This window comes from Lactuca serriola, chromosome 9, assembly GCF_051521515.1.
Source record: "Lactuca serriola cultivar US96UC23 chromosome 9, Lser_US96UC23_V15, whole genome shotgun sequence".
Lineage (NCBI taxonomy): Eukaryota > Viridiplantae > Streptophyta > Magnoliopsida > Asterales > Asteraceae > Lactuca > Lactuca serriola.
Window position 1 is genome coordinate 17,614,535 of NC_136416.1, and position 71,100 is coordinate 17,685,634.

The 71,100-nt window shown below is 39.1% G+C and overlaps 6 protein-coding genes and 1 long non-coding RNA gene across 11 annotated transcripts; 1 reads left to right on the forward strand and 6 right to left on the reverse strand.

Moving 5' to 3' along the window:
• Positions 1–30,831: 30,831 nt before the first annotated feature.
• On the reverse strand, positions 30,832–35,948 carry LOC145072098 (glutamate receptor 1.2-like). Its single transcript, XM_079018474.1, has 9 exons — positions 35,841–35,948; positions 35,608–35,732; positions 34,538–35,502; positions 34,017–34,099; positions 33,559–33,806; positions 32,226–33,481; positions 31,798–32,101; positions 31,346–31,716; positions 30,832–31,259 (listed from the first exon to the last, which is right to left on the reverse strand). Exons 5-9 carry the CDS (start codon positions 33,782–33,784, stop codon positions 30,915–30,917), a joined length of 2,502 nt encoding a protein of 833 aa, XP_078874600.1. The 5' UTR covers positions 33,785–33,806; positions 34,017–34,099; positions 34,538–35,502; positions 35,608–35,732; positions 35,841–35,948; the 3' UTR covers positions 30,832–30,914.
• A 138-nt stretch (positions 35,949–36,086) lies between these two features.
• On the reverse strand, positions 36,087–40,541 carry LOC145072099 (glutamate receptor 1.2-like). Of its 3 annotated transcripts, none has more exons than XM_079018477.1 (7): positions 40,160–40,541; positions 39,934–40,068; positions 39,212–39,434; positions 37,691–38,979; positions 37,310–37,613; positions 36,733–37,118; positions 36,087–36,629 (listed from the first exon to the last, which is right to left on the reverse strand). In XM_079018477.1, the coding sequence occupies exons 3-7, from the start codon at positions 39,369–39,371 to the stop codon at positions 36,294–36,296; spliced, it is 2,475 nt and encodes an 824-aa protein (XP_078874603.1). In that variant the 5' UTR covers positions 39,372–39,434; positions 39,934–40,068; positions 40,160–40,541; the 3' UTR covers positions 36,087–36,293. The 3 variants fall into 3 exon arrangements, with proteins under 3 accessions (XP_078874603.1, XP_078874601.1, XP_078874602.1); XM_079018475.1 differs by having other exon boundaries at positions 39,525–40,068; XM_079018476.1 differs by lacking the exon at positions 39,934–40,068.
• Positions 40,542–41,465: 924 nt separating this feature from the next.
• On the reverse strand, positions 41,466–42,905 carry LOC145075221 (photosystem I reaction center subunit XI, chloroplastic-like). Its single transcript, XM_079021523.1, has 2 exons — positions 42,674–42,905; positions 41,466–42,096 (listed from the first exon to the last, which is right to left on the reverse strand). Exons 1-2 carry the CDS (start codon positions 42,821–42,823, stop codon positions 41,605–41,607), a joined length of 642 nt encoding a protein of 213 aa, XP_078877649.1. The 5' UTR covers positions 42,824–42,905; the 3' UTR covers positions 41,466–41,604.
• Positions 42,906–46,124: 3,219 nt separating this feature from the next.
• Positions 46,125–48,493, forward strand: LOC145074197 (bacterial hemolysin-like protein). Its single transcript, XM_079020604.1, has 9 exons — positions 46,125–46,281; positions 46,884–46,965; positions 47,042–47,121; positions 47,224–47,326; positions 47,414–47,570; positions 47,653–47,781; positions 47,910–47,996; positions 48,092–48,136; positions 48,219–48,493. The coding sequence occupies exons 1-9, from the start codon at positions 46,173–46,175 to the stop codon at positions 48,366–48,368; spliced, it is 942 nt and encodes a 313-aa protein (XP_078876730.1). The 5' UTR covers positions 46,125–46,172; the 3' UTR covers positions 48,369–48,493.
• On the reverse strand, positions 48,348–50,279 carry ATG10 (autophagocytosis-associated family protein). 3 transcript variants are annotated; one of them, XM_079020606.1, is made up of 6 exons: positions 50,071–50,279; positions 49,361–49,573; positions 49,217–49,276; positions 48,905–49,004; positions 48,712–48,809; positions 48,348–48,628 (listed from the first exon to the last, which is right to left on the reverse strand). In XM_079020606.1, the coding sequence occupies exons 1-6, from the start codon at positions 50,104–50,106 to the stop codon at positions 48,455–48,457; spliced, it is 681 nt and encodes a 226-aa protein (XP_078876732.1). In that variant the 5' UTR covers positions 50,107–50,279; the 3' UTR covers positions 48,348–48,454. The 3 variants fall into 3 exon arrangements, with proteins under 3 accessions (XP_078876732.1, XP_078876731.1, XP_078876733.1); XM_079020605.1 differs by having other exon boundaries at positions 48,905–49,010; positions 50,071–50,278; XM_079020607.1 differs by having other exon boundaries at positions 48,905–49,010; positions 49,361–49,588; positions 50,071–50,277.
• A 2,332-nt stretch (positions 50,280–52,611) lies between these two features.
• LOC145073347 (uncharacterized) lies at positions 52,612–53,728 on the reverse strand. Its single transcript, XR_013691326.1, has 3 exons — positions 53,584–53,728; positions 53,392–53,467; positions 52,612–53,280 (listed from the first exon to the last, which is right to left on the reverse strand). It is a non-coding gene; the product is annotated as an uncharacterized LOC145073347 (long non-coding RNA).
• A 501-nt stretch (positions 53,729–54,229) lies between these two features.
• Positions 54,230–56,231, reverse strand: LOC145073346 (Rhodanese/Cell cycle control phosphatase superfamily protein). Its single transcript, XM_079019898.1, has 4 exons — positions 55,513–56,231; positions 54,924–55,026; positions 54,540–54,761; positions 54,230–54,459 (listed from the first exon to the last, which is right to left on the reverse strand). The coding sequence occupies exons 1-4, from the start codon at positions 56,145–56,147 to the stop codon at positions 54,409–54,411; spliced, it is 1,011 nt and encodes a 336-aa protein (XP_078876024.1). The 5' UTR covers positions 56,148–56,231; the 3' UTR covers positions 54,230–54,408.
• Between the last annotated feature and the right edge of the window lie 14,869 nt (positions 56,232–71,100).

Sequence of the window (71,100 nt, forward strand, 5' to 3'; positions counted from 1 at the left end):
TTCACATTGGTAGCAGGTTGTTCTATGAAAGGAATTGTAAGTGGTAAGATTTTGGCATTGTTTTGCTCGGTTGACGTTGAGAGGGATGTTTTTTAGGTCCGTACAAGGCGATGGAATGAGGTGAGTATCTTTAGGCCCGGGGCAGTGGGTGAGTGATTTAATGTCGGCGGGATCGGTGTAATATCGGGAGCATACCAGGCATAGGCTGTGGGCCTAGTGATCATGATTGTTGAGTTCAACTGAGTAATGTACTTTCGGTATTGGTGCATTGATGGAAGTCAGGAGGCACAATCAGCTGGTTTGGAAAGGAATCAATTAAAGGTTGTTGGGAGTATCAGGCGTATATCAGAAAATCTCTCGAAATGTTGCATTATAACCCCGTTTGCTCGCAAGCTGTTATGAGGGGTTGACTAGAAAGGTTGGGAACCGGTCATGAGGCCTAAAATCAAAAGTTCTTCGTTAATTTATCGGGTGTTTTACTTGATGGGAGTACACCTGAATTATCAAGGATTGGAGGTAAGTGTGGAATTCCTGGAATTTTCATCTTTGCTCATAGGAGTAGTGGTTGGAATGGTGTGTCAGGGAGTCACGGTTTAATTAAAGGCTTTTGCTACATCTTATGGCATTTGGATTAGTGGAAAACTCGTAATTGATGTGTTTGGGTTCTTTTTAGATAAGGTATTGGATTCTTGGTTTTGGAACTGAGTAGTGATGGATGTCCTTTATCGGTTAGCATCAGCAGGAGCAAGAATCCATCCATCGTTGGTATGAGAATTCGGCTTAGAATGGGTTCGATTAGTGGAAGGCCATCGTATGTCAGGGTCGACTTTTATCAAGGATCAGGCAGGTGGTCGGGGGTATATGTTTTCGGGTATCTGTAAATTCGTTCAGGCCGGGTAGGTTTATTGGTTCGGGCTGTGAAGTTGAGTCTTTGCGGGAGAATTTTTCATTTTTCTTGGAGTCCGTCATTGTTCAGGGTTTCAATTTCAGGTATGGCGGTTGGGTACTCGTTGGCTTAAGGAAAAGTAGAGATTCATTCTCCGTTAGAGCTCGTGATATCTTCTATTTTGGATTCGATATCAGTAAGGGTGGGCGGTCTTCAGAGCGGGGTGATTTCCCCATTCGTTTTTGGGATTCAGGGAGTCCAGTCATGATCATTTAGTTGGTAAAGGAGATAGTAAGTAATGATTTCGAGGACGAAATCTAAATAAAGTAGGGGAGAGTTGTAACACTCGGAAATTTGAGGAGCAATTTTGGGAATGAACCACCTTTTAAGGATTCGACACGGCGTGTTAGAGACACCAACACGGCGTGTCCAAATATGAGGAAATGCGGTTTTCATTAAGGACAGCACGACATGTTGCCTCTTGGAACATGACGTGTTGATGGCTGGAATGAAACCCTAATCATCCGGGTTTTGCTCCCTATTTAAAGGAATGTAGAGGCTAGGGTTTATTCACCCTCAGCCCCCATCAGCCCCTCAAGCCCTGAAAGAAACCTAATCATATTTCCCTCCCATTTTTCAGCTAGTTTGGTGTTTTTGAAGTTAAAGACGGAAGAAGGTGGAAGAAGGAAGCAAAGGTCCAGCAAGCAAGCCCCTATTCTTTAGTTTGGCACTCTTCTGGACCTTTGTAAGTGTCCAAGATGAATTTTATCATTTGAAGTTGTCTTGTCCCTTTTTATTCTTGTTCTTGAATGTTGGAATATTTAGATCTGATAAAGTTTGCAACTTTATGAATCTCAAAGTCAAGGTGACCTAGTAGTGTCTTGGATCTGGTCTTTAACCAAGTTTTGATGCCATGCATAGAGATTGGGTCATAAATCCTCATTTTGACCTAGTACGAGTTCAATACATGCATTGGACATGTATATCTAAAAGGCACTAACCTTTGGGATGGTTTTGGTGTTAGAATCACTTCTGGAAATGATGGATTTCGAACTTTAAGGATTAAGTGCTTATTAGTTAAGCCCTTGCATTTTTAAGTTTTATGGATTGGGTGTTGGATCTTTTTAGGTAGTCCTAATGGATAAAGTTGGAAACTTTATCCTTATGGATCACATTTCGGACTAGATCTGAGCTTTGGAACTCTTGGAATCAAGGAAAATGACTTAACATATTAATTTGTTGGATGTTCGGTAAACACGACGTGTTTCTAAGCCAACACGACGTATTGGTCCGGATTTTCCTGACTGTTTGGGTGCAGACGGAACACGATGTGTTTCTAAGTCAACACGACATGTTGGGTCAACATGGATTGTCGACCTTGACCGTTGACTTTAAACAAGTCGGACCTTCAGGTTATTTTGGGTATTTTGGGATTTTGATGGAACTGGTCACTTGGTGGAAACATGTATTGGTTTGAAAGTTGAGATTCGGAGTCGGCTTTCATCAATTATGTTCAGTCTACTAGGTGATTTTTCCTCACTATACTTGCGATTCGAAGGCACCAATTATGGCCCATCGGATTTGATATCATTTTATGTATGCTATTATGTTGTAGTGATATGTTAGATCGATATCTTGTTATATAGGATGATGCTATGATTAGTGATCAATTGATCTATCTGACTGGCTATAGATTGTTATATGATTATTTGTTATATGTATACAAGTTTGGTCAGTGGCTGAGGCTATACTGCTTTCTATGTAAGCCAACAGGTCGGGCATACCAACCTGATGGTTGATTGGACCAATAGTATGTTGCCATTCAAACCTGATGATTGAGGGCCTAGGGTATTCCAACCTGATGGTTGATTGGACTCATAGTATGTTGGCATTCCAACCCAATGGTTGAGGGTCTGAGGTATTCCAACCCGATGGTTAATTGGACCCATAGTGTGTTGGCATTCCAACCCGATGGTTGATTAGACCCATAGTATGTTGGCATTCCAACCCGATGGTTAAGGACTGGGGTCTTCCAACCAGATGGTTGATTGGGCCCATAGTATGTTGTTATTGTATTTGTGTTATTTGTTTTGTGTTGCTATTTTGGGGGAACTCGCTAAGCTTTGTGCTTACAGTTTTGGTTTATGGTTTCAGGTACTTCATTGGATCATGGCAAGGCGAAGGTCTAACCGTACACATCCTTGGCTTTACAACTAATTGGATCTTGGGAGACTCTAATTTTAAATAATGTTTTGAGACAATGGTTTTGTACCACTTCTATTAGACGAAAGTGTTTTTTTGAAAAGTTTTAAAATTGTTGAATTTTTAGGATGTTATATGAAGACTAGATCTTGTTTGTTGGGACCATCCACTACTAGAAAAACAGCCTTTTACGACACTCATTACGCGTCGTAAAAGACTCAGACGACGCGCAAATGCGCGTCAAGGAAGGCCCTGTCATAAAGAGAGACGACAAGTTTTTGTGCGTCGTCTATAGACGACGCGCATTTACGACGCTCATTTACGACGCGCGTTTACGACACGCAATGCGTATCAAGGAAGGCCCTGTCATAAAGGAAGACGACACGCATCCGCGTGTCGTAACCTTACGACGAGCGTGTTAATGACACGCAATGCGTATCAAGAAAGCCCCTGTCAAGAAAGGCCATGTCATAAATGAAGATGACACACATTTTTGCGTATCATAATTTTAAATGTTTAAAAAAAAATATTTTTTATAGACTTACTAATTTTCAAATTAAATTTGCATTTAATGTCTCATAATAGAAAATAAAATATCATATACAAAAAATATAATCCATTTCATAAAATTTAATGTCATACAAAATATCATATACAAAAAATAGAATCTGTTGCATAATATTTTATTACAAATTTGACATTTTTTTGTTTCCGTACTTTGACAATTTGTGTTGCTGCTGATTCCGGAGCCAATCCGCGACTCCATCACTTGAAATTACAAGCCGCCCACCAGCAGAAGATAAATGAAGATCATGAATAAATAAAAGTTGTTAATAAAAAGAGGAATAAATTGAGTTTAATTACTAAACTAACCTTCACTTGTTTGACATGAGGAACTGGAATAATGAATTCCCCAACATCTCTATCTCCAATAGATCTTGAAAGGCATAACCCACCTCGCCAACATTCTATAGGACCAATCTATCATAAATATAAAAACATTGGTAAGTTAAGTAAGATCCCATTTAAGTTGTAGCATATGCAAGAACAATTTGACTAGTAATTTGACATTAGTCAGGAAGCGAATTGTATCTGAGTTGTCAGAGTTTATGTCACGGAAAGGAGGAGGGAGGTTAGGTTGTTCACCCAAATTCATGGCAAGACAGTTGGTAATAATACCATATTCTTTGTCAGACACCACGGTATGCAATGAGCCTATCTGTTTACAATAGTGGATTTATGAGTTCCATCATATTATGAAAAGATATAAAAACAGAAAATTGTGACAGTGGGTTTAATTTGAAGCCCAAACCTTCACTTCCAAGGCAAAATTTGGAACTTTGCGAAAAATGGCTCTTAAACGGCGCCTGATAAAGATATGAAAGTCACGGCCTTCACGTATCATTAGCTTCCCTACAACACCATTTACTCCAACAACCATATACTAAAGAAGAGTATCATCAAGAAATTAAGTTGCATTAACATACCTTCTGAAGTCTCCCAAGCAACGCCTCCAACAAAAAGTTTTCTACCTGATGTTAACTTTAGAAAATTTAGAAGTTAACTTTCAAACTCATAACATAATGGCCATCTTTTTCATATCTTGGGCGAACACTGGAAATTAGAGAACTAGTCATGAATTCATGATAACGTAATAAAATACATACCAACACATTGAGATACCTGACAAGCATTACAGACAAGACAACAAGCATGTCTTGTAAGTCCCTAAATCAAGATAACAAAAAGGAAATTAGCCTCACCAACAATGAAAATACATCAGCATTTTATCATATTAGAGGGTTTTGAATGTATTCATGACATAGCTGATGTTCAAGATAAAGATAACTACCCTAAAACATGGCTTTTCCAGTAGAGCTGAACCAGTCCCTTCATATAAAATAGGAAAGAGAGTATTCACCACAAGAATTATGAGGATCACAACCTGCATAAGAAAGCAGGTCAATAATTCAGAATACCTGCATATACAATTTTATCATTTTTAGGTGTGATTGGAGCATGATAAGAACATGGACATTGGATGAATTTCAATAACAGATAACAATTTTTTTCTAGTAGTAGCCTTTCTTTTTCTCGATGGACTTTAGTAATCAGAAAAAAGTTCATTAAATCTAAACTAAAAGTGGAATTCTCACTAAAAGGTAGATTTTTTACTTGTTGGAAAAGCACCTGATCTTATTATGAAACTTACATCTGGGGAGACGCTTTGTGTCCCATACTTGTCATCACTAGGCAGAGGTCATGACTTATTTCGTCCAGTGTTTTCTTTGGCTTTTGGTGTATAACATGAATGGGATTAAAACTGATTAAAATAAAATCTTTAAAACCAGAAAGACTAAATTTTTATATAATAAAAGAAACTTTACCAGAAATGCTATAGTCTGCCGTATATGATTCAGTTCATCCCAAGCAGAACCTGAATACTGCAGTCCTTTTGTTTAACAAATAAGAATAGAAAATAGTGTTTGGCATGACGGAATTGAGGAAGGAATGGAATCGTTAATTCCATTCCAATGAAAGAAAATATCACTTCAGAGTTACCTCATAAGTTGCGTTAAAACACCAGTGGTCTAGTTCAGCCAATCCGACTTTCACATACTCACCATTGCTAAACGAACAACACTCACATCTCAAAAGTAGATTGCATTTTATAAAAAAATAAAAAAAAAGCCCAAAGGCCCAGAATCATATTTTATATTCAAATCACAAAAGAATACACTCTACAAAAAATAAATATATACCTGTTAAAGAATACACTCTTCAAGATTTATTTTTAATCCTGCAACATTTGGATCTCAACCTGTAAGTTATGCTGCTATGAGTAGCATTTTAGCTTAACAGCAATTTTACCTGCAACAGATGCATGCTCAGAATTTCTGTGTAGGAAATGCTTCTGGAAGTCAGGTGGGGGGTGGGGGTGGGGGTATGACTCAGCAGCTATTCTAGATATTTTTAATCCAAATATTGCAACTCAACAACATCCACCTACTTCCATGATGAACAACTCAAAGAAAGAGGATATCAGACCCTTAGTATTCAATGTGGTTGGGCTGCAATGTTTTGGTGCAAGAACATTTAGCAGGTAAGCATAAGCTTCTCCATCCTACACATGAAATCAAACTTACTGTTATTAAACTTGAAAAAAAGCACAATGAAAAAGGGAGATTTACCTTGAGATCAGATGAGAAATATTTAAAACTTATAAAATTTATCTGCAAGAAATTGACCAAATAAAATTCATTAACTTTTTACCTGTTTGAGTTGAAGTTCAGTCATGTTAAAGGAGAAAAGGTTATGATATGCTTCTCACTAAAACTTAAGCGACTCACCTTCCACTTTTGTATTGCAGGCCTTCATTTTGTTTTTTACTACCTCCTACTGTATCATGAAAAGAAGTTATAATAATCACTACAATTTCAAGAAAACATGGCATATAAGAGAGCATATAACTCATGTCCTTGTCTACCAGGTCTTAAAAAAACCTAGGAACAAGAAAAACAATAAAAAAAGATGACCATCACTCCATTAAATCATAAAAAAATATTAGAAAAAAACTAGTTATACTTAAATACATCACATATTAGAGAATATAACATTAGTTTGACTAGTTGGTTCTTGATTATAAGAAGTTATTCTTGTAGCCTAGTTGTCTATACTAATAATTGGATACCTGGTGCCTGCACTTGACAGGTAGCTTCCCAAACAACAACTTGTTCAGAGAATGAAACTAAAAGCAATTGTAACAGAGAGACAATGTTATCATATTATATCCATGAACCAACCACTTCCCTTGTCACTATCAGTGAGGTACATTATGTTTACACTTTCTTGTATAGATGAGAAGTTAAAAGGACTTGCAAGAAATTCAGCTCCCCCTTCACCACATACGTTACTTCCATATAACCTGCCAAGAAAAAACTAATAATTTGAAATTTTGACAAAAACAAAAAAAGGAAATATGAAACTTGTTTATGTGAAAAAATGTACTCATTTAACTTAAGAAGGTGTGCCCATAGGTATGACATTTCTTTTCCCAAATTCCTTGAAGGATCTAAAGTTCTAAACCAATAGTTGTAAGCTAAAATGGTGAAATCAAGTTTTTTTCAGAGATGAGAAGTAGATGCAGGAAAAAAAATGGAGGCATAAAGGAGAAATCGAAAATACCAGGTGAAATCATAGATGCAGGAAAAACTCATAATCCGTTTTGCTTGATTGAGAAGATGAAGTTGATAGATGAATGAGAAATTACATTTCCTCTTATTTGTTGAACGGATGAAGAAATAGGCAAGGTAGAAGCATCCTTTTCATACCTTAGTGCAATTAGACCTAGCGCTTGCAAACCTGAGGAGTCTTAGTAGATGGAGTAGGGTGGAGGGGAGGTGGACCAGTGAGCCTGAGGAGTCGATACTGATGTAACGATGGTGATAGATAACTTTTCGTTCTTATGTGATGAGTATGAGAGTGATTAATAGACAAGTGTGTAGTACCCGATGTCGTAGCCTGAGGAGTCGCAGCACCAGTACGATGGAGGAGTCTTAGTTGCCGAACGACGCTGCAATCGAGAGTGAAGCAACTGGGTTGTAAGGTCTCCGATCAAAAAAGCCCTAGATTTACCTATAACCATCGTGGTGTCTTCTTTCTTCTAAGCCACCCTCGCTGTCTTCTTCCTTCCCTTAAGCCACCATCTGGAACCTAAGAGAGAGAGAGAGAGAGAGAGAGAGATGGAGATAGATCTTTGAAAAAAGCCCTAGTCTTGATTTTGTGCTTTGGGACTCATAGACGCGCTTCTCCCTTCTCCTTTCGTCAAATCGGTCCCGCACCAGAGGTGCTTCCCCTTTCTCGATTGATTTCCATCATCGAGCCACCATGGCTGCTTGTGTTCCCATCTTCCTTGCTCGATAGATGAACCACGACCACCAGACCAAAACTCCCGCTACCTTTGTCATTCTAATTCCCCTTTTTCGATTTATCTGTAGGGAATAAAAAACAAACAATAATCAAGATTTGCATTCTTAATATTGAGACTTGAGAGTATAATACTGAATTAGGGCTTTTTTTGACAATTTCAACATCGAGTGGGAGATATGGTGGTTCCAGTGGGTAGAAGTAAATGAGCCTTGATCGATGTCAACGAACGGGGAAGAATCGGAGGCGGTGGTTGGAGTGCAAGGGAAAGAATCAAGCAACACTCGATGTAGGGAGGCGGAGGAAGACCGGAGAAGATTTTTGTGGTCAAAGAACACACCCGGAGCTAAAGAGGGGAAACAAGGAAGGAAGGCGGTTTTTCTAATTTTTTTATTTCCTTTTTCCCACTGCTAGTTGTTGAAGAGCGAGTTTGTAAAATTATAAAGCGACATTTCTAGACGACACGCCTTTAACATAAGCACCCTCCGTGTTTTTTCTTTTTTTGTGAGACACTAATTCTAGGGCACGCAAGAATGTGTGTCCAAAATTCTTTAAATTTCTAAAGATCTAACATTATTTTTAGGGCACGCCCTTTTGCGTATCATTAATCAGTTCGTTTCGTAAAAAGCGTGTCATTAAAGTTCTGTTTTCTAGTAGTGCACCAATGTCAGCCTATTGGACTGTTTGTAGGATGATGGTTGTCTTTGTGACACTTGTTGATATGCTTGTATGCGCTTGTTGTCTTTGTGACTCATGCTTATATGCTTATATAATTTATGTATTGAGCTATATGGGCTCGGAGTCATTATGAACTCAGGGTTGATACGGACCCGACACCGTTACAAGTTGTTATATAGAGTCATTATGGACTCGGGGTTGATACTGACTCGGGGGTCGATACGGATCCGACACAACCACATGCTGTTATATTTGTATATATATGTGATATGCGGTATTTTTGGGAACTCACTAAACTTTGTGCTTACGGTTTCATATTTATGGTTTCAGGTACTTTCGGTTCAAAGGGGAAGGACCTGGCTTGACTGCACATTATCCCCTAGAGTTTTCTGCATTGGCAATTAATGATACTACTATAATGTTTAAATAATATATTCACTTTGATCGGTTTTGGTACAACTCGTCGTATGATTATTTGTTTTAAAAATGAAAATTTTACATTGGATTTTCGGGACGTTACAAGTTGGTATCAGAGCCTTTGTTTGAGGGATTCGGCCACACTCCCGGGTATGTCTGAACTCAAACTGAGGAATTGGTAACCTTTTGAATGAAAATAAGTTTCTAAATGGATTTTTCTAAAGAAAATAAGTTTTTGAAAAGATTTTTATAAAGAAAAAGAGGGTGTGATGCATGCAATCAGCCGAGCTCAAGTAAGTGATTCTCTGTGACATCCCCAAAATCTCGGCCAGAAAAGACCGGTTTCATTTATGTTTTTTAAAATAATTTCAGAGTAAATCCTTTTGATTTAAAAGAGTTGCGGAATTTGTTCCCAAAACAAAATATGATAAAATAATATTTATCGAAGCATTTCATCAAGAGATGCATTTTCATTATATAATCAAAACTCGGGATGTCATGTTCCGATACAGACCATAAAGCATAAACGATAACATTACAAGTCATTCAACAAATATATACATATACAGACTTGTAAACAAAACAACTCGATGATTCATCCATCTTATGCCCTTGCGCCACTTCCTGTAATACAAATAAAACTGAGTGGGTCAGGCTTGGGAGCCTGGTGAGCATATAGGGTTTTCAACCCACAATAAATAAATTATATTTAATTTCACCAACCAATGATAACCCGATTACCCATTCCCGTTATCCTCACTTTACGTCCCTAAAACAACATCTATCTTAAGGGACCTAATCTAGGATTTTCATCGGGACGGACATTACTGCTAAGGGGTTTCCTCAACAATAGATGTCCTAAAGGCAACCATGAGGGGGATAGAGTACACCGGTGAACACATCGTTCACAACACCTACAGGTTATGAACCTGCTAGCGTTCCACTAGAATGTCTAGAAAGAGTCTGTGGTCGTTATCCATACTCCGCTGAATAACTAGATCAACAACAACAACATCGAGGCCTCTCATCTGTTTATCACACATCAACTATCTACCCATGTTCTACCCAACATATTAGTAGATAAAAATATATATTTTTATACATAGTTTAAAACACGTATAGCATTTTCATTCAATACATATTCCACTTAACAGATGAGGCACACCCACATAACACGTATTTCATAGAAAATAAATCAGATCTATGAGATAGAAGAGAGTGAATATACATTCACACACATAACAACAAAATTATACACATAACACGTATTTCGTATAGAATACTTCATAATTATGCGTTAGAAAAAAGTAACTACACACTCACTTGATCAGAAGATGATCGGACGGCACTACGACTTGCAGAAGTAGTATTCTTTGGTAGATCTGGAAGATCTTCACAAAAATCGAACTTCTCGCGGGCAGAGCTTCGGCTCGGGAATCGCACTTCTCGGGATCCCGGGAGCGTGAAACTTCCTTCTTAACTTGGATATGAGATCCGGGGTGTCGGGATGGCTTCGGGGGTTTACACGCAGAGCTTCGGCACAAAAAGGAGGAGAACTGAGCAAATAAGCCCGGAACCCTCGCATCCTATTTATAGGAGGCTGAAGCCTTGCAGTACACTGGGCGTACAACCGTACGCGGGGCGTACGCGTCCGAATTCGTCACTGCATGTGTCATCCGAAGAAATCGAGTGCGAGGTGTGTCATGCTTCGTTGTACGCTGGGCGTACTTCGAATCAGATCGGTGACTCCTTCGGATATACATCCGAATTAAAGATTAAATTTAAATATTAATTATTTAATAAACTTCAGAAATTCATATCTTCTACATACGAACTCCGTTTTCGACGTTCTTTATATCCACGCGTAGGTGAGACTACGCCCTACAACTTTCATTTAGACTCCGTCGGCTAATTTTGAATTTATTTTTATTATTTATTTTTAGTAGGCCGGGACAGGAAAACTTCATTATAAATTCATAACTTCTTCGCCTGACGTCCGTTCTTGCCTATCTTTTCATCGTTTCACTCCTAACAACGAGATCTTCGATTCTCGTTTAGATTGTTTCGGCTAAAAACCGATCGATCTCAAATCGAGTATTTGGGCTGCATACCGCTAAGTCGAAACGTCAGAAAATCATAACTTCCTCATACGAAGTCAGATTTGGGCGTTCTATATATATTACGAAACCTCTTTTCGGCCATTACAACTTCATGTCAAGATATCGAGTTTATTTTACACTTAAATTTTGACGATTATTTTTATTCTTAATTAATCAAATCACATAATTAAGCAATTAAGCACAAAACACATAATACTCAAATAATACACTTCTATTATTTCAAAACGGGTTACAAAGGTTAACCTAGACTATTATATCAACATTAATGACAAGCCCAGAAACACAGGCGTTACAATTCTCTCCACCTTAGAATGATTTTGTCCTCGGAATCACACATCAACAAACAAATGCGGATAGCGACCCATCATGTCACTCTCCGTCTCCCACGTGAGATTCGGCCCATTCGTGTGTTTCCATCGGACAAGCACTAACTCGACCATCTTGCGTCGCAACTTCTTAGTCTTTCGGTCAACGATTGCCTCTAGTTCTTCAATCAACCTTTTGTTCTCATCGATTCTCAACTCCGAAAGTGGAATCATGTCGGGAACTTCTCCTGTGAACTTCCTCAAATAACACACATGAAAAGTGTTATGAATTTCATTCAGTTCTTCTGGTAGTTCGAGCTTGTAAGCTTGGTTCCCAATCCTCTGAAGAACTTTAAACGGTCCAATAAACCTTGGACTTAATTTTCCCCTTTTATCAAATCTTATAAGTCCCTTCCACGGCGAGACTTTAAGCAAAACCGAATCTCCAACTTCAAAATTCATCGGTCTTCGCTTGTTGTCAGCATAGCTCTTTTGACGATCCTGAGATGCTAACATTCTTTCCCTAATTATTTTCAATTTTTCAGCAGTTTGATGGACTATCTCCAGTCCCATAAACTGCTTTTCCCCAACCTCAAGCCAACAAGACGGCGCACGACACTTCTGTCCATACAAAGCTTGATAAGGTGTCATCCTTATGCTCGAGTGGAAACTATTATTATAGGAAAATTCTACCAAACGTAAATGTTCATCCCAATTACCTAGGAATTCCAGGGTACATGCTCTCAGCATATCTTCAAGTGTTTGTATCGTTCGTTTGCTCTGACCATCAGTCTGTGGATGGTAAGATGTACTTAGACACAACTTGGTACCCAATTCCTCTTGTAGACTTTTCCAAAATCTCGAGGTGAACCGGCTATCACGATCCGATACAATCGTTAACGAAACACCGTGAAGCCTCACAATTTCCTTCACGTAAGAAGTCACAAGCTTATCCATAGACCATTTCTCCTTGGCCGCTATGAAATGCGCACTCTTAGTGAATCAATCAACGACCACCCAAATCATGTCGTGACCATTCTTTGTTCTGGGCAGTTTAGTGACAAAATCCATAGCAATGTCTTCCCACTTACCCATAGGCACAGGCAAAGGTTTTAAACTCCCGTATGGTTTCTGATGTTGTGTCTTGACTCTCGCACAAGTCACACACTCGGCCACATACTTTGCAACATCGAGCTTCATTGTCGGCCACCAATAGTAGGGTTTCAGGTCCCTATACATTTTAGTGCTACCGGGATGAATCGAGTACATGGTCTTGTGAGCTTCTTCCATCAGAAGATCTCTGACTCCTCCTGTCTTAGGTATCCAAATCAGATCTTGGAACACCTTCCTCTCGAGCTTTCTTTATACTTTCCACAATTGTCGAGACAGCTTCAATTCTCAACGCTCTTGGCCTTTTCCTTTCAAGATTGACTTTCCGACTAAGAGCATCAGCAACTACATTAGCTTTACCAGGGTGGTAAAGTATCTCACAGTCGTAGTCCTTAAGTAACTCTAGCCAGCGTCGTTGCCTCATATTCAATTCTTTCTGATTAAAGAGATATTGGAGACTCTTATGATCAGTGAAAAGTTTGTATTTCGTGCCATAGAGGTAATGCATCCATATTTTCAGAGCGAAAACTCCTGTGCCAACTGCTGCACCTCAATAATCGGCGAAAACTCCGCCCTGAACCTGGCCGAGAAATCGCTCCAAGTCATCACGTCCAACGCGGCATCATCCCCCAAAGCATGACCAATCTGCTCCCACCAATCCCCTGCTCTGTCCTTCAGAATACAGGAAGCGAGTCTGACCTTGTCCCCCTCAGGACACCGGCTCGTACGGAATGTGTTGGCAACATCAGCCAACCATCTGCAGCTAGCGATGGGGTCCCTAGCCCCATGATAATCTGGTGCCCCGCAAGCCCTGGACTCCCGAAATGTCAAGGTACGCGCTCCCATCAATGCCATCATCTCAGTACGGAAGGCTCCCAGCCTCTCATCCAAAATCTCCATATACCCTCCTTGACCGTGCCAAAGATCACATGAGTCTGATCTAGAATACTGCGCGTAACCTCGGTGGATATCAACTCCCTCATTCGCTCCTCGAGCTGCTCGGCCCTTGAACCCGAGCATGATCCCTCTCTGGCGCCTGATCCGCCCGCTGGTCTCTCTCGCAACGTCACCATGCTGGAAATATACCACAACCACTATCAGAATACTCATCACTGATGCGAGACCAAACACACCCTACCAGGTTCCCGGTCTTGTCTCGGCCTTTCCCGAATCGAGTATGGATCCTCTGCTTTCAGTAGTACGGGCCCATACTACCTTCCACATCTATCCGTACTTTCCTCAGGAATTGCTTCGACTCCACCAGGTCCCTTATCCACTACTACTGCTCCCAGCACTATCTCATCCTAGACTTACCCTAGGAAAACCTCTGACTCAACTCAAACCAGTCCTCAACTGCTGAAGGTCTCCTTGTGATGCCAATTAGCCATCACCTGGATACCATCACATGTGACGAGGCTCAGATAATCCTTCAAGTAAAAGACTCGTCCCTACAACGGTTGGACTCAAACAAGAGCTGCGCAATAGGACCAAATCCAGCACTCTGAGATTATTCAACCCTGATCACATGTGACGTGTCGTATCCACCTAATGGCTAACTCCCATCACTCAGTATCCCACAATGCACAAAGCAAGCAACATTCAAACAAGGGAAAATAAAACCATAATATACTCAAGCAATCATATCCACACAGCAAGAATCTGAACTAGCATGTAACACAACTCATAGACTCACACAACTCATAGACTCAGGCATAACCTAAACAGGCTATCCTACTACTGTCTAATCAGCACTATCATGCAGCTCGAAAGCACATATAACAGGCACATAAGGCATCATCCCTCGATCCTTAGCCCTATTCTAGCATGCTGTTCTACTAACTGATAATCAAATCATAAACTTGTATGGGTATTTTGGGGTACTTACTTGAGCTCGGTTGATTGCATGCACCACACCCTTTTTCTCTTTTCAAAGTTCTTTTCTTTCTGAATTATTTTTGCTTTTCTAAGACTGTTTTCTTTCCCAAAACTCTCTTTTTACAAAACTGTATTTTCATTTTGAAAACTTCTATACCAATTCCTCAGTTTGAGTTCAGACACACCCGAGAGCATGTCCGAATCCCTCAAACCAAGGCTCTGATACCAACTTGTAACGTCCCAAAATTTAAGACTAAAAATTACTTTTAATAAAACATTACTTTAAGAAAATTCATCATTTCAAAACATAAACAGAGTATTAGTTCCCAAAATACATTTTCGTTATCAGAGTAAACATTCCCAGGCTGTCTAATCTATGGTGTGTGCCATGCGATCACCCCGAGCTCTTCCCTCCGCTATCGGAAGTACCTGAAACCAAAACTGAAAACCGTAAGCACGAAGCTTAGTGAGTTCCCCATCCTACCACATACCATGCATAACCACATACTGCACATACTGGGCCTCGCCCTCCTACCTCGGGCCTCGCCCGCTACAACGGCCCCGCCGCTCCAGGCCCCGCCTGGCTTCGAGCCCCGCTCAGATACAGATCTGTTTCACTTAGGCCTCGCCTGTCACAGGGCCTCGCCCACTAACATATAATAGCACATAAACATATCACATCACATCACATAAGCTAAATACATACTAACGAATCTTGTCCTAAGGCCTCGCCTATCTCTGGGCCCCGGCCTTGTCCTACTACTGATGATTCATGGGACCCCGTCCATACTCCTGCTGATAGTGAGGTACGGGCCCAACCCACCCTCACTCCTTCCCTAACTTGGGCCTCGCCCCTGATCTGCTGCTACTGAGATGTGGAACACCATCCACACTCTCCTATTGGTGAGATACAGGACCTCGCCCACACTCACCTCCCTACCAGGCACATACAAGTATCACACAGACAACAAGTATAAACTATCACATAAACCATTCCTTGGGCACCCGCCCTCTATCATTGGACCTCGTCCCGAATATCATACTAGCATACTATGCCTAGGGCTAACCCCCGGGTCTTCTACTCATAACTACATGGGCCGGCATTGTAGCCGTAGACCCATTCATACAAAGGGAAACTCACCTGTACTGGCTGAACTGGCTGATGAACCCACTAGCTGCTGCCCGGAAACTCTCTGAACTCCTGCTCCACTCGCTCCCCAAGCTACCAATATCAATGCAACACTGAGTCTAACCGACCCCCGAAAGACAACCAAGTCAACTCTGGTCAAAAGTCAAAAGTCCTAGTCAAAGTCAACCTTCCAGGTCAACCCTACTCGCCGAGTCACCCTATTGACTCGCTGAGTTCATATGTTCAGAGTCCTTCTATTCGCGACTAGACTCGCCGAGTTAGTCCATGACTCGCTGAGTCTACCGATTACCGAGTCCTGAGCTGTCCAACTCACCGAGTCTCCATTCGACTCACTGATTCGAGTCTCAACTCGAAGGATTTGAGGTTTCACGACCTGACTCGCCGAGTCCAAGAACAGACTCGCCGAGTCCAAGACAACCTTCAAAAGACTCGCCGAGTTGTTCATCCAACTCGCCGAGTTCCTGCCCAACTTCATCTGACTCGACAAGCTGTTCATCCCATTCGTCGAGTTCCTCCTCATCTTCATGCTACTCGCCGAGTCCACTCAAAGGACTCGCCGAGTCCATTCAGATCTCTATACATGCAGAGGACTTTTGAGTCATGCATGGACTCCAAACTGTAGATCTACCCTTCCCAAGCCTATTCCTCACGTAAAGTTCAAACTTTACGTGTAGAGAAGGAGATCTAGGCAAAATACACCATAAACTAGGGTTTAAGGCAAAGAGGCTCCATAATCAACTCAAGGGCTGAAACTTTATGCTTTCCAAGACCAAAATATACTTAGATCTGAAGTAGCAACTCCAGATCCGGCTTCTAACTCAAATGGATCACTACTCATGGCTAAAAGCCCCAAAACTCACAACCAAAATAGATCTAAAGGAAGGGAAACGACTTAATACCTTAATATGTTCAGAAATATCTTCCCAATCCCAGATCTATAGCCCCCTCCTTGCACCTTCAAGATCCTTCTTCCTTCTCCAAGCTTTAATGCACTCCTCAAGACAACAATTGGCTCAATCAATGGATATGGCGGCTAGGGTTTGGCATTCTGGGTTAAAGAGGCAGTAAAGGAACCCTAGGGAAGAGAATGAGGCGCTTAAATAGGCCCCAAGTCCTGAATTTAGGGTTTTCCTCGAACAGACCTGACTCGCCGAGTCGGTCACTTACTCCTCGACCTGGATCCCGCTTGGACTCGTTGAGTTCCTACTTGGACTCGCTGAGTCCCCCCTTAAAGTTAGGGTTTTCTTTCCTTTCTTGGCCTTCAAAACTTTGGGTGTTACAACTCTCCCCCACTTAAACTAAACTTCGTCTTCGAAATTTGCTATGGCCCACCGCCTGCGATCTGCTTCCAAAACCCACCAATTATCCCAACACCAGCTGCCTACCTTCGCTGGTCTTCCACCCGGTCATTCTGACTAACATAATCCTCGCGGATAAAAACCTCAGGTCAAACCTGACCCTGAACAATTTAGAAACATAACTTACTCAACCGACAATCCTTTTGGTACTCTCCGAGTACTGCACTTGAACTCATAGGGGTTGACCCCTTCTTTCCTTACGCGATTCCCTTGCCTTCCTAAGGCGATGCTCCATAACCAACTATTTCCTCTATCACTGTGAAGATCCTATCTTCACCAATTCATCATTCCCGCTACTTCCAATACGGGTCATCACCTCCAGTAACCACTGACACTCTTCTCTGTCAAAACTTGGTGCCAAGCACCCCTCGATTCAACTAACTGAATTCCACCATACACTGCTTACCCGCAGTACTACTGACTGAAAATTCTGATATTCCTTGTCTTCCTTCTGGATGAACTGAGACTACCCTGGTCCCTACCAACCTATCAATGTCTGGATTACCGGCTCCTACCGGTAGCTAGTCCCAACACCACCACTAGTCGCTCCCAGCGACTTCCGAAGAAACTTCGACCACCTATAACTGCTCAATCTATTCTGCCATTTAGGCACTACAAACCTGGGATCCCCGATCCCCTAGCTTGACACTAAGGTCGCTACCAGGTCCCACATGTGCTGTTAAAATTCACGGGCCTCGCCCACGGGTCCCACCCGCCTCTATCCTTCTAGTCCCACTAGTCTAATCACTCTCGCTCGGGCCTCGCCCACGGGTCTCACCTAACCATACTACTGAGCAACCCTGCTCTCAGGTCTCATTTACACTGCTAATCTCATACGGGCCTTGCCCACGGGTCTCACCCAACTATATCCTGGAGCGGCCTCTCCCAAGGTCTCACCTCTCTAGGGTTATATAGGCAAACTCCCTATCATTCTCATCCACTACCCATTCCTGATCCCTGACCGATCACTAGGAGGTAAGGGCCTCGCCCCAACTCCGTTATCGAAGCTACTAAGGAATGCTATGGCTTACCCATAGTCTTACATCACCATCCATTGCTGACTGCTAGTGAATGCTACGGCTGCCCCGTAGTCTTACAACACTTCCACCACTAACTACTAGTGAATGCTACGGCTGCCCAGTAGTCTTACATCACTTTCTACCACTGACTGCTAATGCGAAAGCACCCATGTGCCATTAGCTCTCAAGATCCTCATTCCGACTCCCTCGAGTCCTACGGGCGATCCACAACCTGAATTCCCAACCATGTACTAACCATTACCATCACACGCACTAGCTGATGGGGAGTTTCTCAAACTCCCAACCCTGAAATCCTCAATCCATCAAACGCTGAACCACTTCTTTTCCTTCTCAGAGGTCGGACACTCATTCTGGATCTGCGTGCTCCTACCTTTGCACACTCGGAGGATTCTCCCCCACTTCGATCTTGCTTACCCCTTGTTGCTCAATACTCAAAAGAAATCCTTGCTACCATTCCATAATCAATCTGCTGAGGAACCCAAGCTTACCATAGCTAGGGATCTAACCAATCCATCTCTAACACTATACAACTCCGATCTAGCGAGACATACCAAGTCCCTCCCAAGCATGCTACAGTTACTGCATCCTATGTAACCTTCTCCAATAGGGCACATCCCCTCACTACCATTCGAATATCCAAGGTATGCAGATGGCATATAACTCGATCACAATCAACCGCTCAAAAAAATAAAATACTCATACCGATAATGATGCAGAACCATAACATTATAATCATGCACAAATAAAGGAACTGAAAACAGAAATCGCATACCTGCAACGTCCGGTGCTGATTGCGCCTCTAAGATAGTCATCTGAAGAGCTCTGCCTCCTACCGCAGGCGCCTCTGCACAGCCCTGACGGCCGTCTGTGATCCTCAAAGTTGCAGGGGCAGGTGCCATCACCCGTCCTACTGAAAACAAACTGGGGCACTGGGCCTTCTTGTGGCCCCGCTGATTGCAGTGAAAACATAACAAGTCTGATCCCTGCGCGGTGGTAACAGTACAATCCCTACTGAAATGACCAGTCTGAACGCACTTGAAACAGCCAGACTCACCACCGCTACCACTCCTGCACGCGCCCCCGTGCGCCTTGCCACACTTCCCGCACCAACTGCGGTCCTGATAATCCCTTGATCTCAAATCCGATCCCTTGGGCCTTTTGCTCGAACCTTTAGCTACATGAACCTCATCCGGCTTCCTCTTCCGAATCTGCTCCAAATCAATTTCCCTCTCTCTTGCCCGAGAAATCATATCTTCCAGCGTCTTACAGTTGGATCAGCTCACGAACTCCCTGATGTCATCCCTCAACATCTCATGGTATCGGGACTTCTTCATCTCCTCATCCGCGACATACTGCGGTACAAGAAAAGCCCTTTCCCTGAACTTGGTGGTGATCTCCGCCACAGTCTCAGTGGTCTGCGTCAAATCCTGAAACTCCCGTGCCAACTGCTGCACCTCAATAATCGGCGAAAACTCCGCCCTGAACCTGGCCGAGAAATCGCTCCAAGTCATCGCGTCCAGCGCGGCATCATCCCCCAAAGCATGACCAATCTCCTCCCACCAATCCCTCGCTTTGTCCTTCAGAAGACAGGGAGCGAGTCTCACCTTGTCCCCCTCAGGACACCGGCTCGTACGGAATGCGTTGGCAACATCAACCAACCATCTGCTGCTATCGATGGGGTCCCTAGCCCCATGATAATCTGCTGCCCCGCAAACCCTGAACTCCCGAAATGTCAAGGTATGCGCTCCCATCAATGCCATCATCTCAGTATGGAAGGCTCCCAGCCTCTCATCCAAAATCTCCAATATACCCTCCTTGATCGTGCCAAAGATCACAGGAGTCTGATCTAGAATACTGCGCGTAACCTCGGTGGATATCAACTCCCTCATTCGCTCCTCGAGCTGCTCGGCCCTTGAACCCGAGCATGATCCCTCTCCGGCGCCTGATCCGCCCGCTGGTCTCTCTCGCAACGTCACCATGCTGGAAATATACCACAACCACTATCAGAATACTCATCACTGATGCGAGACCAAACACACCCTACCAGGTTCCCGGTCTTGTCTCGGCCTTTCCCGAATCGAGTATGGATCCTCTGCTTTCAGTAGTACGGGCCCATACTACCTTCCACATCTATCCGTACTTTCCTCAGGAATTGCTTCGACTCCACCAGGTCCCTTATCCACTACTACTGCTCCCAGCACTATCTCATCCTAGACTTACCCTAGGAAAACCTCTGACTCAACTCAAACCAGTCCTCAACTGCTGAAGGTCTCCTTGTGATGCCAATTAGCCATCACCTGGATACCATCACATGTGACGAGGCTCAGATAATCCTTCAAGTAAAAGACTCGTCCCTACAACGGTTGGACTCAAACAAGAGCTGCGCAATAGGACCAAATCCAGCACTCTGAGATTATTCAACCCTGATCACATGTGACGTGTCGTATCCACCTAATGGCTAACTCCCATCACTCAGTATCCCACAATGCACAAAGCAAGCAACATTCAAACAAGGGAAAATAAAACCATAATATACTCAAGCAATCATATCCACACAGCAAGAATCTGAACTAGCATGTAACACAACTCATAGACTCACACAACTCATAGACTCAGGCATAACCTAAACAGGCTATCCTACTACTGTCTAATCAGCACTATCATGCAGCTCGAAAGCACATATAACAGGCACATAAGGCATCATCCCTCGATCCTTAGCCCTATTCTAGCATGCTGTTCTACTAACTGATAATCAAATCATAAACTTGTATGGGTATTTTGGGGTACTTACTTGAGCTCGGTTGATTGCATGCACCACACCCTTTTTCTCTTTTCAAAGTTCTTTTCTTTCTGAATTATTTTTGCTTTTCTAAGACTGTTTTCTTTCCCAAAACTCTCTTTTTACAAAACTGTATTTTCATTTTGAAAACTTCTATACCAATTCCTCAGTTTGAGTTCAGACACACCCGAGAGCATGTCCGAATCCCTCAAACCAAGGCTCTGATACCAACTTGTAACGTCCCAAAATTTAAGACTAAAAATTACTTTTAATAAAACATTACTTTAAGCAAATTCATCATTTCAAAACATAAACAGAGTATTAGTTCCCAAAATACATGTTCGTTATCAGAGTAAACATTCACAGGCTGTCTAATCTATGGTGTGTGCCATGCGATCACCCCGAGCTCTTCCCTCCGCTACCGGAAGTACCTGAAACCAAAACTAAAAACCGTAAGCACGAAGCTTAGTGAGTTCCCCACCCTACCACATACCATGCATAACCACATACTGCACATACTGGGCCACGCCCGCTATCCTGGGCCTCGCCCCCTACCTCGGGCCTCGCCCGCTACAACGGCCCCGCCGCTCTAGGCCCCGCCTGGCTTCGAGCCCCGCTCGGATACAGATCTGTTTCACTTAGGCCTCGCCTGTCACAGGGCCTCGCCCACTAACATATAATAGCACATAAACATATCACATCACATCACATAAGCTAAATACATACTAACGAATCTTGTCCTAAGGCCTCGCCTATCTCTGGGCCCCGGCCTTGTCCTACTACTGATGATTCATGGGACCCCGTCCATACTCCTGCTGATAGTGAGGTACGGGCCCAACCCACCCTCACTCCTTCCCTAACTTGGGCCTCGCCCCTGATCTGCTGCTACTGAGATGTGGAACACCATCCACACTCTCCTATTGGTGAGATACAGGACCTCGCCCACACTCACCTCCCTACCAGGCACATACAAGTATCACACAGACAACAAGTATAAACTATCACATAAACCATTCCTTGGGCACCCGCCCTCTATCATTGGACCTCGTCCCGAATATCATACTAGCATACTATGCCTAGGGCTAACCCCCGGGTCCTCTACTCATAACTACATGGGTCGGCATTGTGGCCGTAGACCCATTCATACAAAGGGAATCTCACCTGTACTGGCTGAACTGGCTGATGAACCCACTAGCTGCTGCCCGGAAACTCTCTGAACTCCTGCTCCACTCGCTCCCCGAGCTACCAATATCAATGCAACACTGAGTCTAACCGACCCCCGAAAGACAACCAAGTCAACTCTGGTCAAAAGTCAAAAGTCCTAGTCAAAGTCAACATTCCAGGTCAACCCTACTCGCCGAGTCACCCTATTGACTCGCTGAGTTCATATGTTCAGAGTCCTTCTATTCGCGACTCGACTCGTCGAGTCAGTCCATGACTCGCTGAGTCTACCGATTACCGAGTCCTGAGCTGTCCAACTCACCGAGTCTCCATTCGACTCACTGATTCGAGTCTCAACTCGAAGGGTTTGAGGTTTCGCGACCTGACTCGCCGAGTCCAAGAACAGACTCGCCGAGTCCAAGACAACCTTCAAAAGACTCGCCGAGTTGTTCATCCAACTCGCCGAGTTCCTGCCCAACTTCATCTGACTCGACGAGCTGTTCATCCCACTCGTCGAGTTCCTCCTCATCTTCATGCTACTCGCCGAGTCCACTCAAAGGACTCGCCGAGTCCATTCAGATCTCTATACATGCAGAGGACTTTTGAGTCATGCATGGACTCCAAACTGTAGATCTACCCTTCCCAAGCCTATTCCTCACGTAAAGTTGCAAACTTTATGTGTAGAGAAGGAGATCTAGGCAAAATACACCATAAACTAGGGTTTAAGGCAAAGAGGCTCCATAATCAACTCAAGGGCTGAAACTTTATGCTTTCCAAGACCAAAATATACTTAGATCTGAAGTAGCAACTCCAGATCCGGCTTCTAACTCAAATGGATCACTACTCATGGCTAAAAGCCCCAAAACTCACAACCAAAATAGATCTAAAGGAAGGGAAACGACTTAATACCTTAAGATGTTCAGAAATATCTTCCCAATCCCAGATCTATAGCCCCCTCCTTGCACCTTCAAGATCCTTCTTCCTTCTCCAAGCTTTAATGCACTCCTCAAGACAACAATTGGCTCAATCAATGGATATGGCGGTTAGGGTTTGGCATTTTGGGTTAAAGAGGCAGTAAAGGAACCCTAGGGAAGAGAATGAGGCGCTTAAATAGGCCCCAAGTCCCGAATTTAGGGTTTTCCTCGAACAGACCTGACTCGCCGAGTCTCCTTGGCCGACTCGCCGAGTCGGTCACTTACTCCTCGACCCGGATCCCGCTTGGACTCGCCGAGTTCCTACTTGGACTCGCCGAGTCCCCCCTTAAAGTTAGGGTTTTCTTTCCTTTCTTGGCCTTCAAAACTTTGGGTGTTACAAATTGACAATGTCATTAAAGTACAATATTATAATAGAAAACAACATAAGAAAAATCATGTATATAAAAAAATATATATGCCACAATAAAAAATACAACATAAGAAAAGATGCTAAAAATTAACTATTTAAAGTACTACGCTATAATAATAATAAATTAATAATAGAAAAGATGCTATAAAAATGAAAATTGCAGCATACGATAAAACATTTTTTTCTTATGTTGTATGTTTTTAACATATTTTCTTATGCTGCAATTTTCATATTTATAGCATCTTTTCTATTATTATTATTATTATAGCGTAGTATATATATATATATATATATATATACACACACACACACACACGACATAAGAAAAGATGTTAAAAACTTAAATTATTTAAAGTACAATGCTACAATAATAAAAATAGGTTTTTTGTTTAAGTATTTTCATTTTAAACCATCAAGAACCTAGAATACCCGCCCGATATTGATTTAGAAATTAATTACAAGTTGTCCCTGTTTTGGGGCTACTTTTTAAATATTTTATCTCATTTAAGATTTGAATGTGTATTACATGATTGTGGACCACCAAACTTCAATGGATCACATAGATTTTCTTGATGAACAAGTTGCCTTAGATCAAGAGGACTTGTTGGATATCATGAGTAAATATGATTTTGTTATAGGTTAACATGTTATGGATAATGAGGATATGGTTAAGGATAATTGCATGGATTTCTTCCATGCCAACCTGCAGAAGGCCACATCTTTAGGCAATTGGGTTGCCTTCCCAGCCCAAAGTCCATACCAGCACAATGGTGGGAAAGTCGCTTAGCGACAAAACATTATCTACAAACAATAGAATTGGTGAATGCACCACTACCCCTCTAAGTCGATCACGAACCAAAGCATGAGATAAAGGACATCTCTGCCAATGAACGTCATTGTCCCGAATCAGGTCATGTCCCTTAAAGAACAACCGTCATCCAGGTCATAATATATAAGGCCGATCAGCACTACTAGAAAAACAGCCTTTTACGACGCTCATTGCGCGTCGTAAAAGGCTCAGACGACGCGCAAATGCGCGTCAAGGAAGGCCCTGTCATAAAGAGAGACGACGCGCATTTACGACGCTCGTTTACGACGTGCAGTTATGACGCGCGTTTACGAAACGCAATGTGTATCAAGGAAGGCCTTGTCATAAATGAAGACGACACGCATTCGCGTGTCGTAACCTTATGACGCGCGTGTTAATGACACGCAATGCGTATCAAGAAAGCCCCTGTCAAGAAAGGCCATGTCATAAATGAAGATGACACACATTTTTGCGTATCATAATTTTAAATGTTTAAAAAAAATATATTATTTATAGATTTACTTATTTTCAAATTAAATTTGTATTTAATGTTTCCTAATAGAAAATAAAATATCATATACAAACAATAGAATCCATTGCATAAATTTAATGTCATACAAATAATCGTTCCATGGAAAGATAAAACAAATCAATAAAAGTTGTAACAAAAATTTACAAACTAATTACATACAAGAAATATAAAAAAATATACCGTCAAATGCTTTTCAAAGTCTAATCTCCATTTTAGCTCTTCAACTCACTTCTGCAACCATTGGTGGTTGTTGAGTTCACCCGACATCCTTGTTGGAAAAATCAGGGTTTCCTTCAACTTCTCTCACTTTGTCCACACCCTCACGCCTCTTAACTGTAGCCTCACGAAACCTTAATCTCAATTTCAATCCCTGTATCTCATCTTCCCTTTGTTTTGCCTACAAATACCCCAAAATAAAGCAACAAACCTTCTAACTAAATCATAAAAGTATACATTTTCTTGTAATAAAAGGATTAGAACCAACTATGTTAAGTTACATACCAATTTCATGGCAGCCTGGCTTTCAGCGGTTATTGCCTGTAACGTCAGGTCTTTATCTTTTTCCCTCCTAAAAGCACCAACAAGGGCTACTTCATATTCTTTCTTCTGCAAATAAATTACACACAACCTCAACATTTTTAGAATTACATCTTCTAAACATCTTTCATTCCAAATGCCAAAAAAAGCAACTACTATATAAGAAATAACACTTAATCACAAACACTGTATTTTCAATATATTTCTTAGTTTACGTTTGAAAAATCTACTCAATTATAATAACTTGGGAATTTTTTTTAAGAATAAACAATAAATGAATGTTGGAAACTGTAATAAGCAAATAGAAGAAAGTGATTTTCAACTGAAACAGAAAATTAAAAAGTTTATGACTTTATTTTATCAGTGATAATAACAAGTACCTAAGACATCCGTTTAACAGCAGTAACTGGACTAAATGATCCCTGAAACCCTTCCCATCTGAAGCCTCCTGGAGATCCCACCGCCCAAGCATCATTTTCATGATTTCCAGTTCCTGTTCCCCCATTAATCACGCTTTGCAGCTGAGATACTTCTTTCTAACAACCACAAAATCTTCAATTACAACCAACACCATAACATATATATACATATATATATATATACACACACACACACACTGGGTAGATTTTTTTCAAAGTACAAAAAAGAAATATAGAATTTGGTTAAGGGATGAAGGTGTTAATGAAAAAAGATATATAAGTAAAACCTGATTAAATGCAAGCAATAACACAAAAGAGTATGGAACACAAACCTCGGATACGGTTTATGGCTTCGATCTCAACATCTTTAAAGTGATAAATAGAGAATCAAATTAGTACCTGAAGCATAATGTATCTTTCAAGTTCTTCATTATGTCGATCAAGTTCAATTGTGAAACTATCACCAAAAGAAGACATAAGTGGTGCTGCTCCAGTCATGCTTCCACTTGCTAAAGTGATTAAGGAGTTTCTTTCCTCATCATCATATGATAATTTCAAACCAGTGGATAGAGTATGTGGGTTTGGAATGCTTGACGGGTGATCAGATTCTTCATTATAAAGTTTTTGGTTCAATGATATCGGAAGTTTTTTCTGCATTAAATTAGTCTCAACTTCCCTTGATCGTTTATTGGGCCAAAAGGCAGGGCTATTATGCTCTCTACCAGAATAATTTACTGGATCAACATGATGTGTGGCTGGAACTGTCATATGTAAAATCAAACATCAGATAACACAGGGTAAAGAGTGATTCATTAATCTTAGAATCATGGAAACTCACCATTTCCAAATAGCTGCAATTGGTTTGAACGATACTGAAAGACACTACTAGAAAAATAGCTTTCTGATATCTGTAATAACACATTTTCAGGGTATTATTACTCATGATTTTAATCCCGTATTAATATATATGAAACTTACTGTTCCAATTGAGCTAAAAATTGTGCGATTTTCTGCTTGCATTGGTTTGCAGAAGTTGTTACTTCTTCACCCTGAAAAAGATCAGATGCTTTATTATAGTAAGCCATAGCTTGCTCCAAATTTTGCTCCTGTTCATATAACTCAGCAATTTCCTACATAGTGAAACCAAATTATATAAAAACTAAATTAAAATTAATAAATAAAAGACTAAAAATAAATGATAATCCTATGATGTATGTAGTATGTACCTTGCAATATCTAGCAGCCATGCTGAGTCTTCCAATTTCCATGAAAATGTTTAATGCTTGCTCTAGGTTAGCTATACACGCTGCAGACATTTAAGATAACAAGAAAAAAGATAACATTTTTTTAGATATCTAGGAAAAAAAATGGATTAAAAATCATTATCTTTTTAGTTTATACCCTTGGTGCTTGTTTTCTTGTATGAGTGAGCTGCATCAGCATAAGCACTAGCAGCTTCATGTTTGCTATCCATCTAGAAAAAAAAAACACAAAATCAAGATTATAATGGGGTTCATAAATTGATGATAGAATTGGCAAGCTTGTAAGAATTGGCAGATTTTTCTTTGCAAGTTTATACCTTGATCTTAGCTAAAACCAAACTAGAACTAACAATGAGGTAGTTTTGGGGAGCATAGACATATCCTAGGAAGGAGGCAAGGTTACCACATCAATAGATTCAATCATAACACTTCCCCACCTAAAGACAGGTGAGGGGTCACATGTGACTCATATCACAAATCATAATATACCTATTAACATCACAAATATAAAGAGTGGTCAGAATGACCAAGGGCATTCCAATAATTGAACTCATCAACATCTCATTTCTAGAACTAACATGCAACATCTCTTGAGTATCAAAATAATTAGAATTTCTAGAAGTAGATGTGTTGCTTGTGATCAATGTGTTTGATAGAGCAAAGATCGAACTATTAACCACCTGTCACACAAAAAACATCAAGTGAGTCATCATAATTCATCACAGAACAAAAATTTCTATTCAATTCAGAGAAAATAATCAAAGTTGTTATAAGCAAACATAGTTTAAATGCAGGGAATAGGGTAAAGTACGCAAACTAGCAATCTTAAAAATGAAGGAATTGTAGGTGTTACAGGAAAAATTAAGGTATCAGTGAAGAAGAAGAAGAAGAAGAAGGAAATCACCTCAACTAAAACAGACATTTCATCAACAAATATTAGAACCAAGATCCCTGAAGCATTCCCATTTAGGACTGCAGAGAAAGCACTTACACTTTTTCAAGAGACCAATTATCCTTCCTGTTTGACCATGAAAACAAAAGGCAGATGATAAAACATTTAAAATAGGGTAAAGGGTAACAACTTGTATGTACAAGAACTTGAAATATACATAAATCTAGAGACTTAAAAAATTGATATGTTTGACCATGAAAAGTCAACATCATCTTTTTGTTAACAGAAGTAAAAAAAACGATGTATCACAATCCGAAACCCCTAAATTCACATCAATCTTGAAATGATTATAATATGAATTTTAACATTTAAGAGAATAAAAGTAGAAATTTTACCTGCAATGAGTAGCAAATTGCCATTCTCTTCAATCTCAGCTCCTCCAGGAATGGATACGCTTTAGCGAGAACACTCAAACATGGATGAACATCAGCTCCCCAATCCTCCGATACTAAATTGAAATCTGAAAACCTCGGTTTCCCCTTCAAGGTTACGCTCCGAATCTGAGGAATCCTCCTGGCTACAATCTTTGGCGGCACCGAGTAGTAATTTCCGATAAACACATGACGTCTGCTCCACCGCTCAGCGTTGTACCAATCTTTACATACTAGAGACACGAAATTGCAGTCCTTGTGAGACTTTATCGGCGAGAGCACCGGTTCTAGAACCTCTTCAGGAAACGGATACACCGGAATTGATTCCGGCGACACCTCAGCAAGATCAACCGAATCGACTCGGTCAACCGTTTTGGTTCGCTTCTTATTTAGATCCATACTTCACTGGAAAATTTCAATTCATGATTCAGCTCATTTCAATAAGATTCGAAGCTAAATCTTCATATTTCAGAACTAGAATTCAACGAAATTCACTGCCGAGATTTCTCCAAAAACTTCAATCAATCGTGGAACTGATTTCGGTTCAAGACTAACAGACAAAAACTTCAATCAATCGTGGAGGCAGTTTTAGGAGTTTGACATTATGGGAGGTGGGAGCGTATTCGCAGGGGAAGGCAGAGGGATAACAATCATTCTGAAGCTTGATCAATACTGGGAGAGGGGATGCATCAGGTGCAAGATATGCACGCATCACACATCAGGACCTAGGGCTTGTAAGTACAACAAAAAATCATGAGAAACCTTCATCGCCGGAAAGAAATATTGTAGATGGAAGAAACCCCTATGAGAGAGAAAGCAAGAGTCGATTTGAAGCAATCGACAAATGAAATTGAAAGGTAGAGACACTACACTCTTTTTTTCGTTCGTGTCAACACACATCAACATAGAGAAATCGAGAACCCCCTACGGGTTTGATCTGTTCAAAAGACGGGATCAGAGATTTGGTGATATTGCGATTTTGTTGTAGGAGAAAAGAGGATCGGTGATGATATTAGGTTTTTTTTGGGTATTAGAGTGTGAGAGAGAGAGAGAGAGAGAAAGAGAAAAGAACGATGGAAATAAGGGAGAGGATAACAATGGCGGCCTTTCAAACTTTTTGGATTTTCATTCCCCCCCCCCCCCCCCCCCCCCCCCGCTGCAAAAAAGAGAAAGCGCCTTTCATTAAAAAAATATAAAGCGACATTTCTAGACGACGCCCATTTTTAAGTAAGTGCCCTCCGTATTTTTAATTTTTTTTGTTGCACATTAATTTTAGGTCGCGCACAAAAGCGTGTCTTTTATCCTTCAAATTTTAGAAGAGATGACATTATTTTTAGGGTACACGCTTTTGCGTATCGTAAATCACCGCGTGTCATTGTTTGTGCGTCATTAAAGGGTTGTTTTCTAGTAGTGCAGCATGCAGACAATAGTTGATGGATGCTCACAGCGTTCTCCTAGAATCTCCTCCCGAAGTACGGTTGACGAAGTTGTTCTTTGTGTTATAGGGATCGATTGCAGGCGGTTGATCCACCGAAAATATCCTAGATAACTACTTTGTATCAGAATGTGAGGGAATAAAATGGAGTCCTGTCAAATTATACAAGAACCTAAACAAACAAGAGTAATATATGAGATTTCATGATAAATCGTCAGTTGACTTGTAAATATTGAGTTACATCGCCATGAAAATATTGACATTGATTAAAATAAAACCAACATGGTCAATGTTATTTAGTCTGTAGAGTGATGACTTGAACCAAGTGTTGTAAAACTCAACCTACTCGATGGAGTACTCAGAATCGGGTATGTATCGAGATGCTTTTTTGAAAACCGATCAAAAAAATCGGAATATATCAAACTTTGGACTAACCTTGGAATGCCTAAAGAGTTTTGCAACATTGTTGGGACTCGAGAAAAAGGTGCTAACAGTGACCAACATAGTCATGACCAATGAGGACGTTGGCCCTTAAAGCACGGGGTGTTATTATGATCATACATTGACCAAATATAAATTAGGTTGGTAGCTTATAAGTTTTGACGTCGCCTCCCCTTACAAGTTGGTTTTTAGGGGTGAGTTGTATGCTTGAGCTTATGGCATAATACGAGCCTAGCATAGCATGAGATGGGATTGTTGCGTTCCAGCATTCCATGCAACTTTGTCATTTAATTACTACAATCTGTTGAACTCTACAAGTTCAATGAGACATGTTTTCATTTTCTCATTCAATGGTTGAATTAGGCATTGAACTCCAGATTTGTTGTATACCAATTTGGCAACCCACTATGGTTCGGTTTAGTTTATTGTATGCCAACTAGGCATTCCTTATGGACAGGTGTCAGTGAAACGAAATAAGTAACAACCCACTATGACTTGGTTACATCTTTCTAGTGATGTGGGTCAAAAGAGAGTTACCTAGCTAAACCACCACATGACCACCCTTCCTTGGACTATGAGTTTAATCGGGTCCTTTTATCTTTGTAAATTATGGAACTATGATATTCGTTTTCCAGTTAAAATAGGTAACAGTCCAAGTTCAAAAATCAAAATAAAGCTATGTACATTTGACATAAATTTTGATTCTTACGTAGAAACAAGATGTAAAGTATAGTTGCTCATATTTAATTAACTAGAAACAAGATGTTAAGTATAGTGGCTCATATTTAATTAACTTTACAGAAAATTCAAACCGTTGATTCCACATCACTATCATGTGCATGTATTTCTGAAGATCTATGTAAGACGCACCTCAACATCTTAATCTTATCTTTGATGTGCCACTTTTCACAAACAAGTTCAATCATGGACACCAAAAGGGCCAATGCCATGGACACACCACTGATAATAAAGAGACCTCGAAGCCCATAAAGATTCAAGATTTTTGGTGACGGGGAAGAAAATTCCTTTGACATCACTGCAGATTTATGTTTCAACCATTTATCCTCTAATGCTTTCAGTGTCCCATCTTCACGCATTTTCGCTATCTGAGTCGACATCTCTGTGGCCAAAGGTGAACCTTTCTGGAACACCTGCAAAAGTAGATGAATGAGGCATTGAAACGTAATCAAGGTAGAGAGAGTTATGGAAGAAGCCGAAAGGATTAGAGAAAACTCACAAAGCCAAAACCGTTGGTGGTAGGTGCTGTTGCAATCAAGGAGAAATCAGAACCCGAAAACATTGCAAGAAATGATTTGATGTAAAGGATCTCAGCAACGATTGCTTCAACTTTTCCACTTGTTAGTGCTTTAGCATAGTCCTCAGGTGCATATAGTTTCTCTGACCAGGCCTCAACAGCATTCAATTTGTTATTGACAACGCCTAAAGGGGAAAGACCATGGAAGAATCCGGTGGAGATCTCCTTCATTCCAATCTGTTGTACAGTTAAAACTGAACTCAAAGTTGCAGTGTAACTTGATGTGAGAACAAGCACTACAAATACCCAAACAGTAACCACGAATCTTGATAGATTACTTTGCAGCTTCTCCCCTGTAGTTTTCAATTACCAACTCAAGAAGATCAAATCTTTAAGTAAATTGAGATTAGAGTGTAAAGAGTTGGAGAGCTTACTGTGAGCATAAACGAGGGTTGAAAAGGCAAACCAGAGGGTTGTTCCCAGTTGCTGTGGTGCTGAACCTTGAAATTCTTGGTTTGTACGATGTTCGATAAACCAAATCACAAACCCTAAAAAGATAAAGAAACAGGAAGTTGTGATCCAAAGATTTGCACTGAGAGGATCTAAGAAAATCCACATGCTGTCCTTGGCGTTTCGGGCTATTATGCCAACTCCAAGATCAGTGAAGGGCAACGTGAAGTCGACATAGAGAGATCTATTTGATGTGATTGTAAAATCCCCGATAGCAGCATCATATTCCTGATACAACCCCACATCTCATGCATTAGCTAAAAGCCTCTATCTGATCTCCATGCTGTTATACAAATAATATGACAAAGAGCCTTTTAATGCTGCAGGTTTGTGCAAAAAGACACATACGTACCTTAAGATAGATTTTTTTGATCACATCATTGTAAGTAATTCCATCCTTATAAGAGAATGGAACAACCTCAATGCCAACTCCATAGCCTAAGGAGTTAAACGCAGCATTGAAGACATCCCCACAGAAGCCGCTCAAAACCGATAGATTTGTTCTTGGATCAACACTTATTTGTGCTAAATTCTGGAATCTGCTGGAACCTGGAAACAGAATTCTCAGCTTCTTTTTTCCATTTGTTTGTAGCTTCCTACGCTTTGGATTAATGCTTGTAGTCCCACCTGGCCAGATGATAATTTCAAGGCCTTGATTCCAAGAGGAATTTGGTTTCTTTATTTCTTTCACAAACTCACCATTCGTAGACATCATCATCCAGAACCCAACCCTCCTATCACCCTTACCGATCACATTTACGACTTCCATGGCTTTGGTGATGATCCTCCCATTCATAAGCTTGAATTCACCACCTAAACCATGGAACCTGACTCTTAACATCTCGTCTAAAAGTAGTGATGTGTCAATATTGCTACCCAAGTCTTTCGAAGCATATTCTCTAGTTTGTTTCCTCTCAATAGCCATGGCTAGCGCGTAGACTGAATCATAAGCCCATATACCATTGGAATCTACCTCCATAAATGGGTTCAAAGCATAATGTTCCTTTCTCCATTTCAATAAAAAGTTGTGAAGCTCCTTTGATGATGGAAAATATGATCTGAAACCCACAGCCCCCTGCATTGATTCGATTGCTTCAGCATCCATGGAATCCAACAAGTCCATAGTCTTACTTGTTACAATCCACATGTATCCTTCACCCATCATTCCTAGCTCTTTTGCCATGGAGAAAAGATTGGATGCTAGAGAAGGTGGTGTATGCACTATAAACACCGTGTCTTGCATAGTTTGAAGCTTATGAAGCTCTTCCCGGACTTGTTGGTTGCTGTCAGATGTTGAAATTAGGCTAGTATATGTAACGTGTATGTGTTTCTCTTGAAACTCTCTAGCCATATAAGTAGCCATTTCTCTCCCATTTGCAGTGTCCTCGCAGATAACAATCACATTCTTTGCTTTAAACAATTCAACCATGGCAGCAATGCCTTTGAACTGACTGGTTTCATCCTGTGCAATTCCAAGAAGATTAGGATTCCTATTTGAAAAGGGAGTTGTTGACAAGGAAAGAATCGGTATGTTAGCTTTGTATTCCAGAACTGTTGATTTGGGATCTATTATCGCTTGCACTTTAGTGTTCTCCAAAAGATCCAGAGCTGAATGTCCATGCACAATATAATAAACATTTAAAATTGAAGTTTACTATAAATAAATAAAGATAAAAAGACAGTACCAGCAGACAAGGCACGCAGTGGTTCTCCTTTGGTATCCCTGGTTGTAAAAGCTATTCTTGTTGTGTAGTGAGGATTGGCTGTGTAAAAGTCAGAAATAGCCATGCTGATGCAACGATAAATGACCTTCCCTACCCCCGATTCCATGTCAAGAATCACTCCCACTTGTACTTCCTTATAAGTTGGATCTTCATGTGCTGCTAAAAGGCTTTGAAAGCTAAGCAACATCAATGTCAGAAATGGAAATAACCTGCAATTCATCATTAATTGGCAAGTTTTTAGTAATATCAAGATGACACAGTAGCGTTTTTAGTAGGTAGGTGGGGAAAGAAAGAAAATGGAGTCCTGTCAACTTAAACAAGAACATGAACAAACATAAGTAATATATGAGAGCTCATTATTTGACTTTTAAGTTTGAGTTAGGCAGCCATGAAAATATTGACATTGATTAAATTAAAACCTGGTCAGTGTTCTTTAGTCTGAACCGTTGAATAGGAACAAAAGTCTACTGATTTGGTCAGACCTATCAGCATCAATGGGAACCTGCAAATTAGATGGTCAATATCTGGTAGAAATATTTTTCTTTTCCATATAATTAAAAACTATATTACTAAAAATAAGTGAAACTTTGCAATAGTAATTTAGACACTTTCTTGACAGCAAAGATCAGTGCATGATGAAAATAAGAGAATTCAGGGGACTGTAGTTGCCTGGCCAAAATGAGAAATCTTCTCTTGAGCCAACAAATTCATAGGCCCAAAGAAGAAATCTTACTCAAATCATGAGCAATATTTGTACAATCCTTAATGCATGAGTACAAGTTCATATATAGCAGCACCATTGTCTTTGTTAGCTTGTTATAAAAACTGTGATTCCAAGTATCATAGTAGAATTATTGTCTTTGTTAGCTCGTTACAACAAATAAAACTTGATAAAACCTAAATCAAACCAAAAAACTCTCTATCTTGTCATAATCTTTACCAGGCATTTCATAGAACGGTTGCTTCGCATCTCTAAACTGGCCACTAACCTCGATCAGCACCAGTAAAACAAGAACATTAGGAGTTATAATCTTCTTGAGGCATTTCATAAAACAGTTTCTTGGGATGTAGCTTTTATATTGTTTGCGTCCTAAACATAAAGAGTATATCCATATAATAAGGTTAAGTTGGGCATATGATCTAATTGGATGAAAAGGATTCAGGGACACAAGTTGGCCACAAATAGGGTAGTGCTTGTTTTGATATACACAGTTGACCTTCATGACATTAAGACATCCGGATAAGTAATTCGCCAAGTATCACCTTGTGATGATTATGTGATATAATAGTTGAATGTCAATTTTGAACGAAAATATATATGGCATGTCACACCAAAACAAGTGATTATAAATTTGTTTGTTTTTACAGAAATTAAACAATAAAACTTATTACAAATTTCCATGGCACGAACAAAGTATATCATAATTAACTAGAATGGTGAATTTAAAAAGGCCCAAATAATGACTTCACCTACTTAACATAGTAAGGAAGGTCAAGAACATAAAGAAGGAAATAGGCCCAAGTCAACCATGGGTTGTTTGAAGTTGGTCAGGTTGCTTCTTCCTCCCCATCAAAGTCAACTCCCGAACGGGGTGTGGGACCCAAGCCCAAACTAGTTAGTAAATGTGATGTAATTGAGAAGGTGGGGTCCATGATCAAAAGCAATATTCATGGCTATCATACTGCCACTACCCAATCAAAGCATTAGTTAAATACTTAGTGTCAAGTTCCCACACCTGTCTCAATCATGGTTTCCCACCACTTATTAACAACTTTTAAACATCATATAAATTTAGAATCAACAAACTGTCAACAGCAAGCTGCATTATGAAGGTTACAGGTAATCTTCAATGCTTTTCTTCTTCTTCAAAATTAGTGACATATTCAATGAACTTAATTAGCAGCCTGGAAAGGTCAAAAATAGAAACTAAAGTTAGTCATACACTAGTTTTGCATTAGTACAACTAAATTAGTTCTTGACTTGTGACTAGTCAACCAGAGTCTAATTACCTTCTCATATTATTTACCGGCTTTAAAGAACACATTACCCACTTCCTTCTTTTTTTCCAGCAGCGTTGATCTTCTCTTGAGTCTTGAGCCATGTTCATGTCCCCTTTCTTCATTGTTTTTATAGCCTTAAGCAGAGCAGGGCAGAAATGAAGTGATTGAAAACAAATACACATCAGAAACATTCAAAAAGGATTGTAAAGCCACAAGGGAAAAAGACTATGTGTAAAAGTTACCATGCATCTTCTACTTTCAACTCCACTGCATCTGATTATGCAAGTGAAATCAGCTTTCATAATGCAATAACGGATATTGTAACTAAAGGATTTTCCAACTGTTGTGATCCAGTTGTAGAAAGGGTGGAGGTTGAATACAAACAATTGCAAATCTAAAAATGAAGTGACAGTTTTTGAACCTCATAATTGACTACATCTAAAAAAACAAGTATAGAAAGGAATGTTTGAAACATGATCAACAAGACGTTAAAGAAGCAGAATCTTAACATTCAACATTGTTTTGTCATACCTCACATTGCTACCAGTGATTAAAAAAAACTACACGACTAAATGGAGAAATTGGAGAGATAATCAACTTTACTAATGAATCTTCATATGCCTGAGCCTAGAAACTAGAAAGGAATAAACATAGACAAGATGAATGGCATAGTTGTAGTTGTTGTTTGGTTGGGATCATCTTCTTTCAAGTTCAACCACCGGTTTAGGGTTGAGAATCCTCATTATGAATGCAAGTTTTCCTCCAGCCAGCATTGTGTATGTGAAATGCAGTTTCTCATGAATAAAATAAAACAAGAATATGGAAAGGGCCACAGCCATTGAGACTCCACTAATAAGAAATAGACCACGACACGTTTTCAGGTTTAGAATCTTTAAAGCAGGCTCAGAGTCCTTTGAGTGTGGATCTGATTTAAACCATTTCTTCTCCAACTTTGCTAAGCTCCCATTTTCTCGTAGTCTGGAAATCTGTCTTGATAACTCAGGGACCAAGGGTGAACCTAACGGGAATGCCTGCACATGATGAATTATTACATATAGAGTTGTTCATGATCTACAAACTTCAATAAATGGTATAACTAGTAACTAGTAAGTGTAGTGAGGAGAGGACACTCACAAAGCCAAAACCACTAGTGGTGACTTCAGACACAACCATGGAGTAGCCAGATGGATACTGAGCTAGGAATCCCTTCAGGTATGGAATTTCATCAATAATTGCATCAACACCACCATTCTTGCTTCCACGTGATAAAGCATCAGCATATTCCTCTGATGTATAATATGGCTTCAACCTGGTGTCTTTAAAATTCAAGTTCCTAACAATATCTCCCTGCACAAAGGAACCATCTCGGTATCCAATTAAGTCTCCCTTTGAGGCTAACCGAATTTGTTCAATGGTGAACAGTGAACTCAAGGTTGCAGTGTAGCTTGAAGCAAGTACCAGCACTACAAACAACCACACACTTACTACAAATCTTGACAAATTACTCTGCAACTTCTGCCCTGCAATTTTTGAACCACCACCTTAAGTTTTGACTCTTTTGTCCAATTCAAGTTTAGTTTACCAAGATTCGAAAAAACAAAAGTCTCCCAGCTGTATTGTGTCTTTTATCTCATGCTCCGTATATATGAAATACAAAAGTCTCTTAGACAACAGTGTAAAAAACTAAAACGGGATGTGAGTGAGAGCTTACTATGGGCAAAAACAAGGGTCGAAAAGGCAAACCATAATGTTGTTCCAATCTGTTGTGATGATGAACCTTGAAACTCTTTATTCGTCTGATGTTCAAGAATCCAAATGATAAAACCGAGTAATATAAAGAAAGAAGCAGATACAAGCCACAGATCTGAACTCAGTGGTTCCATAAAGATCCACATGCCTGCATGAGCATTTCGAGAAAGGGTTCCAACACCAAGATCGGTATATGGCAGTGTGAAGTCAACATATAGAGTTCTGTTAGCTGTGATTGTTATATCTCCAACTGCAGCATCAAATTCCTGGTGTAAATAAAACAGATTATAATATTTTTTCTGATGCATGGAACAAAGAATACAGGGTTCAAAAAGATGCATACCCCAGTATAGACTCCATATATAAGCTCGTTGTAATTTACTATTCTATCTTCTCCCGTAAATGGGATGAACTGAAAGGATATGCCGCGACCTAATCCTTTGAATGCAGCTCGGAATACGTCTGCACAAAACCCTGAAACGACTGTGGAATTAGTTTCAGCATCGTATTTCACTTGAAAAACTCTCCCCACTCCAAATTTTGGTGGAACGGCAATTCTGAGGATTTTGCTACTCACTTGTAGCATCCTGTGTGTTGGATTAGTTGTGATACCACCTTTAGGCCAGATGATGGCTTCCAGACCCTCATCAGAAACTGAATTATTCAAACTACCAATATTTTTGGTGAAACCAGCATCCGGTGCCCAAAATCCAACCCTCTTTTCACCTTTATCTATCACATTTACTATTTCCATGACTTGTGCAGCATTAATCTTCCCATTCCTAAGTTGGAAAGCACCACCTAAACCATGAAATGAGATGCTTAACATCTCATTCAGCAGAAGTGTTGTACCCCTTTGGCTTTGAGTCAACTCACTTGCAGTTGTATCCACATCTTTTCTCTTCAGTTGTTCAACTTGCTCTACAGCCATTGCTAGAGCTGAAACTGCATCGTACACCCAAAGAGCATAATAACTGTTTATCTCCTGGAGCTTCACCATCACATGGTATTTCCTTCTCCATCTGGAAGTGAAATTGTGAAGATCTCTTGATTGTGGAACGTATGATTTAAAACCCACTGCCCCTTGCATAGACTCAATAACTTCATCGTCCAGCAAATTCAGAAACTTCATAGTCTTACCGGTGATAATCCATTTGTATCCTTCATCCATCATTCCTAGATGCTTTGCATTCACCAAAAGGTGGGATGCAACAGAAGGGGAAGCATGCATGATAAATATTTTTGTTTGCACGGTTGAAAGCCTGTGAAGCTCTTCCTGGAGTAGTTCATTGCTCCAAGAGGTTGAAATTAGGCTCCTATGTGTTACCAGTATGCTCTTTGTTTGGAGAGTATTTGTCATATCTCTTCCACTATCACTATCCTCACAGATAAGGATAACTTCCTTCCATCTAAAGGATTCAGCCATTGCAGCAATCCCTTTAAATTGAGTGGTTTCATTTTCATCTTGTGTAACTTGAAGGAAATAAGGATGCTTGTTGCAAGAGAGACATGGTGAAAGTGAAAGAATAGGCACTCTAGCTTTGTCTCCCAAAACCGCCAGGAACTTTGCTTCAGCTGTTGACTCTGAACCTATGATTGCTTGCACTTTCGGCTTCTCCAAAAGATCAAGAGCTGATGGGCAAAAAAGACAATCATAAACAAATGAATTAAAACAATGAAAAAATATCCAAAGAAAACATCTTCATTGAAATTAAACATGTTGTGAAAGACGCGAATGACAAATTTGTATGACAAGTACATGCCTTTCATGTGTTGTATGCTTTTTGGTATTTACTTTTTATATCTTGTTACATGATGCGTTCAAAATGAAGTCTGAGATACTTAACTACATTGTAAGACTTACCAGCAGAGAGAGCATGCAGTGGGTCTCCATGGGTATCCCTATGGTGAAGAATTATCCTTGTTTGGAAGTGAGGGTTGACCATGTAAAACTCAGACACTGCCATGGTGATGCAGCTATGAACAGCCTTTCCAACCCCAGAATATGAATATGATGATCCCATATCTAGAATCACTCCCACTGGGATCTCCTTGTAGGCTAAATCTTCTTGAGCTTTTGTATATATCTGCAAGTAGAGCAACATCAACATTAAAGATGAAAGGTGTGTTCTCTCCCTGCTACTTATCTTCATTATTGAATGGTAAAAAATGCTCACGTTGCTGCAGCAAATATGAAAAATAAGCTTTGCTCTTTTCTCTATATTCTATTCATCTTGTATGTTCTTCACTCTTTTTATTGATTAAAATCATAACAAGAGCTTCAGCCAATCAGTTGACTCAATATACTTCCCCACGCATACATCATTCAAGTATTTAAACAAAAGATTTCTCTGTTTAAATATTATATCTCCTTAATTTAAATAATTACAACAGGGAAAGGTGTGCAATATTCTAGTGGATGAAGAAGAAGGGTAATCAGTCTTATCAAGAAGAATTCAAATATCACAACTACCTGGAAATTTCTTTGGTGAATTTAAGTATAAGCAGTCAAGGTGATCATATATGATCAAAACGTAAAGATCATTAAGAATGTAATCAAATATATAAATAAATCAAAATGTCAACCAGACATGCATCCTTCAACAAGATTTTCCATCAGTTTCTTTCTGAAAGGTGAGAAGCAATCTTTTGACTGAACCGAAGAAGAACCCACTCATCTTCTCTTGGACTATAGTATACTTTCCATGTTCAGTTGAGCAACTTCATTGAAGACCATATTTTATGAATTATGGGAGACATAAAAATGATAAGGGTGAAAAGTAGTAGGAGATCAAATTAAGATGAGTTATACCTGACCCAAGACGAAACATAATCTCCATCAGGCAATTCATCGAACACTTGATTTGCATCTCTGAGTTTTGACATTCCCCATGTAAAACCAGAACTTATAGAACCCATATTTGCCTTCATCTGCTATACGAATGTGGGGCAAGACCTTTTGAAGACTTTGTCAAGAACAAAAGGACCAGTAATTAAAAAAGAGAGTCACAAGCTAAAGGCCCGTACATAATAGATCTTAAATAGATATTGTTGAATGGAATAAGAAAATAAACTTGAGGATTAAAAAAAAAAAGATGAGGATTAAAAAAAAAGAGAATAATTGTATCTATGGACGTGCTCTTTCATCTATCCGCAGCTAATATATAGTCAATTACATTGGTACTTTGCGCCGATGTGGGATGGAGCTTTTACATTTTTGCCTCCGGTGACTGGGTAAGAAATTATAATTACCTTTGGCTTTGACCTTAATACGACAGTTCTGTTAATGCCACGTGTGTTGAGGTTCTCCGCCACTAATTAAGATCAGTAATAATGCTTTTTTATTTTTTCATATTGTTTGGATGGATTTTAGTTATAGAAAATCGTTTTACCAAGCTCAACTATTCTTTTAGAGGACACGGCCTTTTGTTATTGTTTGTTTTTATATAAAATTTGACAGTTCAATCTTCTTGTCAAAGACTAATAATCATATTTTTGAAACGTTTTTGATTATATATGCAGAAAAAGAAAATGTTTTCAGTTGAATAATTCTTTAAGTTTAAGTCCACAACATTTTTAAAATTTTATTTAGATTAAATGTATAAATAAATAAAAAATACTATAATATCATATGAAATGTAAAAAATCGAAGCATACAATATTTCGATGAAATGAAATAAACATCTATGGATACAACTACATATACATTTAATCAAGCTTAATTACAACTACATGGATTGACTCCATATATAAACCAACTCTCTTTTCATGTTTCTTCTTCTTATGTGGGTTGAGTTCACACCACCATTTAAACCACCATTCAATATTTTAGTGATTAATTTATCATTTGTATGATGACCGTTTTGGACATTCAATATACCAAAACCAAGGTATTACAGAGGACAACATAAAGCCATAAACATTTTTTTTTTTCATTTCAAGTTTGAACTAGACACACTAAATACTTGAAGATCGATTTTGAACAAAAACATTACGGGTTTGACGATAATTTGTAGTTCGTTTTAGCATGCTTCCAAGTATATAACAATCTGCTCAATAGATTTTGAATTTCTTTTTGAAAAGTATATTTGTCAATAAATCATATCACTGAGACATAATTGATTATCAGTTTGTTTGTTTTTATAATAATTAAACCATAAAGTATTTTACAATCTTCCATAAGCACAAGCAAAGTGTATCATAATTTGAGCGATCATGTATCAATAGGAATTTGAAAAAGCCCAAATAGGATTTCACCTATTTAACATAGTAAGGAAGGTCAAGAACATAAAGAAGGAAAAAAGCCCAAGTGACACCGGAGATCCCACCAAAAAAGAATCCACCAGTGAACTTAGCCCAACCATCGGCTGTTTGAAGTTGGTCAGGTTGTTTCTTCCTCCCGGTCAAAGTCAATGATGGTGCAATCGACGGTTCACCTTCTTTGAATGATGCAATTCCATACATAGTCAAGCAAATGCTAAGGATCACCACAAGCCCACCCGCGGCTAGTGATCCTGCTGCACCTGCATACTCTGTGTTCCTTAATGGGCCTGCTTTCACAAATGGGCCCACTAGGAAGAACCCATGGGCTAGCCCGACCTCAATGCCTCGGAGCAATGGGTTCACAGCGGTCCGGTATCCTGGAAGATTTGAAAGGTACCATGCAATTAGTGGGCTCGATGTCACTGGAGTCTCGAGACTTCCAATGAACGGGTCACCATTGATGGGTTGGACGACTTGGAATGTAGGCTGCATAGTTTTATCGTATTAGCAAACAGAAAATACAAATAGAACTAGACAAAATTCGTGATTATGCCCGACATAATTAATACATGTGATGTAACCGAAAGGATCCACAAGCCTCTATGACATGAAAACCATAACTAGTTTTAAGTTTTTACTACGGTACTTTCTCATATCTATTGAGAAAAAGACCATTATAACCTTCAACAATGGGCAATGGCTCAATCGTGAGCATCATATTTCTAGTAAAACAACTAGAACATATGCATTATCTTAAGGAAAAGTATGAAGCATTTGAATAAATTAAAATCAGCTTTTCCTTACAATACTACGATAAATCTTGAAATTAGTTACTAATTCTCAATAAACCGACAACATGAAAAGTAAAATTTAAAGGCATAACCTTCAGGAAATCATCATATAAGGCAAATACCACCAACTAAAGCATTTGAAATCAATCTAGCTCGATTGATAGCTAGTACTGAGCACTGAGCAGATCGTGGATCCCCAACATGGGCATTCAGTAAATTGCCCTATTAAATAAAATCTTAAAAATCACAGAAAAATGAAAAGAAGAAACGACCTTGTCGGTTTTTACTGCCTTGATAGTGGAGGAAGACCTCTGGGAAGAAGGGAAGAGCCTAAGAGGTGAACCAGAAAGGCCTTTGGGTGCAACCGGCCTTGTTGTGGTCAATGAGGAAGTCAAGCCAGTCTTGAGCTGGAGGCTAGCCATGGTCGATGCTTGTTGTCCCCAATTTCTTCAGTTTTGAATATAACTTATTATGACCATTTACTTCAGAAATTTGTGGGTTTGCCTTCAAAGATGATTCATGACACATGGATGGTCCTTATTGGATGATGAATATATGGATGGCTTGCCACCCTTATCCTATATCATTTGCTTGGATTGCCTAGTCTATGGAGGACAATTGTTTCCCATATTTCCTACTTTGTGTTAAATTATAAAGTTTGGTGGTTATTTTGTTTACATAAGTTCCTTTTTTTTGTTTCATGTAATATAATAAAAATAAATATAACTTGAAATATTTTCAAAAGTAAAAGTAATACAAATTTCTTTTGGGCATTTAATGACGAAAATTGTTTCGGGTTTAATTATCATATAAAACTAGGTGTAAATTTGTGTATTACATGATTAAACAAAAGATTAAATGCTAAAATATAAACATTAAATATTTTTTTAAATAAAAATTAAAATAAGAAATGAATAAACTATCAATTACATTCAATACTTTACATATATAAATATATAAGTATTATGTGGCTTTTTAATTTAAATTTTGAAAAAACCTACAGATGACATGTGGATATTATTTATTCTAAAAATAAAATAAAATGATAAATGTCAAAAATCATAAGAGATTGACACGTATTAAAAAAAAACCTTCAAAGAGGATTTTGACAATGTCAAAACATTGGCACATTGTATAAACCTGTTAATATTTTTTTGACATATTTCAATAGCTTTTTTAAACAACTAATTTTAATTATCACACTAGTAAGAAGGTAGAGGAGAAAACAATTTACAAAGAAAGCAACATAGCCAGGTTTTGAATCTAATTGACCAAGTTCATGACAATTTTACTATTTCTATTGACAAATCAATTAAAAGAATCATCTACTACACTATCAACAATCAAATATTTTCTTTGGGTATTATCAAACGCCGAAGAGTTTTGGAATTGTCATAGCACCCACCAAGTAGTTAACATAATTGCTTCCAAATCCGATTTCTTTTGCATAGACAAATGCAAATCATCTATCCATTGACAGACGTGAGTAACATAATTCCAATTCGGTTATATTACATTCCCCCACTTGAAAATTGCATTTCATGTTCTCGCTATAGTCTCACATTTAACAACAAATGATCTAAAATACTCCTCATGATTACCACACCACATGCACATAATAGAAGAGATGTCCACACCCCGGTTAACCAGATTTACTCTAGTAGGCAACCGATCACGCATAACCCTTCACCCAAGGATATTCACATTCATTGGGACAAACCGACCTCATCTAATGGCACCATTCCCTATCTCTAATAGGTAATCATCAATAAACTCACAAGGATCCTTCACAGTAAACACCCTTGAGCTTTACAAGTCCCAATTTGAACAAGTGATCAGAGGTGTTCTAATTCATATAATTCCTAAGAATTATTCTCCCGCATATCTTTACTCGACCAGTCTTTATATGTTTCCAAGTATAAAATCTTTGGAATCTAACCTTAAGCGAGGCACTTCCAATCCAAACTTCACTTTAGAATCTCGTATTTTCACAATTTCTCACATGTTATGAAGATTAAAACAAAGAACAATGTATTTCCCCTATAAAAGATTTATAAGTTGCAAACTTATAACAATCTGATTTTTTAGTAGTAGTTCGGATCATAATAACATTTGTGTCCATTTCTTTTTTTGTATCTATCAAACCAGTTATACTAGTTAAATCCTAACTAAAATTAAATGAAAGCAATATAAAGCGTATCATTTAAGAGCATAAAATATGAGAATGATGGAATCATAAAACCACATAAATATGTGTTTTCAAAGTGATATGATAACCTAATGAAATAAATTCAACATAATTAGTTGATCAAAATTAGGGATAAAATTTAATTTTATGTATATATTTATAATCTGTAATTGATATTTCAAATCATATAAATTTCAGAAAGATAATTAATAAATCAGAATCATATAAAATATAAAATAAATCATAAGGTTAATATCATTAAAACTTAATAAATAGTTTTAAAAAGTCTTTCGACAATTTTATGTATACCAGTCACCACCATAAAGGAGACGTCTAAAGAAGAATGGAGGTTGTAGGGAGGATACTAGGGAGGTTGCAGTGAGTGGCTTATGTGAACATCTAATGCTACATCAAATTATATGTGACACTGACATAAAACATGGAGTAACCTGCTAACTGGAAAAAAAAACCCTATCATTCCCTTTTATTAAGGGGATGTTTGGCAAAAAAAAATTATTGCTCATTAGTTTATAACTTATTAGCTTATAAGTTAATAAGTAAGTGTAGGGTAACTTATGAAAAAAATGACTTATTAGAGGTTCCCCACTGGAATAAGTTATTTTCATCCAAAAACTTTTTATAACTTATAGAGCGTGTTTGACAAAAGTAGCTGTTAGCTGGAAGCGGTTAACGGGTAGCTGATAGTAGGAAGTTGTAGCTTTTTATTTGTTACTCCCTCCGTCCCAAAATTATAGTACATCTTTTCTTTTTGGTATGTCCCAAAATAATAGTCCAATTCTAAAAATAAATAACATTTTTACCAAAATATTCCTTCATTATTACTTAACCAACTAAGCATTTAATAGAACATTAAATGCAAAGTAATGATAAAACTGTCATTTTATTGTATAAAGTTAGCGGTAGTTAATGCTTCTTTAATCTGTGTGTTTTTTTGTCTGTGGACAATAATTTTGGGACGGAGGGAGTATATGGGTATTTGGCAAAAGTAGCTGGAAGCTTTTGAAATATATAAAACTACATAAAAGACAACTGATTAAAAATAAATAAATATATACATATACTTTTAAGGATAATTATGGAAATTGATTTCAAAAGTTTGGTAGCGTTTTGTTAAACGCTACATGAAGTAGCTTTTAGATTTGGAGCGTTTTGTTTAAACTAAAAGTTAAAACTCGTATTACCAAACGAAACTTTTTATTTAAACTAAAGTGTTTTGTCAAAAGCTAAAAGCTAAAAGCTCTCAAATGCTTCCAAAAGCTTCATGTCAAAAACGCCCATAATGATGTGGAACCTAATAAGTTGTTTTAAAAAATTTAGCCAAACACCACTAAGATGTCATTTCATTGTGTATTTCCTTATAAAACACCAAAATTTAATTTAGGACCATTTAAAATCAAAAGCAACGGTTTAGCTGCTTTTAGTGGCAATGTTAATCTATTTGGGCTACCTAAAAGCCCATTCCATCATATAATTGGGTCTAATTATAGCCCGTTACCAGTTTTGTGGTTAAGTCCGATAACACAATGAGTCAATGACACAAACGCTCCGACTCCGACACATCAATGGTGTTGCAATTGTCGAAGCTCCCATTATTTCGCCGTTGCGGGTGGCTTAGCTCCAGCAATGGAGTCTTCTTCACATCCGAACATCAAAACTTCTCTCAGCTTCCAGGTACTTCTGCGTAATTTCCATTTCTTCGTTTCTTATCATTCGGTTCCTCGCGTTCATCTGTATCCAGTATTTCATGTATAAATCTTATAAAAATTGAGTTAAATTCTTTAAAAAAAATTTGGATATCATCAGCTTACTAGTGATTGTAGAATTTCTCGTGGAGTTAAATGATTTTGAGGTATTCTAACGCCCTTTTATGTAGAAAAGGAAGTATTCAACTATTAATTATAATTTCTGATGTCCAGTATTTACCTGTTGTTTTGTTAAGTGTTCATAGTAGTTTATGACTTAGTTACTTAATGTTCCACAAAACTATAACGATCAAACACATTTGGGTACTATTTTTTTCTGCCAATAAGGAAATTTGAATATTTCTTTTAAGGAAAGAATTACTATTTAGGTCGTGGAATTGGAATCCAGCTCCTTTAGCTCATATTTTGAACTGGTTACGCTTGAATTTTGATTCCTGGCTATGCAATTATGCTTTCAAGTTTCAAATGATATCAAGAGAAAAGGATTATGCTCTAATGATGAGAGTGATCAGGCAGTTATGATTTATCTTCTACCAGATGTATTCTGACTACTTGTACATTGCAATCCAGTGAGATGGCCCAACACCCACAAAAATTGTCCAGTCAGAAGCTTCGCCACTCTAAAGTCAGGAAAAGTTATACCGCCAAAGAAGTGAGCAATTCAATCTCTCTCACCAATTTAAGATCAACCTTGAATTTGATCTATTATTCTCAATTTATGTTTATAGGAAGAAGAGATTGGATGAAGTATGTCTTGAAAGGTTTCAGCAGTACAGTCGAAACTACATTCAATCATGGATCCTACAAGGTTACTCATCTCATAATTGATAATTCTGTGTTTTTTATGCCCTGGTTCCTCAAAGCTGACACTTTGTTCCCATGTGTTTGCATTTAAATTTTTTTACTTTAGGCAAGGTAATTGTTGATGGGAGAGTTGTAACTAAATCTGGACACCCTGTTTCTGATAAATCCGTTGTGGAAATCAAGGCTGAAATCCCGAAATATGTATGTAGGTGATTATTCTCCTAAATAGCTTTCTTTGTATATAAAATTTGGTTTCATTTTCATTGTTCAGTTTGTTGACTTGATGTTTACTTTAGAGCAGGACATAAATTAGAAGCTGCCATTGAACAGCTAGGAATCGATGTTACTGGTAAAGTGGCTCTTGACTCAGGGCTATCAACTGGAGGGTTTACTGATTGCTTGCTTCAGTATGGTGCTTCTTTTGTTTATGGTGTTGATGTAGGATATGGACAGGTAAATGTTATATATATATATATAATCAGAAAACACAAAATGATCGATTTATGGTTTAAATTCATACTAATTTTTTGTATAGGTGGCGGATAAAATTCGTCGAGATGAACGTGTTTCTGTTATTGAAAGGACAAACTTAAGATATCTTACTGAACTTCCTCAGAAAGTTGACTTGGTGACTTTGGATCTTTCATTCATTTCTATACTTGTGGTGAGAGCATTAACTTAAGCCCTTCCCTTGTGTAGTGTGTTTGGTATTTCATTCCATCCAACAAAACAGACCCATCATAGACATAAAGTTTATTCATTTCAATGATTTGTGTTTCATCTCTTTTGTAGGTCATGCCTGCTGTTATTAGCCTGATGAAAGAAGAAGCTACTTTAGTTACACTAATCAAACCTCAATTTGAGGCTCGTAGATCACAAGTATGAAAAAGCCAAATTCTTTTTCCTTTCATGTTTTCATCTCCTTTTTGTGGGTTAAATATAAGAAAATCCACACATTTCAATTATCCGTACAGGTGGGAGGAGGTGGAATTGTGAGAGATCCCTTGGTTCATCAAGAGGTATATAGTTTCTCTTCATATCAAATCACTTTTCATAGTTGTTAAAGACAAATCAATCTTCATAATTGATGGATAATTATAGGTGCGTGAAAAGATAGTGAAGGGTGTGGAAGATCTAGGATTCCAATGCAATGGCTGGATAGAGTCTCCATTAAAGGGTGCTGAAGGAAACATAGAATTCCTGGCTTGTTTTAGCAGAACAACCGTTGACTCACCAGTTAAAGTAGAGTAGATTATTAGAACAACTAAAGTTTTGGGAACAGATGTTATAAAAGTATCCAATGTTGATGACAGCATGAAATGAAATGTTTAACTAATTTAGCTTTTTAGCATTTCAAGTGGTAATTTTAGACCAAACACTTGGCCTACCACTGTAAACCATGATACCAAGTATCTGTCTGTTGAATTATGATCAGCAAGAAGTAGCTTCATCCACTCGCTTGTCCCACATGGATGTAACATGTACCATGGTCTATTCAAGTATGGGTGCTCCTATATTTAAGAAAATGAACATCACATCAATAAATCAAATGTTGATTATTTATTTAAAAGACTTGATGAAAACAATAACTTACTTGTTGAGTTATGAAAGTCCATTTTGAATCCATCAGCACATCGCTCGATTTGCTTGGTAGGTTCTTTTCAATTTCACCAACGTTCAGAGGTTGTCCATCTACATACTCCATAAGCATCAGTTATCACTTATCAATGCATGTAATGAGACATATCATATCTAAGTTCCATGCATGAAGGCAGTGATCAGCTTACCACTAGTTTGTGCATGGAAGTATAGCACCGGAACCCTATAGGAAGAACTGTAAACCACATGGAAATCATACCAATCTCCATCATTACTATCATTGTTGCTCTGTACCTTGCAAATTCATACAATTTCATCACTCATCATTAGTATTATCCTCTTAATCTCATGGAAATTGATTTCTGATGCAATCTCAAGGCCTAACAGATAACCAATAATGTTCCTAAAACTCTATGCAATGTTACACTTTTCATGGAATGGTTCGATTAAGCTGAAATCAAGTCAGAATGGGAATGTAACAAACATAAACATAAACATACCAAAGTGGCAGTATCAAAAGGTTCTTGGTGATCATTAGAATTGCCTTCATCATGCTCTTCCTGCATAAAATATGAGACATCAGATAACATTTTTCATGTCTTTGTATGCCAATTTTGTGTTGCGGTATGAATTCAAAGCTAGACCTCAATTGATCTCGGAAAGAACACGTGCTGTAAAGACAAATATCCTTCAGTAACTCTGTGAAACCCTAATCTGTTTGAGCAATCAATCCATGACCACTCAGGAAAACCAGAATTGAACTTGTTCCACTTTTGAGCAAAAGCATTAGCAGCATTTTGGAAATCAGTTGACGAGAGGCTTCCATCCAAAGTTGCCTGGTCTGAAGCCATTACAGCCTGAGGAAATAGTCACTGATACCAGTATATGAAGTTTTCATAAATATAAGTTTAAGTTCTTCATAAACGCCTATTTACCAAAAAAAAAAAAACTAACGGGAAATTACAATATTATCCAACAGATACACTAATAAAACTTCTATACAAAGATAAACTTCACATCAGGTTATAAATTTTGATACTAAATAACGTTTCTTCATCTTAAATTTTCAAAATGCTCACCAAGTACATGGCAGTACAGTAGTGAAGATATATAGTCAAAACAGAGATGGAACTAAAAGATCAAAAATTAAACCACAGACTACATATTGAGATTCAATTCGCCAAACCTGTAACGAATTACAGCAAAAAAAAAAAAAAAAACTGAACTGTAATTGAGATTCAATTCGCCAAAGCACAGAATTCAAGAGGCGGTATTGTAACTAGTTTGCAGAAGCAAAGCTACGCATAGGAAATTCAAACTCCGAAAACCTAAATCAGAATGAAAAGTTAATTACCGATTTTGAAGCTCCAAATATAGTCAGCCAGACCATTTCATGTCTGCCAGGACGAGGAGGATGATTGCTCAATGAATATGAAGGAGAAATCGTAGGCAGAAGGAGGAGACGCAGAACCCGGCTTTCCTTTTAAAAAACACTCAACAACAGGAGTGATGAACCGGGCGAAGAAGATGAACGTGAATTTGGGCGGAATTTTTTGACCCGAATCAATTTTGAACGCATGAAACAGGGTAAAATTGTACAATTGTACCATGGAAAATAATAATTTTTTTTTTTTTGAAAATAATAATTTTTTTTTTTTGAAACTGCAAATAATTTAAATAAATAATTAAACTTATAACCTCCACGTTAGTTGTATTTTTTTTTTGAAACTACAAATAATTTAAATATCTTTTCTGTCTACAAATAATTTAAATATCTTTTCTGTCTGGAATTGAACTCAAGACCTCCACGTTAATTGTTAGATTATAAACTTTCTTATTAGCCAAGTAAGCCAACTTATCAGTAGCAAATGGATCCAAGAAAGTTGCCCAATATATGAAAGTGCATTTCAACATTTTTAGTAAATTGTCCAAGATATGAAAGTGCATTACAACATAACGACTTAGCAGAAAACAATTTTTCAATTTCATGTGCACTGCATGCTCAAGATTTCTAGTTATGCCTATAGATGGATTTGGCCAACATATGTCTCCTGTGGAGTATCGTACCATCTTCAAATATCGACCCATGATTCCAATATTCCCAGCCAACAAGATATATCTGGTGTGCCGCAAGGCATGTTTAGACTCTTTTGGAGAGCATGCAGTTTATTGCAAAGAACCCATGGGGTTCAAATACAAGTACGATATGGTTAGGGATGTTTTGGTCGACATATGTAAGCGTGTCAGGGTTTCTACCAAGAAAGAGACTCTTATGAATTTCCTGACTGACTCGACAAAAGGAAGGTCAGGCCTTAGACCGGCTGACGTTTTGATTTTTGGATGGGTTGGAGGAAAACATGCATGTGTGGACCTTATAGGGGTATCCCCTCTCATAGGTTTGAGGGTCGGGGGTTTCACGGCGGGACATGCTGCATTAAAAGTTGTTATATGCAAGGTCACCAAACATGAAAAATCGTGCATAGAAAATCAACACGTGTTCATATTATTTGCATTTGATACGTTTAGTTTCCTTACGTCTGATGTGGTGGAGTTCCTTAGTAGAGTACAACAGATCATACATAACAATGTTATATCCCTAGATCTATGGATGTAGTCTTCAAGAAAATTGACTTTACCATACAAAAATGCTTAACGACACAACTTATTATCTGTTTGTCTTCTCATTCGTTGTACGACGATAGCTAAGATATATTAACTTTTAAACTAAAAAAAAATCATATTTGATTGATTAAAAAAATGTCTACTTTTTACAACTTCTTTTTTCCTCAAAATTAATCTCAAAAACTTTGAAACAACGTGCGACAAAAACCAAAATTTAAACAAAAACTTAAAAACGATTAATTTATGTTCATAACCACAAACAATGTAAGGAAATTGCCCCCGACATCGCATGATATAAAAATACCAAATTGCCCCTATCATAGCAAGATGGAAAGACCATTTTACCCCTAATGATTTGTGGATATAACGTGTATTGTCATATTTAATAAATCGTAAAAAAGCTTTTGTGTGTGTAAAGAAATATATTAAAATTTAAAATGAATGTCATATACAAATATAAAAGACCTAAATAATATGTTTCATCGTTAACCAAGGGTTTCTGCTGCAAAAAGCAAACTCCTAGTTCTTTTATTAGACATTTCATGTCATTCATTAAAATTCAGGGTAATCATAAAAATGACCATATCATAAAAATAAAAAATAAAAATAAAAAAAAAAAAAAAAAAAAAAAAAAAAACGTATTAGATTTGGATTTGTTTTTGCCATTTATTGAAATGACCGTTGAAATCGAAATAAAGGCATTGCGGTTTTCGGACACTATATCAAGTTGGTTTCCTTTCTATTTGCACATTCCTCTCTAAAAAAATCTTTCGCAACCATTATCCAGAAATTGTTCACGTTCACCGACTTTCCTTGAAATGGCGGTGTGAAGGCAACCTGTCATTATGTCGTGACCATGTCGACTAAGAAGATGAAAATCATGCCATCCGATTAGCTTGTCATCGGGTTTAAGAGGGGCTACATGGACCAAGGGTGTTGTTAATCTAGTCATTGGCGTCTGATCGAGTTGTTGAAAGAGTTTGACTATTAAGGGACTGTTGCGGGTTAGACACAGCTGGTCGGAGGTTAGGATCACCTTCTTGATTAGCTGATTGTTGGGCGAAACGAGTTACATATCTAGGAGGGCTGGTATCATGGTTTAATGAGGGACCTCGAGACACTACACGGGCAAGATGTAGCGTCAAACTTATATCAGTGACAAATGGAATAGAGTGAAATCAAATTGTTTGGTATATTACTAGTTTGGTTGGTTGTGTTTCTAGATTCCTTGTTTTACTTACACATTGTAAATTAGCTAGCCTTCCGCAAGAAATTTCGCAAATACTGTCTTCCCCATTTAGAGAAAAAAAAACAAACAAACAAACCACGGTGGATGCAAACTGCAAAGGACGTCACATACACTCACATGACCTAAATATGAAACGTACTTAGGCTAAAATATCATCAAACGTTTCTGAGAAACCTAAAAACAAATATCAAAGAAACAAGAGATACATTGATGTTGAAAAGTTGAGTCCAAATCTCCAACGGCAGGGTCACATGATGGTGCAAAAGCTGACCCCCTCATAATTAGCATATGGATCATGCTCTTGATATGGATATGATGGCACATAGGTTGCCGGTGGCAGGGGGTTTTCATAGCCATAGCTGGTGGTGTCGTAATTAGAAGGCAGATACTGAATCCCAGGTGGCCTCCTGTAAGCACTACTAGTAACTGGGTAGAATTCATGCTCAGGCAGTGGCCTTATATCCCTCCTCCTGTAGGAGGAGGATGAGGGAATATGATAACCATAACCAAAATTATGATTATTATAATTATAGTTATAGTTTGTGTGTCTTAGCTGTGGGTGATTGAGTTTTACATTGACGAGCTCCGCATGTTCACCTGTCCGCATCACTGCCTTGAGAAGTATGTTTGGATCAACCTCTCCAGATATTTTGAAAATATTTTTTTCAGCATCCCAGGTCACCGAATAGACTCCTACCATTACCATCTCCGTTGTTAAATCATAATCAAAAGTCAAAACCTAATTAATTTGATATAATATATACTACTATTACTATTTTTTGGCTGCTAACATAAAAACCTTACCACTGATAGAACGTAACACCTCAATCGTCTTCATCATACACGACTCACACTTGGAGTGGACTTTCAGGCAACACTCCTTCAAAACAAAAAAACCAAATACATCAAAAACCATCGTTCGTCTAATTTAATTCCTATGGTGATTGCTAAACTACATACAGTAATTAATTAACCAGATGGGATGGGTTTAATTACCATGTCTGCGCATGGCTCCATGGACATCAAATCAAACAACACGAAACAGAACAGAGCGGTGGGTGAGGAGATCAAAGAAACAAGTTATATTTCTTAACTAGTTATTATTATAACGATAACAATCCTAGGTAGCTAGCTATCTTTTTATACGTATTTGGAATAATTGTTTCTCCAAGATCATTTCCATTTTTGTTTTAAGGAAAGAATCTAAGTAAATCGTGGTTACAATCACACAAGATCTTAAATCTATCGCAGAAAAAGAAGCTCTATCAGCTTCCAGAATAGAAACTAAATCAAAGAATTGTAAAAAAAGATATCGTCCGAAATCTATAAATACAAAATATATCGTCTTCCCCATTTTTGCATTCATAGTTTCAAAAAGATATGGTCATATCGTCCATGCCATTCAAAGTTGTAATTAGAATACATCGAATCTGTTTATGTGCTCTATAGAGCTAGGCATATCTTCTAATCTGTTTTGTTCATATTATTGCAGAACTTCACCATTAAAGTGGATGTTGAAGGTTCCTGGAGGAAGACAGTGAGAAAGGTATGTTTCTGCATCTCATGGAAACACGCCAAGCCCCACTTATTGACCTATTTTAACATTTCTAGTAAATGGAACAAACAATATCACGTTGTAAAATTTGTGGAAACAATTACAACTCTCATTTCCTTTCATTCCAGAGCCAAAGATTTTACACTCCTAATCGGATCAAATAAACATAATGAGACTAGGAATACGCAAAAGTGTTGAATAACATGGTCTATTAAAAAAAATAAACATATCGAGTTGACTCAGTGAGTACAAAATGAGTCGCATCCTTATTGAGGCTTGGATGGAGTTGGAGAGGAAGGCGGCTTCATATCAGGATACTGCATTCAAAATGTAGCAAAATAATTAGTTTGGTTGACTTTCCATCATTTTGCTGATGAAAAATGTATGATCTTTTTACCATTGAGTATGGAGACAATGATCTGGACACAGGTCCCATAGATGATGTATTATGTTTGACAGAACCATTGTTGGTTTGTTTGCTTTCAGCTACAGAATCTATTTGGCTCTTGACTTCACTTTGTTCGTTGATTGCTCCATTGTTATTTACTTGTTTTGACTTATTGACTTTTGTTTTGAGGTTGATGTGTACGGAGGGTGGGAGAAATGTTTCTTGTATTTCCTGTTAACCAAAGAAAGTGCATAACAAATTATAATGGGTTGCTTGGAACATTAGCGTGTTACAATTAGTAGTAGTACTTAAAAGTATGGAGAAATAAACAACAGGTTGCTCTAAAAAACTGATCACTGAAATATGAATTATCAAGGAAAAAGTGAATGATACCAGCCACCCGCTGTTGCCTCTAACTCCACCTCGGATAGCATAAGCCTCTTTGAACCCGTTGTTGAACAATAACTCGGCTACCTTCATGGAGTTACCATCAAAACTACCTTACAAACAAAACAAAGGAATCATATACAGATCAAACTTCTCAGCTAAAGGAAAGATAAAAGACACATGGGCAACACAGTCATTTTCAAGTGAAATGAAACAATATATACAAACACTTAATAAGGAGGGGATCAAACTTCTTATTCTCTATCCATGTAGGAAGACCAATTTCGATTTGAATTAGGATTCATATACAACATAAGTATATTTGCCAAGACCCTAATCATTAGATAATATTTAGTGCTACTTATGCATTTTTAGATTAGGTTCCAATGAGTGTCCTTCCAATTGAATTGCACATTTAGACCAAATAACAAAGGATTTAACTTGGCCATTTGTTTATTAATTTTAACATACAAACACAAAGATTGGGATTAGTAGGTGCCAAGCAGTTTGTGAAGAAAGGTAAAGTGGTGGTGCTATAGTCTACAATCCAAATAACTCTATGATTTTAAATGTCTGTTTGTATGCAAAAACTCACTTGTCAAGAATGCAAATGGTGGTATTTGCAGGATCCCCGAAATTCTCTTTCACTTTCTTTGCAAAACCGTCGTCATCCCCATCACGAAATTCGACCTGAACAGCATTCTTACTAAAAATCTTCAAATTGGGCGAGCCCAGAACCCTCAGAGTCTTGTTATCTCTGATATCTAATAGCTGGGCATTTGGGTCATCCTTAAGCTTTTTGAAAGCATCAAGAGCAGATATGTCCTTGTACTTTCGCAAGTATTCTTGAGTCGCAGGGATGACAAACAGCCAAATGAAAACAACCCCAGCAACAAAAAACGGATATCTGTTGAAAAAATCATCAATTGAAACCAAAATCGACTCTAGGTTGATTTTGCTAGACGATTGGTCAATGGGTATTTCTTCAGAGGCAAATGAAGAAAGTGGAAATGGAAATCCCACAAAAAGGAAAGCCAGAGCTTGGGATTTGAGGGTAGTGTTGGTTGATTTGGGTTTTTTCTTGGTGAAATGAGAAAGGAATCGGATGGAATTTGGGGTTAAATGGCAACTAGTGAAAAGGAAAATGGGATTGGGTGTTTTGATTTTGTGGAATTTAGGGTTCTTTGGAGATGGTCGGGAAGCTGGGAGACCTATGGAGAGAGACTCCATGAGAGACAAAGAGAGAATCAAGAAGAAATTGTGCAAAGCTAGAAGAGATGATAAGATGGATGGCGGGATGATAATTAACCACCGTAACCGTGAACGTACTTTAATAATTACAATAACATTATGGAGTTTTCAGTTTTCTATAAAAACATTGACGATAGAAAAATATGGTCTTATTTAAAAAATCATATATAAACTATTCATATAAAATAAATAAATAAAATTTCATCATATTGATTCATTGTTATAATAAATAAAAAATTTCAATATAATATATACGTCAGAATTTTATTATATAATATAAATAAATAATTTTATTATTTTATTTAACTTAATGCAACATACGGATATTCATATGTAAAGATGAAATTTACATAGGAGAAAATTAATTAGGAACGTAATAATTTTTGTTTTATTTATTAAATAAATTATATTTTACTAGGACATATTATTCTATTAAATTTATTAAACTATTCATAAAACATCATTATTACTAGTAATAAAGATGGATGGAGTAAACAACGAGTTAGATGACTTTTTGGGAGTATGGACGGTACCGCAAGGAAAATCATTTCCTTTTTTGCGATGCCGCATAAATTCATCCCTCGTGGGAAAACTAACTCGTTCCACTACTTCTTAGCTTAACTTTTAGTTAATTGCACTTTATGCGTCGAAACTTGAACCAAAATGTGTTTGAATTTGAATTAGGAAGAATAGATCTTTATGTGTTGTTGGTTGGGAAGGTGAAAATGAAAGAAGAGAAAAATGTGATATGGTAGTGAGGTGTCAAGTAGGTTCAAAGGGTGGGGGTGGACTCCCTCAACTCTCCTATGTTTAATGTTGATTTGACATTTTTTGGTTACATGAATATTATGTGACTTGAATATTATGTGACTAGAAAGAATGTGTTTGAAAGAGTAATAATTTTTTTTCCTTTGTATAGAAACTATCATTTAACTTAATAAACTAAATACCATTTTTTAACCTTTTAAGATTTTTTTTATTGAGTTTGACATCTCTCTTTGTGTGTGTGTGTGTGTAATTAGTGTAACTGTAACGTCCGGATCTTAAGGTATTTTATTTGTAATTGAAATTATCATTTTGAAGGTTGACACGACGTGGTGGAGGCACCACCACGGCGTGGCGAGGCGATAAGGATTCATGTGTTTCATTTAAGCCACCACGGCGTGGCAGTATTGGCCACGACGTGGTGAATGGCTGATATGAAAACCATATTTTTCCGGTTTTGCTCCCTATTTAAAGGAATGATGAGGCTAGGGTTTGCTCATCCTCAGCCTCCATCAGCCCCTTCAAGCCCTAAAGAAATCCCTAATCACTTTCCTCCACTATTGAGCTAGTTTTGGTGTTCCTTGAAGCTAAAGAAGGAAGAAGGGGGAAGAAGGAAGCAAAGATCAAGCAAGCAAGTCTCCATTCTTTACCTTGGCACAATTCTGGACCTTTGTAAGTGTCCAAGACTTGATTTTTATCATGTTAGGTTGCTAGATCTTGAGTTTTGTCCCATAAACTTCTTGTTCTTATTTGTTGGAATGGCGAGATGTAACATCCCAAATTTAAGATCAAAAATTTCGTTTTAATTAAGTTATTATAAAACCAACAGTATGAGAAAACATTCATAATAACATATGATGGCAAACCAGTATGTCAATAATTTAAGCATGTCATCATAAAACAATATCAGAGTATAATCCTAAAGATCTCATGTGCGGAAAAATAGTGTGATGCGTTGCAATCGAGGCAGCTCCTTTCTTTTGAAAACGAAGTACCTGAAACCAAAATTGTAAACCGTAATCACAAAGCTTAGTGAGTTCCCCCATCATACCACATACCATACAAATCACGTAATGTCAGGCATATCTGGGTGTCCAGCCTACCCTGTCAGACATATCTGGGTGCCCGACCTACCCTGTCAAGGATATCTGGGGGCTCGACCTACCCTGCTGAGCATACCGAGGTGATCGACCTACCCCACTGTCAGGCATGTCGGGGTTCCCGACCTACCTCATGCCAGGCATATTTAGGTGTCCGACCTACCCTCTTGTGTATCTCAACCGGTTATGGGGACTATTTCACCCCTACCACTACCACATAATAACATAACATAACATAGACCTACCGACAGACATATCGGGGTGCCCGACCTACCCCTTTGGTCCTTTTGACCGGATACAGGGACTATTCCCCCTACTACCACTATCACATAACATCATACCATACTAGCACATAAAACATAACAGATAGTGGCATACCAGACAATTATCACAAATACAATCATCTAACAAACAACTCCTACTAGTGGACCGGCATTATGGCCTTAGACCCACTTCTACTGTAAGGTAACTCACTTCGAGCTGCTGAAATCCATTACAAGAAGTCCTTAGTTGTTGTCCTACCAACTCCTCGAACTATCAATACCAAAATATCACCCAATTAGCAGTTGAGTCTCAAACCATGATCCTTAATTCTTACTTGGGGTGAAATGACCGTTTCACCCCTGGTCCATTCAATACTCACAATCGAGGCCCAGAACTATAAAATCCAATAAAGTCCATCAATGGCCCAATTTTCCAAACTAGGCCCAAACCCTTTCATGGGCCTTTTCCTAAAGCCCATTGGGCCCAATCAAGGTCTAACTACATTGGGTCCACTAAGGCCCAATTCATCATCCAAAGCCCATTAGGACAAGCCCAACCAGAAGTCCATTACTCTAAAATCCTTAGCCCATTATGAGCCCAAACCAAAGGATAAGTCCAATACCAAGCTAGCTCACAATCAAAGAGCCCAAAACTTGCTCAGGTGATGCTCACGCCGTGAGCACCTTATGCTCACTTCATGAGGTCATGATTTTGGCCCAGAAACTTCCTCAAATACGCTCTCACGTTGTGAGGCTTCATTCCTCACATCGTGAGTTCAGATCAGACCAAAAAAATGAGCATTAAGTTCCTAATCCATTAAGCCTTAACATGGGGCAGTCTAGAGGGTCTTCCTTGACCCCAAGGACCATAAAAATCGAAGCTTTTTAGTCATATATGTCCAATACATGACTTAAACACTAGTTAGGTCAAAAGATGGCTATAAACATCAAGATTCAAACTTGGAGTCCATAACTTGCACCAAAGTCTAGATCCAAGGGTTCTAATAAAGCAAATGACTCAATGGTTCATAAAGTTGCTAACTTTATGAATCTCATGCTTGGTAAGCCAAGATCTCATGCAAAGAAGGTAGCCAAAACCTAGATCTAGCAACCTCAAGTGAAAAAGGTAGGATCTTTATACCTTACTAGAGTTCACAAGTTCAGCTGGTCCACAAAGATGAGCTTATCTTGACAAAATGAGTCACCACAATAGCTCCTTCTTCTTCTTCAAGGGACTCAAAGCACCATTAGCAAACCAAAACCACTAACAATATCTCAAGAGCTCAAGAGGGCCGAATCTAGGGTTTTTCAATGACTTGGGAGTAAAAGAGGCTGAGGAGAAGCAACCCTAATCATCTCATACCTTTAAATACCCAAAAATTAGGGTTTTGGTGCATCAGGTGTGTCTCACATCGTGAGCACTTAATTCTCACGTCGTGAGCATTAAATAAACTTGGTCAACAAGTCAACGATCACTCACCCGAACCACTCCAACTTCGAACGGCCATAACTTATTCGTTTCAACTCCGTTTTCGACGTTCTTTATATCCACATAAAGGTGGCGAGAAGCTCTACACATCTATCAACTTATCCTTACCTCAAAACCTTCCGAACGAAAATCCAAAATTCATAAAGAGCTCGAACAACCACTTTACTGATTTACCCCTTGGCTCCAAGACACAACCCAAACTCCTGGATCACCTCAATTACATTATCCGCACCTAAATGGGTCTAGATCCCTCTTTTCCAAAGGCCCTCAGCCTTATGATAACCCATCTGCAGGCCACAGTCTCGAATTAGGAAAGCGATTCGGAATAGGGCGTTACACGAGATCTCATAAAGTTTGCAACTTTATGAATCTATAAAGCCCAGTTTATTTATTAAGTCAATAAATAAAATAATGAGCGAATAGTAGCCCTAAAATAAATAATTATATATCAATGGATGGTCTCGAGGGGCTAATTGTCATAAATTTAGAAGTGGAGGGCTGAAGGGTAAATTATGGACCTTAATTGGAAAGAATTTGTCAAGCAAGGGGAGGTTTTGTAAATTCTGGATTAGCTTTGTAAAGATTTTAGAAGATAGGGGCTGTATTGTAAATCTCGGATCTGGTTTGTAAAGTATTTAGTTGGCAGGGGTTGAAAGGGAAAATATGGGATTTAATTTAAAGAGAACTTATGGGGAGGGACCAATTTTGCCCTTATGGCAATATGTTATGGTGTCGGGTATATAACCCATAAGAGAACCCTAAACCTAGAATCAAATGCGGTCGCCACCATCCCTTTTCACTTCCCCGTTTTCCCGATCCGCAAGGCCGCTACCCTCCTCCTTCATTTCCGATCGCCGCCATCACCATAGAAGCCCCCTCAACCGCTGATGGCATCACCGAGTTCGATAGCTCTCGTCTCCGCCTACTGCTTCGTCGACGAAGGCCGCCATTCCACCACCTGTTGCCGTCGGTTAGGTCATGTATGGTCGGAGATGGCCTGTGGCCGCTGCCCGTTTCGAACTCGTCACGTTGCCGCCGTTCTCTTCTTTTTCTTTTGCTCCATCCGCCGCCAAGGGCTCACTTCTATTGCTCCGGTCATGGTCACAACCCCAAAGGGCTATCGAGTTCGTGTGGTTTATCACCTGTCGAGTTGGGGTGCGCTTCCTTGCTCAGCTCGTCTCCGTGCGTGTATGCTTGCTTACTGTTGGCCAGAAAAGCGTGAAAACCACCATGGCAGCCGCCATGGTGGCCATTACCTTGTTGCCGTCGGCTTATGCCACAAAGTGAGTGGTTGGCTTCCCTCTTCGAGTAAATGAATGAAGAGGTGCATGATTCAGTCGATGTGTGCGTGGGTGTTTGGCCAGAGTCCTCGGAAAAGGCATCACCACCACCATAAGGTGGTGGCTGCCACCATCTGTCGCCGCCGACCACCACAAGGTGGCTGTGTGTGTGTGTGTTTAATTTTTAGTGTGTGTTTATTTTGATATTTAGCATTGTAAAATGTAAATCACAGCTTGGAATAATAAAAGAACTTGAAAACCACCACGTTAGGGTGGTGGCTGCCGCCACCGGCCGCCGTGTCGGGTGGCGGTGCGCTTTGCGTTTCGTGATAGATTCGTTCGGTGTAAAGCCCCGTTTATTTATTAAGTCAATAAATAAAATAATGAGCGAAAAGTAGCCCTAAAATAAATAATTATATATCAATGGATGGTCTCGAGGGGCTAATTGTCATAAATTTAGAAGTGGAGGGCTGAAGGGTAAATTCTGGACCTTAATTGGAGAGAATTTGTCAAGCAAGGGGAGATTTTGTAAATTCTGGATTAGCTTTGTAAAGATTTTAGAAGATAGGGGATGTATTGTAAATCTCGGATCTGGTTTGTAAAGAATTTAGTTGGCAGGGGTTGAAAGGGAAAATATGGGATTTAATTTAAAGAGAATTTATGGGGAGGGACCAATTTTGCCATTATGGCAATATGTTATGGTGTCGGGTATATAACCCATAAGAGAACCCTAAACCTAGAAGAAAATGCGGCCGCCACCATCCCTCTTCACTTCTCGTTTTCCCGATCAGCAAGGCCGCTATTCTCCTCCTTCATTTCCGATCGCCGCCATCACCATAGAAGCCCCTCAACCGCCAATGGCATCACCGAGTTCGATAGCTCTCGTGTCCGCCTACTGCTTCGTCGACGAAGGCCGCCATTCCACCACCTGTTGCCGTCGGTTAGGTCGTGTATGGCCGGAGATGGCCTGTGACCGCTGCCCGTTTCGAACTCGTCACGATGCCGTCGTTCTCTTCTTTTTCTTTTGCTCCATCCGCCGCCAAGGGCTCACTTCTGTTGCTCCGGTCATGGTCACAACCCTAAAGGGCTGTCGAGTTCGTGTGGTTCATCACCTGTCGAGTTGGGTCATGGAAAACCACCATGGCAGCCGGCCATGGTGGCTGTCATTGCAATACGCCGCCGTACGCCGCTAGATCGATGGAAGGATCAGTTTTCAAGAAATTGTGGGTGTTTGGTTTTGTTGTGGTGTGTTGTGTGTGTAGTTGCTTGGCTGGAAAATCTAAGAACCGCCACCACCACCACCGTGAGGTAGTGGCTGCCACCATACACCCCCATGTATGTGTGTTTACATTAGTTAGGGTGTGTGTGTGAGCTTTGGTATTTCTTTGTAAATTGTAAAAAGGAAATGGAATAATGAGAAAAAAATCAAACCACCGCCGTGAGGTGGTGGCTGCCGCCACCGGCCGCCGTGTCGAGTGGCGGTGTGCCTTGTCTCGATTGTGTTGATTCGTTTGGGGGTTTGAAACCCTAATGGGCCCAAGGAAGCCCTAATTGACCCCGTAAGACTTAATGGGCTTAATAAAACAATAATGGACCCTAATGAAACCTTAGTGGGCTTAATAGGCCCAATAAAGCCCTAATTGATCTAAAAGCCCAACAAATTAATTAATGGTCTAGTATTGGGTTGGAGACCCTAATTAGGGTTTGGAAAACCCTAATGCCAATAAATCTTAAATTGGGGATTTAAGCGTGACACACGAGAATTATTTAATAACTTGGAATATTAATTAATAATCATTGGCGGAAATTAATCTAAGTAATATTGGACTTAATGGATTAAGTCCTTAATGGGTTAAGTAGGAAACTTAACCCTAATCATCATTTTATGTGAAACCCTAATTTCACTTAGGGTTATTGTTGGGCCTTTCTGTTGGGCCTTGATGATTTGAGTTATTAAATGGACTATCCAAGATCAAACAAATGGTCTAGAGTAATTTAATGGGCCTAGGTTAAGGCCCATGTAAAGATCTTGGGCCTAATTTGGAAAATTGGGCCATAGATGGGCCTCAGTTTGGGCCTTAATGAGTATATGATGTTGGGCCTTAGTATGAGACCATGTATAGGCCTAGGCCTAATTTGGAAAATTGGGCCATGTGTTGGGCTTTGATTTCCTAGTTGACTTTAGGCCTACGGATTGGGCCTTGGGCTTGAATAAGCCAAGCTTGGGGTAATGTTATTATCCAAAGTAAGTGTTTATGGTTATGTAGTGGGACCCAATTATTAATTGGGTGATGTTTTGATATTGACAGATCGGGAATCTGTCATCCAGCAGCTGGGGTTGAGTCTGCGGGACTTCAGCAGTGTGGGATTGTGTCTACGGGACTTCAGCAGTGTAAGGTGAGTTACCTTCCAGTAGCGGTGGGTCTAAGGCCATAATGTCGGCCCACCAGTAGGAGACGTATGATAGATGATTGTCTTTGTGATATCATCTAGGTTTGCTACTACTTGATATGTTATATGCTAGCATGATATGTTGTGTGTGATAGTAGTCGAGTTCGGTTGTTAGGACCGAAGGGTAGTCAGACACCCCAGATACGTCTGACAGTATGTGATGATATGTTTGCATGCTGGCTTGTTATGTTTTATGCGATAGAGGTAGTATGAGGGGACCAGTCCCCGTGTTCGGTTGTTAGGACCGAAGGGTAGTTCAGGCACCCCAGATATGTCTGATAGTATGTTTATGTTATGATATATGTGATAGTAGCAGTAGGGGGTGGAATAGTCCCCGAGGGTCGGTTGTTAGGACCGACGGGTAGGTCAGCACCCCAGAATGGCTTGACATGGGTAGGTCAGCACCCCAGAATGGCTTGACACGGGTAGGTCGGGCACCCCAGAATTGTCTGGCAGTATGTATGCTATGTGATTGTATGGTATGTGGTATGATGGGGGAACTCACTAAGCTTTGTGCTTGCGGTTTTCAGTTTTGGTTTCAGGTACTTCGTGTTAAAGGAAAGGAGTCGGCTTGATCGCAGCGCATCACACTACGGTTTTCCGCACACGAGATCTTTGGGATTACACTCTGATATTGCTTAATGATAACACATTTGATTATTTCTACTTTGGTTTTGACATGACATTATGTTACAAATGTTTTATTACATTGTTGGTTTTATAATGGCGTATTTAAAAATGAAATTTTTGGCCTGTATTTTTGGGATGTTACATTCGGGGTGCTAGAAACCCTAATGGGCTCAAAGGAGCTCTAATGGGCCTAATGAAGCTTAATGGACTCTAATGGACCTTATAAAACCCAAAGGGGCTTAATAATATTTTAGTGGGCTTAATAGGCCCCATAAAGCGCTAATTGATCTAAAAACCCAACAAATAAATAAATGGGCTAGTATATGGGTTGGAAACCCTAATTAGGGTTTGGAAAGCCCTAATGCCAATGAAACCCTAACTTTAAGAATTAATCGGGTCACACACACAAGAATTATTTAATAACTTGAGATATTAAATAATAAACTTTGGCAGAGATTAATCTAAGCGATAATGGACTTAATGGATTAAGTCCTTAATGGGTTAAGTAGGAAACTTAACCCTAATCATCATTTTATGTGAAACCTTAATTTCACACGGGTTTAATTGTTGGGCCTTTCTATTGGTCCTTTATGATTTGGGTTATTAAATGGACTATCCAAGATCAAGCAAATGGTCTAGAGTAATTTAATGGGCCTAGGGTAAGGCCCATGTAAGGGGATTGGGCCCAATTTGGAAAATTGGGCCATAGATAGGCAAAGGTTTGGGCCTTAATGAGTATATGATGTTGGGCCTTAGAATGAGACCATGTATAGGCCTAGGCCCAATTTGGAAAATTGGGCCATATGTTGGGCTTTGATTCCTAATTGACTTTGGGCCTACAGATTGGGTCTTGGGCTTAAATAAGCCAAGCCTGGGGTAATGTAGTAATTATTCAAGTATGAATTATGGTTATGTGTTGGAACCCAATTATTAATTGGGCGTTATTTTGGTGTTGACAGTTTGGGAATCTGTCAACCAATAGATGGGGTTCAGCCTGCGGGACTTCAGTAGTGTGGGATTGTGTCTACGGGACTTCAGCAGTGTGAGGTGAGTTACCTTCCAGTAGCGGTGGGTCTACGGCCACAATGCTGGCCCACCAGTAGGAGTTGTTGTTAGATGATTGTCTTTATGATAATTGTTTATGTTTGCTACTACCTGTTATGTTTATGTGATAGTATGATATGATGCTGTGTGCTAGTGACAATAGGGGAGATAGTCCCCGGATTACCGGTCGATAGGACCGAAGTGGTAGGCCAGCATCCAGATATGCTAGGCAGTATATGTCTTATGTGTTTATGCTATGCTTTTTATGTGGTAGTATTAGGGGGTGAAATAGTCCCCGGTTACCGGTTGAAAGATACCGAAAGGGAGGCCAACACCCAGATATGCTAGGCAGTATCCGGTCGAGACGACCGAAGGGGAGCCCAGCACCCAGATATGTTAGGCAGTATCCGGTCGAGAGGACCGAAGGGGAGCCCAACACCCAGATATGCTAGGCAATATCCGGTCGAGATGATCGAAGGGGAACCCAACACCCAGATATGCTAGGCAGTATCCGGTCGAGAGGACCGAAGGGGAGGCTAGCATCCAGATATGCTAGGCAGTATCCGGTCGAGAGGACCGAAGGGGTAGGTCGGGCACCCAGATATGCCTGACAGTATATGTATGTTATATGATTTTGTGGTATGTGGTATGATGGGGGAACTCACTAAGATTCGTGCTTACGGTTTACAGTTTTGGTTTCAGGTACTTCGTGTTCAAAGGAAAGGAGCCGGCTTGATCGCAGCGCATCACACTATGGTTTTCCGCACATGAGATCTTTGGGATTACACTCTGATATTATTTTATGATAACACGTTTGATTATTTCTACTTTGGTTTTGACATGACATGATATTACGGATGTTTTATTACACTATTGGTTTTATAATGACGTATTTAAAAATGAAAATTTTGACCTGTATTTTTGGGATGTTACAGAATCTCTGGGACATTTGGTGTAATTTTTGCCATGGATCTGTAGTTTGGTTGGATTTTCAATCCATGCATGTGATTTAGGTCATAAACCCTCATTTTGACCTAATATGGGTTCAAGACATGCATTGGACATGCATGTCTGTAAAGCACCAACATTTAGGTTAGTTTCGATGCTAGAATCACTTCTAGAAAGGTTGGATTTCGGACCTTAATGAGTAAGTACTTGTTGGTTAGGTTCTTGAAATATTAAGCCTTTTGGGACTTATGTAACGTCCCAAAAGTTCATAGTAAAATTTTCATTTTTAAAACAATAAGCCATGCAAATGAGTTGTTCGAAAACCGATCAAGGTGAATATTTTATTTAAACATCAGAGAAAATATTGAAAATTGTCAATGCGAAAAACTCTGGTGAATAAGGTGCAGTCATGTCGTGCCCTTCACTTTCGTACCGAAAATACCTGAAACCATAAACATAAACTGTAAGGACAAAGCTCAGTGAGTTCCCTAAGTATCACATACCATAACATACAACTGTCATGGGTTACCCTCACGGTCTTTCCTTGCAATGTCGAGGGTCAAATCCCGGTCTTACATACAAGTCATGGGCTACCCCCATGGTCTATCTTTGCAATGCCCAGGGCTAAACCTCGGTCTTACATACAAGTGTTAGGGGCCAGATCCTGGTCTTTTATACAATTACTAGGGGATAGATGCTGGTCTTTCATGCAAGTATCATAGAGACAAGTAGCATTCTACACAACAAAGTAATGGGCCGACATTTGTGCCTTCAACCCACGGATACAGTGAGAAAACTCACCTCACAGTCTGAAAGAATAGTTGCACCAATCACTGCTCTAAAAGCTATCTCTACCAGTCACCTATACAGTTAACAGGAACCCAAATCTCAAACTATAAATCAAATTACCCAAAATGCTCTCAGGTCAAACTTGGTCAAAATCCTGGTTAACGTCAAAAATCAACCAATTTGACCAGGTCAACTCAATTGAGTACGTTAGGCGTACTCAACACGTACTCGGGGCATACTACGCCTTGACCAGAACTCGAGGGACTGACCACGTACGTGCAACATACCCTTTGGTACGCCCAGCGTACATGGCTGCCATCCTTCCAATCCATTAAGAGCTTAATCCTTTAAGTTCTTTCTTCCAAAATCCAGATCTAACCCTCAAATGATATCCTTAACCATAAAGTTTCCAACTTTATGGTCTTGCATGGATATTAAGTCTTCAACATCCAAAAACCCTAACTTCTTAACCCATTAAGACATCCAAGACCATGCATGGAGGAAAACTAGGGACCAAGGTCACATTTTTATGGTTCCTAATGACTCCATAATGGATAAAGTTGCCAACTTTATCCATTAGAATGGTCCAAAGAACCAAGAGCTAGTCTTTAAGTTTCAAAGGGACCAAAAGTGCATATTTTTCAACTTAATTCATTAAGTCCAAGTCTCCAACCTTTAGATCTGAATCAAGATGATGTTTAAATGGATAACGTTTCCAACTTTATCCATAACAAGGTCACAAACTTTCAAGATCTAAACTTTAAGCACTAAAGTGACCAAAAGCTCATTACACCCAAAACTAGCTACATCTAACAAATACATCATCAAGATTCAAGCTTTATACCTCTATAAGAAAGATCAAGGTGAACAAAGTTTGGATCTACAAGCTCCAATGCAACCAACACTTCTCCAATGAGCTCCTTCTTCTCCAAGATGCATCAAGAACACTCCAAATCACTTAAAAACACCTTATTTTTGTTCACAAGGCTCAAACTATGGTTAGGGTTTCAAGGGAGTGTGTTGGAGAGGTGGAGGTTGAGAATGGAATCGGTTTGGGGAAGTTAAGGAGCTTAAATAGGGCTCAAACCACGAAAATAGTGTTCGGGCACTTATTGCGTACGCCCAACGTACTCTTGGTACGCCCAATGTACTCAGGGATACCCTAGTACGCCACACGTACTTCCTATTACGCCCAACGTATGTGGTTTAACCCAAAATTGTCCTAACTTCAAACGGTTATAACTTCTTCATTTCAATTCCGATTTCGACGATCTTTATATCGACGGAAAGGTGAGGAGCTATACAACCCTATCTAATTACTTTTAAATTAAATCACATCAAACTAAAATTCTTAACTCATAAAAGAAGTACAAAACATCATTTTTCCCATTATACCCTTTGGATCTAAAGCACAAACCAAATCTTGGATCACATAATCTACATTAACCACATCCAAATGGGTCTAACATTATTTTCCTCAATGCCCGAAACCTTATGATAATTGATCTTCGGGTCACAACCCTGAATTATGAAACGAATTGAACCAGAGTGTTACAACTCTCCCCCACTTAAATTAGATTTCATCCTCGAAATCACTTCTTATTACCTTCCAGGCAACTATATGATCCGACCAAAACCTCTCGAACCCCACTTCGACGAGAAGGTTGACTCAGACTCACGGCGACCTTCCAATGCTACCATCGAAACTTAAACATAACATGACCCACACACCCTGATAGTGATCGAATTATTGATCCACTAACTTATTCAATATGGAAAAACTAGCACTTAACTGCTATAAGTCCGGAACCTAAAACTTTACCTGGCCTCCTCACAGGCATACTCATTTTGAAACACAATCAATCAGACCTTTCTCTGCAATCTGAACTGAAAAACATCTTTCGATACTAAATTATCTAACTAATACCCTTGGCGGATAGAATTCTTGACCGTACATTGTTGCCGAAAAGACCATTCATATCAGAAATGGGGACCCTCAATGCAAGTCTCATCCCTTTTAGCCAACCCGGAACATATCTCACACTCAAAATCCATGGCGACCTTTTACTAAACTAAAATATAGAATTTCCCTAATCGCCCAACAATCTTGCGCACGGTCACACAATAGACCCAACCATTGAGTCTAACTGCTACAGGCTAGTTGAGCTTAAACACCACACAGATGACATCCCTTGATCACCGAGTCATACCATTCTAAACATGATCTAATACCTTATTTAAGTCTCTTTTTTACCGGGTCTCATCCATACTATCATAACCCTACGGGCCTCGCCCATTAGCCTCACCCAGTCTGCATAATCGAACAGGCCTCGCCCACGGGTCTCACCCAAACGAGTGTTGCACAGGCCTGACATTACCTTGGATCCAACGATCCTCATACCAAAACAATAGAAATCCTCTGACAATACTGTCAGTCTTAACCCATGCATGTGTTGATCCTCCTTCAGCCCAACGACCATTCCTACAGTGGCCAACATCATTCTGATGAATGCTACAACTACATCGCATACTCACAACACTTCCCCAACATCATATCATCCTTGTGTATGCTACAGTTACCCATTGGTCTTACAATCACTTCCATAACTGCCTATAAATCCAGTGAATACTATGGGTCACCCCGCAGTCTTACAACATTCCCATTCTGCCATGGCTACATCACATGGTATTGCTAGCTATCTACAAGAAAACTTCGCCATGAATCAATACAAGTCAAAACTCTAATCTGTTGATCCTCAACATGCATTCGGTTCGGCTTCGAACTTTAAGGCCTTAATCAAACGAGAACAGGCAAAGAGGTCCCACATAACCCCCAACATGAGACTAACCACAAACCAAAATGCACCACTATTGATGGTTCACAACGAACCTTTCTTTCAGATGTTATAGTGTATGTTAAGTCATAAAAATATGATCTTGGACATTAGTTCCTTCCCATGATTTGGTTGTCTTAATGGGTCAAAAGGCTAGGGTTTTTGGTGACAAGGTCTTATTATCCATGCAAAACCATAAAGTTGGAAACTTTGTGGGTAAGAACACTTTTTAGGGTCTAGATCTGGATTTTGGACGTAAGTGCTTAAGGATTAAACACTTAATGGATTGAGTGAGTGGCAGCCACGAACGCTGGTTGTATCAAAGTGTACGTTGCGCGTTCAAGGTCAGCTCTTCGACGTTTGGTCAAGAAAGCAGTACGCCCCACGTACGAGTTGGGAACACCCAGCATACTCACCGAGTTAACTCAGTTGACTTTGACTTGGATTTTGACCTAGGGGTATTTTAGGTATTTTGACCTATATTTTGAGTTTTGGTCACTTTTTTAAAGGTGACTAGTAGAGTTGATTTTAGAGCAGCGTGCTATTTCTATTTTCTCGTATGTCTATGAGGTGAGTTTTATCACTGTATACATGGGTCGAAGGCACCAATGTCAGTCCATTATTTTGATTCTATATAATGCTAGCTGCTATGTGATGTGTACTTGTTTGTATGATTGGGTTGAAATATACCCCAGGGTGGGGCACACTATGGTATGTCAGGTTGAAATATACTCCATAAGCTGGCCTCATTTACAGCCTCCAATGTCCCAAACCCTAGCCACGAAACCCTAATTCACTTTTGAGAGTTTTGAGCCAATTTTGTGCATTCTTTGTGATTTTGAAGAAGAAGATACTTGAAAAAGGAGCAAGGACGTGTAAGAGGAGAGTAGATCCAGAAGTTGGGTTTCATTTCTGATTCATATGAGGTATAAAGCTCCTACCTTGCCTATAGTATGCTTAGATCTAGTTCTAGGATGTTTTCTCTATGTTTTGGTCCAAGATTGTTGGGTTTTGGGTTTTGGACACCCCATGTGGGCAAACCCTTCAGATCTAGGGTCTTTAGGGGACTTCATGGCATAAAGGTGCCAACTTTATGGCCATGGAAGTCCCATGCAACTTGTAGACCATCTTTTTGGCCTTTTGAGACAAGTAGACCATGCATGTAAGTAATGATAGGAACTTTACATGACCAAATTGTCCCTAGAGTCCAAATCTATGAACCTGTGGCTTATCTTGATGTTTTGATGGCTTTTGGAGTTGGATCTAAGGCATTTTGAGTTAGGGTTAGGGCTCATTTCTTCTTGGATGGGTCTTAATGGGTAAAGTCGGAAACTTTACC

Coding starts and splice junctions, on each gene's coding strand:
- LOC145072098 (XM_079018474.1), bottom strand. CDS start 33,784: ATGTTGCTTAGCTTTCAAAGCCTTTTAGCAGCACATGAAGATCCAACT. Junction 32,102..32,225: donor TCAAAAAAATCTATCTTAAG/GTACGTATGTGT, acceptor GGGTTGTATCAG/GAATATGATGCTGCTATCGG. Junction 31,260..31,345: donor CCACCAACGGTTTTGGCTTT/GTGAGTTTTCTC, acceptor CTACTTTTGCAG/GTGTTCCAGAAAGGTTCACC.
- LOC145072099 (XM_079018476.1), bottom strand. CDS start 39,371: ATGGGATCATCATATTCATATTCTGGGGTTGGAAAGGCTGTTCATAGC. Junction 37,614..37,690: donor TATATGGAGTCTATACTGGG/GTATGCATCTTT, acceptor TATTTACACCAG/GAATTTGATGCTGCAGTTGG. Junction 37,119..37,309: donor GACCCTTGTTTTTGCCCATA/GTAAGCTCTCAC, acceptor CAAAAATTGCAG/GGCAGAAGTTGCAGAGTAAT.
- LOC145075221 (XM_079021523.1), bottom strand. CDS start 42,823: ATGGCTAGCCTCCAGCTCAAGACTGGCTTGACTTCCTCATTGACCACA. Junction 42,097..42,673: donor AGGCAGTAAAAACCGACAAG/GTCGTTTCTTCT, acceptor AAAACTATGCAG/CCTACATTCCAAGTCGTCCA.
- LOC145074197 (XM_079020604.1), top strand. CDS start 46,173: ATGGTGTTGCAATTGTCGAAGCTCCCATTATTTCGCCGTTGCGGGTGG. Junction 47,782..47,909: donor CATTCATTTCTATACTTGTG/GTGAGAGCATTA, acceptor TCTCTTTTGTAG/GTCATGCCTGCTGTTATTAG. Junction 48,137..48,218: donor ATCCCTTGGTTCATCAAGAG/GTATATAGTTTC, acceptor GGATAATTATAG/GTGCGTGAAAAGATAGTGAA.
- ATG10 (XM_079020605.1), bottom strand. CDS start 50,106: ATGGTCTGGCTGACTATATTTGGAGCTTCAAAATCG. Junction 49,277..49,360: donor TCTTTCCGAGATCAATTGAG/GTCTAGCTTTGA, acceptor TATTTTATGCAG/GAAGAGCATGATGAAGGCAA. Junction 48,810..48,904: donor CTTCCATGCACAAACTAGTG/GTAAGCTGATCA, acceptor TGGAGTATGTAG/ATGGACAACCTCTGAACGTT.
- LOC145073346 (XM_079019898.1), bottom strand. CDS start 56,147: ATGGAGTCTCTCTCCATAGGTCTCCCAGCTTCCCGACCATCTCCAAAG. Junction 55,027..55,512: donor ACCATTTGCATTCTTGACAA/GTGAGTTTTTGC, acceptor TTTGTAAGGTAG/TTTTGATGGTAACTCCATGA. Junction 54,762..54,923: donor GAGGCAACAGCGGGTGGCTG/GTATCATTCACT, acceptor TTTGGTTAACAG/GAAATACAAGAAACATTTCT.